The 56,321-nt window shown below is 36.9% G+C and overlaps 2 protein-coding genes and 1 pseudogene across 2 annotated transcripts; 1 reads left to right on the top strand and 2 right to left on the bottom strand.

The window, feature by feature from the left end:
* Positions 1–19,375: 19,375 nt before the first annotated feature.
* On the bottom strand, positions 19,376–21,350 carry LOC121495150 (protein FAM114A2-like). The gene is given in 4 exon segments (XM_041762425.1): positions 19,376–20,025; positions 20,028–20,179; positions 20,181–20,677; positions 21,342–21,350. Coding segments are annotated over 4 exon segments (1,272 nt in total). The 3' UTR covers positions 19,376–19,411.
* Positions 21,351–23,842: 2,492 nt separating this feature from the next.
* Positions 23,843–25,398, bottom strand: LOC121495149 (protein FAM114A2-like). The gene is given in 4 exon segments (XM_041762424.1): positions 23,843–24,492; positions 24,495–24,646; positions 24,648–25,144; positions 25,390–25,398. Coding segments are annotated over 4 exon segments (1,272 nt in total). The 3' UTR covers positions 23,843–23,878.
* Positions 25,399–28,639: 3,241 nt separating this feature from the next.
* Positions 28,640–29,168, top strand: LOC121496214 (annotated as a pseudogene).
* Positions 29,169–56,321: the final 27,153 nt, after the last annotated feature.

The following is a 56,321-nucleotide window of genomic DNA, read 5'->3' as shown; positions in this document are numbered from 1 at the left end:
CTTACGTGGATGGACGTGTAGGGCGATCCGTGCTCGCCAGAAGAACCCACACAGTTTAAAGGCAAGGATGTCATTAGCTCATCTCTCTGCAGGCCTGTAATTTTAGTGTCTGTCGAAAGGTAATAGGGACAGGCTGGGAGGGCAGAACCATGGAGTTCCCAGTGGGAACATTTTACTTGTCTCTTAACTTTAATTGATTCTCTCCTGGAAAATAACAATCTGGGAAGAGCTGAGCTCAAAACTTTCCGAGTTCCCTTGCCACAATCTGCATAAATGGATCAGAAGGGTGAAAATCATGGTAGAAGTTACTAAGTTCTCTTATTTAAATCCTAGAATTGGATGAGTACAATCCCATTTCAGACTTTGTAAAGCCACTCCACTGGAGTGAGAGGTTCCTGGCACCTCATGTGAGTGCAGTGTGGCTCTGAGTGTCTTGTCTCAAGAATGTGGGCTCCCTGGGTTGATTCTCAGATGAAACTCATGGTTTCTAGATACTATTGCCCATGTGTCCCATGATTTCCATTTCATCAGTTTCAAATTTCAAGCTCTCAACTCAAATAAGGTATAAAAATATCCCTTGTGACCATTGATGAAGGCAGCAAAACCCCTTTGGAGCTGATTTCTTTTCATTTTTCCAGGAACACCTGCAGTGGCCACACAATAGGTTATAAACATGCGTCCTCTGCATACTGGTGACTCCAGGCTCTTTCTGTGATGGAACAAACATCTGCAAAGAGCTGACAACCTTCTGTGTTCCTTGACTGAGGTACTGAGATACAAGTTTCTTTTCTTTCTTTTCTCCTCCTCTCTCCCTTTCTTTTCTTTTTTCTTTTCAACTAGGCTCCATGTCCAGTGTGGGGCTTGAACTCATGATCCTGAGACTGAGAGTTACATGCTCTACCAACTAATCCAGCCAGGTGCCCCTAAGAAATCCAGTTTCTGATCCCTCTGAGGTAACCAATGAATTGGAAACACATCATGATGGGTCAGTGTGGTGCTGACCAGAGGGTTTTCTGGCAGTAGAGGTATCACATGCTTTAATAAGAACATTCTGTAGAAGCAAAGTTCTTACACAGTAGGATCTTGAGCGATTCCCAACTTTCTTTTTTAATTAAATTCATTAAAAGGGGAACCAGAAAGAAGACAATAATTTCTGCACATTCAAAGAAATTAATTTTTTTCTAAAGATTTTATGTATTTATTCATGAGAAATGGAGAGAGGGGCAGAGACATAGGCAGAGGGAGAAGCAGGTTCCTGATGCGGGACTCGATCCCAGGCACCACCTGAGCCAAAGCAGATAGATGCTCAATCACTGAGCCACCCAGGGGCCCCACATTCAAAGAAGTTTAAAGAGAGAAAAATAAGATGCTCTGGGGCGGGGGGGGGGGGATTATAACATACCTACCCAGACTACATACCACTGATATTTAATAAATCAAGGTTTTATTTTAAAAGTGCATAAACTTTAACGTGTTTTTCAGTGGTGAGGGCTAACCCAGGTCATGATATGTGGGATCCACCACCCAGGTCTGCACTTTCTGCCCCTGGTTTTGACCAGGAAACTTTATCTGTGGCTGCCAATCAGACATTCTGAGCAAGAGTGGGAAGCTGTATGTGGGTGGTAATCACACATGTCAATGACAAAAATTCTCTCCTCCTGTCGTGTCAGGTGGGCACCATCTAGCAAACACATCAGCCAGCTAAGTTTGGCTTTTTTATGGACACGTTTTCAATTTTCTTGGATAAATACATGTGTGGGATCACTGAGTTAAAAGAGTGTTGTTCTGACTCAATAAGAAACTGTAAAAACTTTTCAAATGTCATTGTACCATTTTGGGTTCTTCTCAGCAATATGTGAGATTTCTAGTTGATGAATATCCTTGTCACATTTTTGTTTTTTGGTTCTTGATTTTAAATATTCCAGTGAATGTGTAGTGGAATATCACTGGAGTACTTACTACAATCTCTAAAGAGCAAGTGAACAATTGTTCATGTGTTTACTGTGTATTGTCTGCATATCCTGCTTTGTGAAATTAACATTGACAAAAGACTTAAAAATGTTTTTAAATCTTTTGCCAATGTTAATGATTTGTTTGTCTTTTTGTTTTTGAGTTGTTGTTTTTTTTTAATAATCTCAATACAAGTATTTGGTTGATAAATACTGTTTGCCTATTTTCTCTCAGGGTATGGCTTTCCTTGTTAATATTTGAAATTTTGGGGCATCTTGGGTGGATCAGTGGGTTAGTGCCTGCCTTCAGCCCAGGGTCTGATCCTGTGGTCCCGTGATAAAGTCCCACATCAGGCTACCTGCATGAAGCCTGCTTCTCCCTCTGCCTGTGTCTTTGCCTCTCTCTCTCTCTCTCTCTCTCTAATGAATAAATAAATCTTTTTAAAAAAGATTTTAAAAAGATATTTGAAATTTTGACTTATGATTAATAAAATTAGTCAACACAAAGCCTAATTATCATTTTTCCTGTTATGATAATTGCTTTCTGTGTCCTCCTAAATCTTTGCCTATACAACATCATGAATAAGGTCTCTGATGTCTTCTCCAAAAGTCTTTTTAGTTTTAGTGATGAAGACTATAGACTGTCTTGTATTAATTTTCATCTATTCTGTAAGGTACTAGCCAATGTTCATTTTTCTTATATGTATATCCACTTGGAGAAAGTGGAACCCTCTTACACTGTTGGTGAGAATGCAAACTGGTGCAGCCACTTAGGAAAACAGTGTGGAGGTCCCTCAAAAAGTTAAAAATAGAGCTACCCTACAACCCAGCAACTGCACTACTAGGTATTTATCCAAAGGATACAAGCATAGTGATTCTAAGGTGTAAATGTACCCCAATGTTTGTAGCAGCCATGTCCACAATACCCAAAATACGGAAAGAGCCCAGATGTCCATCAATAGTTGAATGGATAAGAGGATGTGGTATATATGTACAATGGAATATTACTCAACCATCAAAAGGAGTGAAATCTTGCCATTTGCAATGACATGGATGGAACTAGAGGATATTATGCTAAGCTAAATAAGTCAGTCAGAGAAAGACAAATACCATATGGTTTCACTCATATGTGGAGTTTAAGAAACAAAAGAGGTGAACATAGGGGAAGGGAAGGAAAAATAAGACAAAAACAGAGAGGGATACAAACCATAAGAGATGCTGAACTCCAGGATAAAAACTGATGGTTGCTGGAGGGGAGGAAGGTGGGGGTAGGGATAACTGGGTGATGAGCATTAAGGAGGGCACTTGATGTAATGAACGCTGGATGTTATATGCAACTGATGAATCATTAAATTCTACCTCTGAAAAAGGAAAGAGAAGAAAGAAAGAAGAAAGAAAGAAAGAAAGAAGAAAAAGAAAGAAAGAAAGAAAGAAAGAAAGAAAGAAAGAAAGAAAGAAAGAAAGAAAGAAAGAAAGAAAGAAAGAAAGAAAGAAAGAAAGAAAGAAAGAAAAAGATTTTTGAAAAAACTTCCTTTTCCCATAGGATTAGCTTTCTCTATCATTGAGAGAAGAGTTTTGAATCTTTGATAATAGCTGTGAATTTGTCTATTTCTTCTTTGTGTCCTTAACATTTTTTGCCTCGGTATTTTGAAGATTTGTTAATACCTGCATAAGCATTTAGGATTTCTATTATCATTATGAAATGCCCTGCTTTACTCCTGAGAACAGCTGTTGTACAGAAATCTAATTTGTTTTATATCAGTATAATCTCTGTAGCCTTCTTTTGAGTGTTATTTTCATCCTTCTACTTTAAACTTACCTTTCTGTTCAAAAGGGATTTCTTACAGACAGTGTAGAATTAGCTTTGGTTTTGTAAATCTAATTTTTCAGCGTCTGCCTTTTAATTGGAGTGTTTCAACACTACATGTAGTGAGATTATTAATATAGGCTTCAATCTGTCATCTTGGTATTTGTCTTCTGTATGTCACATGTTTTTCATACTTGGATTTTCTTTGGTTCGCCCTCTCTTTTGCCTTTTTGGGGGGCTTTGATTATATATCTAATGACTCAATTTTATCTTCATAATTGGCTTTTGGTAGTCCTTTTTGGTTTTATACACTATTGATTGATCCAGGATTAGTAAAATACATCTTTAACTCAGCACAGTTCACCTTCAACCAATATGATGCCATCTTTTTCTACGGAGGCATAATTGACATACAACACTGTATTCGTTTCAGGTACACAACATAATGATTTGATACGTGTACATATTGCAAAATTATCACCCTAGTAAGTTTACCTAACATTTGTTACCATACATAGTTACAGAATTTTTTTCTTATGATAATTTAGCAATTTTCAAGTATGTAATACAGGATTATTAACTATAGTTTCCATCTGTACATTACATCCCCATGGCCTACTAGTTTTATAACTGGAGGTTTGTAATTTTGACTCTCTTCCCCCATTTCTCCCACCCCCATACCGTACCTGTGGCAACCATCAATATATTTTCTCTATCTATGAGCTTGGCTTTTGTTTTGGTTTTGTTGTGTTGTTTCTTAGATTCCATAAGTGAGATCATAGGGTATTTGTCTTTCTGACTTATTTTCACTTACCATAATATCCTCAAGGTCCATCCATGCTGTCACAAATGGCAAGGTTTCATTCTTTTTGTGGCTGAATAATATTCCATTGTGTACACACACACACATACACATGTACACATACACACCACAATTTCTTTTTTTTAAAGATTTTATTTATTTATTAGAGACACACACACAGAGAGAGAGAGAGAGAGAGAGAGAGAGAGAGAAACAGGTTCCCCACAAGGAGCCCAACTTGGGACTCGATCCTGGATCCCAGGATCATGCCCTGAGCTGAAGGCAGATGCTCAACCACTGAGCCACCCAGGCATCTCTATTTCTTGTCTTTTAGATGGTAGCCATTCTGACTGGTGGAGGTAATATTTCATTGTGGTTTTGATTTGAATTTTCCTGATAATTAGTGGTTTTGAGCATCTTTTCATGCATCTGTTGGCCATCTGTATGTCTACTTTAGGAAAAATGTCCATTCAAGTCCTTTGCCCATTTTTAATTGGATTATTTGTTTGTTGCTGTTGAGTTGTATGAGTTTTTTATTTATTTTAGATGTTAACTCCTTATCATATATATCATTTTCAAATACCTTTCTCATTCAATTTTCCTTGCTTAAATTTATTCCCAGGCACTTTTTCCTTTTCTTAAGTTTTTATTTAAATTCTCTTTAGTTAACATACAGTGTTGTATTAGCTTCAGGTCTACAATATAGTGATTCAGCACTTTCATACAACACCTGGTGCTCATCACAACAAGTACACTCCTTAATCCCCATCACCTATTTAACACATCGTTCCACCCACCTCCCCCTGGTACCTATCAGTGTGTTTTCTATAGTTAAGAGGCAGTTTCTTAGTTTGCCTCTTTTTTCTCCTTTGCTCATTTGTTTTGTTTCTTAAATTCCACATGTGAGTGAAATCATATGGTATTTGTCTTTCCCTGATGGACTTATTTTGCTTAACATGATACTCTCTAGCTCCATCCACGTCATTGCAAATAGCAAGGTTTCATTCTTTTTAAGGGCTGAGTAATATTACATTGCATATATATATATATATATATATATATATATATATATAATCACATCTTCCTTATCCATTCATCGTTTGCTGGATATTTGGGCTGTTTCCATAACTTGGTTATTGTAAATAATGCTGCTGTGAACATCAGAGTGCACGTATCCCTTTGAATTGGTATTTTTGTATTCTTTGGGTAAATACCTAGTAGTGTAATTGCTGGATCATAAGGAAGTTCATTTAACTTTTGAGGAGCCTCCATACTGTTTTCCAGAGTGGCCATACCAGTTTGCATTCCCAATGGAATGATGGAATGGGTTATAAAGAGTTCCCCTTTATAAGAAACAGCAGATGTTGGAATTTATTCTTTTTTAAAAAAGATTTATTTATCTATTTATGAGAGAGAGAGAGAGAGGCAGAGACACAGGAGGAGGGAGATGCAGGCTCCATGCCAGGAGCCTGAGGTGGGACTTGATCCCGGACTCCAGGATCACGCCCTAGGCCAAAGGCAGGCGCTAAACCACTGAGCCACCCAGGGATCCCCAGCATTTATTCTTTTTGATGTAACTGTAAACAGAATTGTTTTTCTTGATTTCTCCATTACTTCATTATTAGTGTATAGTGCAAATGGTGAGAATTTTGCTTCTTCCTTTCCAATTTTCATGCCTTTATTTCTTTTTCTTGCTTAATTGGTTGTCCAGGACTTCTGGTATTATGTTGAATAAAAGTGATTAGTGTTGGCATGCTTTTCTTGTTCCTTGATCATAAGAGAAAACTTTCAGTTTTTCACTGTTGAATATGATGTTAGCTTTGGGCTTGTCATTTATGGCCTTTATTATGTTGAGATATATTCCTTCTATACTCACTTCACTGAGAGTTTTTATCATAAATAGATATTGAATTTTGTAAAATGCCTTTTCTGCATCTACTGAGATAATCATCTGATTTTTATCTTTCACTTTGTTAATGTAGTGTATCACATTGATTGATTTGCAGATATTGTACCATCCTTGCCTCCCTGGAATAAATCTCACTTGATCATTGTGTATAATCCTTTTAATATATTGTTGAATTTTGTTTACCAATATTTTGTTGAGGATTTTTGCATCTATTTTTATCAGGAATATTGGCCTGTAATTTTTGTTTGTTCTTATTTTTCTAATTTCTTTAGGTGTAAGTTAAATTGTTTGAGATTTATTTTGTTTCTTGGAATAAGCCTGGATTGCTATGAATTTCCCTCTTAGAATTGCTTTTACTATATCCCATAGATTTTGGTATGTTGTATTTCTGTTTTCATTTGTCTCTGTTTTTTTATTTCTGATTTGATTTTTTTATGACCTAGTAGTTGTTTAGTAACATGCTGTGTAATCTTCACATATTTATAGTTTTTCCGGTTTTCTTCTTGTAATTGATTTCTAGTTTCATATCATTGTGATCAGAAAAGATGCTTGATAGGATTTCAGTCTTCCTGAATTTATTGAGACTTGTTTTCTAGCCTAGCATGATCTATCCTGGAGAATGTTCCATGTGCACTTTAGAAGTATCCTGCTGCTTTTAGATGGAATATTCTGTATATATATGTTAAGTTCATCTGATCTAATGTGTATTTTAAGGCCAATGTTTCCCTACTGATTTTCTGTCTGGATGATCTATCCATTGATGTAAGTGGAACACTAAGGTCCCCTACTATTGTGTTGCTGTCCATTTCTCCCTTTAGGTCTGATAATATTTTGGCCTGTTAATATTAGGTCTGCTTTATATATTTTGGTGCTCCTATGTTGGTTTCATGTATATTTATAAATCTTCTATTTTTTTTTGATGGATTGACCCCTTTATCACTATGTAGTGCTCTTCTTTGTTTTTCATTTATTTTTTTAAAATTTTTTATTGTAGTTCAATTTGCCACCATATGGCATAACCCCCAGTGCTCATCCTGTCAAGTGCCCCCCTCAGTGCCCGTCATCCAGTCACCCCAACCCCCATCCACCTCCCCTTCCACCACCCCTTGTTCGTTTCCCAGAGTCAGGAGTCTCTCATGCTCTGTCTCCCTCACTGATATTTCCTACTAATTTCTCTCCTTTCCCCTTTATTCCCTTTCTTTTTTTTTTAATTATTTATTTATTTATTTATTTTTTATTTATGATAGGCACACAGTGAGAGAGAGAGAGAGAGAGGGGCAGAGACACAGGCAGAGGGAGAAGCAGGCTCCATGCACAGGGAGCCCGATGTGGAATTCGATCCCGGGTCTCCAGGATCGTGCCCTGGGCCAAAGGCAGGTGCTAAACCGCTGCGCCACCCAGGGATCCCCCCCTTTATTCCCTTTCACTATTTTTTATATCCCCCTCTGAGTGAAACCATATAATGTTTGTCCTTCTCCATTGACTTACTTCACTCAGCATAATACCATCCAGTTCCATCCACATTGACAAAAATGGTAGGTATTTGTCATTTCTAATGGCTGAAGAATATTCCATTGTATACATAGACCACATCTTCTTTATCCATTCATCTTTTGATGGACACCAGGGCTTCTTCCACAGTTTGGCTACTGTGGACATTGCTGCTATAAACATTGGGGTGCAGGTGTCCCAATGTCTTTGTTTTAAAGTCTATTTTGCCTCATATGAGTATAGCTACACCAACTTTTTTTTTCATTTCTGTTTGCATGGAATATTGCCTTCCATTCCTTTACTTTCAGTCTTGTGTCCTTACTTCTGAAGTGAGTCTCGTACAGGCAGTATATGTATATGTCTTGTTTTCTGATCCATTTTGCCATCCTTTGTCCTTTGATTGCAGAATTTAATCCATGTATATGTAAAGTAATTACTGAGAGGTATTTATTGCCACTTCGTTGTTTTCTGGCTGTTTTTGCATTTCCTCTCCATTCTGCTTTTGTTCCTCCTCTCTTGTGTTTTGATCACTTTCTTTAATGTTATGTTTAGATTACATTCTCATTCTCTTTTGTGTATTTGCTATAAGTTTTTGTTTTGTGGTTACTGTGAGGTTCACATATATCATCCTATATATATTACTGTCTATTTTAAGTTGATAGCAGCTTAAATTTGAACACATTCCAACACATTTCTTATAAGGCTGGTTTAGTAGTGATGAGGTTTTTTGTTGTTGTTGTTGTTTTGTTTTGTTTTGTTTTTTTAGCTTTTGCTTGTCTGGAAAACCTTTTATCTCTCTTTATATTCTGAATGACAACCTTGCCAGGTAGAATATTCTTGGTTGGAAGTTTTTTTCCTTTCAGCACTTTGAATATTTTATGCCACTGTCTACTTGCCTGCAAAGTTTCTGTTGAGAATTAGCTGATTGCCTTATAGGGTTTCCCTTGTATGTAACAAGTTGATGTTTTCTTCCTGCTTTTAAAATTCTCTCTTTTGAATGACATTAAGGAGGGCATGTGATGTAATGAGCACTGGATATTATATAAGACATGAATCACTGACCTCTACCTCTGAAACCAATAATACATTATATATTAATTAATTGAATTTAAATTAATTCATAAAAATACGAAAAAATTCTCTTTAGCTTCTGACATTTTAATTATAATTGAATTGAATTAAATTAAATTAATGTCTTGGTGTGGTTTTTTGCAGCTCTCTGGCCTCCTTGGATTTGGATGTTGTTTCCTTTAGGTTAGGGAAGTTTTCTGCCATTATTTCCTCAAATAAGTTTTCTGCCTTTCCTATCTCTCTTTCCTTTCTGGGATTTTACAATGTGAATGTTATTCTGCTTGATATTGTTCCAGAGTTCCCCCAAGTTATCTTCAATTTTTAAATGTTTTTGTTTGTCTGTTTGCTGCTCTTTTGTGCTGAGTTCCATTGCTTTGCTTTCCAGCTCACTAATCCATTCTTCTGCTTAATCCAGTTTGCTGTTGAACCCTCTGATGTATTTTTCATTTCAGTTATTTTATCTTCTGTTTGGCACTTTCTTATATTTTCTATCTCTTTGATGAACTTTTCACTGTGTTCATCCATTCTTCTCCCAAATCAGGCGAGCATCTTTAATGACCATTACTTTAAATTCATTATCAGGTAGACCACCTATCTTCATACCATTAAGGTCATTTTCTGAGGTTTTATTTTTTCATTTGGAACATATTTCTCTGTTTCCTCATTTTGCTTGACTCTCATTATTTATTTATATGTATCAGATACAATAGCTACTTCCCTAAGTTTTAATGAGTGGCCTTGTGTAGATAATGAAACTTCTCATTCGACCTTGCCCTAGCTCTTGGTTGTCTCTCAAACTTCTGTGACTGTCTAAACCTGATTTATGTGCTAAGACCTATCAGTGTTCCAAGGAGGAAGAATCTCATTTAGTACCTAGTTTCAGGCTGATTAGGAGCCAGACTCTCAGGCATTAGCTTTTAAAGTATGCAAATATATATAGTCCTGTGAGGCCAACTATATACAGACCTGTGTTATCTCCTCGTTGAGTATTTTTTTTCTCCTTATTGAGTATTAAGAGTTCTTGTATGTTTTGCTTACAAGTCCACTATTATATATGCTATTTGAAAATTGTGTGGCTTATTTTTTCATTCACTTAACAGTATCATTCAGAGAGCAGACACTTTTAATTTTGGTAAAGTCTAATGTAACTTTTTCCTTTCATGGAATATGCTTTTGGTGTTGACTCTGAAATCTCATCACCAAATGCAAAGTCATCAGATTTTCCTGTGTTGTATTCCAAAAGTTCTATATTTTTTACATATATACTTAGGTCTGTGGTCCATTTTGAATTAACTTTTATGAAGGTGTAATGTTTATGTCTAAATTAATTTTTAGCTCTGAATGTCTAATTGTTCCTGTATCAAATTTTGAAAACATTATTATTTCTCCACTGGATTGCCTTTGCTGTCGAAAATCAGTTGGCTGTATTTTTGTTGGTCTTGTTCTGGGCTCCCAGTTCTCTCCCATGAATATATTTGTCAATTCTTTCACTATGTCATCATGATTACTTAGCTTTACAGTAATACTTGAAATTGGATAGTGTCAGCCTTAATTCTTCTACAGTATTTTTATATTTATTCTGGATCTTTTAAAAATTTCCAGATAAGCTTTGGAGTAAATTTGTCAATATCCACTAAATATTTAGCTGAGATTTTGATTGGATTATTTTGAATGGAAAGATCAAGTTGGGAAGAATTAGCATCTTAATAATATTGAGCCTTTCTATTTGTCAACTTGGACTATCTCTTCATTTATTGACATCTCTGATTTTTTTATCAGCATGTTGTAGAATTTCTCAAACAGATCCTGTACATATATTTGCTAGATTTATACTTAAGTATTTCTTTTGTGCCAATGTAAGTGACAAAGTGGCTTTAATTTCAAATTTCATTGGCCAGGGTGTGATCCTGGAGACCCCGGATCGAATCCCACGTCAGGCTCCCGGTGCATGGAGCCTGCTTCTCCCTCTGCCTGTGTCTCTGCTTCTCTCTCTCTCTCTCTCTCTCTGTGAGACTATCATAAATAAATTTAAAAAAAAAAACAATTTTTGGGATCCCTGGGTGGCTCAGCGGTTTGGCGCCTGCCTTTGGCCCAGGGCGCGATCCTGGAGACCCGGGATCGAATCCCACGTCGGGCTCCCGGTGCATGGAGCCTGCTTCTCCCTTTGCCTGTGTCTCTGCCTCTCTCTCTCTCTCTCTCTCTCTCTCTCTCTCTCTATGTCTATCATAAATAAATAAATAAATCTTTAAAAAAAAATAAAAATTTCAAATTTCATTGCTCATTGGTGATATATAGGAAAGCAATTGACTTTTGTCTATTAACCTTGTATTCTGCAACCATACTTTACTCAGCTGTTACAGGAGTCTTTTGTTGATTCAGTGGCATTTTCTTACCTAACCATCTTGTCATCTGCAAAGACAATTTAGTTTCTTCCTTTACAATCTGTATACCTTTTACTGCCTTTTCATGTCTTTGTTATTTCATGTTATTGCATTAGTTAGGATTTCTAGCATGATATTGAATAAAAGTTGTGAAAAGGGACATCTTATATTATTGCTGATTGTAGGGGAAAGACATCTAGTTTCTCACCATCAAGTATGATGTTAGCTGTATGTGTTTACAGTTTAACATAATGAAGAAATATCCTTCCATTGCTAGTTTGTTGAGTTTTTATCAGGAATGGTGTTGGAGTTTATCAAATGCTTTTTCTACATCAATTGACAGAATTATATAATATTTTCCTCTAGCCTGTTGATATGATGGATTATGTATATTGATTTTCAGAGTGAACCAATTTTGCCTGCCTGGAATGAGTCACACTTGGTCATGGTATATAAATCTTTTTACACATTGTTGGATTTGATTTGCTGATATTTTGTTGAAGATTTTTGCATCTATATTCATGTAGATTCCATCTATATTATGTAGTTTCCCTTCTTGTAATGTCTTCATCTGGTTTTGGTATTAGGGTAATTCTCCCTCATAGAATGAGTTAGCAAGTCTTCCCTCTGCTTTTATTTTCTGAAGAAATTGTGAAGAATTGGTAATTATACTGGTATAATTTCTTCCTTAAATGTTTGGTAGAATTCACCAGTGAAATCATCCAGGCCTGTTGCTTTTTTCTTTGTGGAACATTTTAGTTATTGCTTCAATTTATTTACTAGATGTTGGTAGTTTGTATCTTGGAAGGAATTAGCCCATTTCATTTCAGTTATCAAATTTATGAGTTTAAAGTTGTTCATAATATTCCTTTTATTACCCCTTTACATGTCAGTAGTGATGACCTCTCTTTCATTTATGGTAAGAGATTTATAAATTTTATTGATCATTTTCAGACAACCAGAGTTTGGTTTCATTGATTTTTCTCTATTGATTTTCTATTTTCAATTTCACTGATTTATGCTCTATTTTTATTATTCCTTACTTCTGCTTGCTTTATACTTAATGGACTCGTTATTTTCTAATTCCTTAAGGTAGAAACATAGATTATTGACTTTATATCTTTCTTCTTTTCCAGTATATGCCTTCAATGCTATAAATTCCCCTTAGGCACTGATTTCATCGTATACCACAAATTTTGACAAGTTGTATTTTCATTTTTATTTAGTCCAAAATAGTTTTAACTTTTTGAGATTTCTATTTTTATCCATGTGTTATTTAGAAGTGTGTTGTTTAGGGTGTCTGGTGGCACTGTCAGTTAAGTGTGTCTCTTAATTTTGGCTCAGGTCATGTTCTCAGGGTCATAGGATCAAGCTATGGTGGGTTCTGTGCTCAGCAGGAAGTCTGCTTGAGATTCTGTCTCCCTCTGCCCTTCCTCTTCATATTTCTCGCTCTCTCACTAAAATAAATAAATAAATCTTAGTGGGGGGAAAGTGTGTTGTTTAATCTCCAAGTGTTTGGGGGATTTTCCCCCTATCTTTCTGCTATTGGTTTCTAGTTTAATTACATTGTAGCTCTGAAGCATATATTGTCTGACATCTCTTGTTAAAAATTGGTTAAGATGTGTTTAATGTGCCAGGATGTGATCTATCTTGGTAAATGTTCCATGTGAGCTGGAAAAATATATATACTTTGCCCTTGTTAAATAAAGTAGTCTGTAGATAGCTATATAATATCTGGTTAGTTTATGCTGATGCTGGTTAGTTTAACTGTGCCCTTCCTTATTTTTTGCCTGCTGGATTTGTCCATTGGTGATTGAAAGGCACTGAAATCTCCAACTGTAATAATGGATTCATCTGTTTCTCCGTGCAGTTCTACCAGTTTTGGATCACATGCACTGATGCTCTGTTGTTAGCCACATATACATTAATGGATAGTTATGTCATTTTTGGTGTATTTTATAAATATCAACCAAATCAAAGTGATTAATGTGGTATTAAAAACTTTGGGGATCCCTCAGTGGCTCAGCGGTTTTAGTGCCTGCCTTCGGCCCAGGGCGTGATCCTGGAGTCCCAGGATCAAATTCTGCATCAGGCTCCCTGCATGGAGCCTGCTTCTCTCTCTGCCTGTATCTCTGCAACACGCCCCCCGCCCCCCCCCCCGTCTCTCATGAATAAATAAATTTTTAAAATCTTAAAAAAAACTTTGCTTTTCTTCCTATTTTTTTGGTCTTAAATAATTCTATGAATTGTTGATTGAAAACTTTAAAAATCTATAATTGTGGATTTGTCAACTTCTTCATTTTGTGTTGTCATTATTTCCTTATGTGCTTTAGAGTTCTATAAATACTTTTACACATAGTATAATTGTGTCTTCTTGAATAACTTTAACCTTTTATCACTAAGAAATATCCTCATCTTATCTGCAAACAGAATAGACATCTCAGACATGTCATGCTTGCTGTTTGTAAGGTGACTTTTTTCCAGTTTTTAAGGGACTACCGTTTTTTTAGTTTTGTTGCAGTTTCAAAAACAATGAACACTGAAAAAGCCATAAAAATACTCCTCCATTTCCCATGACATGTCTGTATAATAATAAGTTTTCTCCATATACTTCAGCCATGATACTATTTCATAAAATATTACATAGAGTAATATACACAGGAATCCAGCTCTTTTCTCTTAAATCAGACATTAAAGAGATTGCTAAAGATGTAAAATAAGGCCATCTTCTCAGTAGATTCATTTCTGTTTAGAAAAATATGTCTATTTTTATTAAAATATCTTATAACTAACAATGTTTTCTAAAATTTTTTATTGTTTAGTGAATTAATATAAAATTTTTTAGAATTACTCAGTTTAATTTCTAGTATAGTAAGTTTTAATATAATCCACACCAGCAAAAGCTCTTTGGTGTCATCAATGAATTTTAAGTGTATAAAGGGTTCTTACCATCAAAAAGTTTGGAAACTACCACTCTAGGGATTATAATATGTATCCTTAATCTATTTCACATTCTAAATTGTTATTTAATGAAAATATATTACATATTTATATGTAATGTAAAACTTTTGCATTACACTTCCTTTTACCCCATTTCTGTCCTTCATCCTATATTTTAGTTCTACAAATGTTGTACATCCCTCAGTCAATTATTATTCTTTTTGCTTTAGTCATTTGACTTTTTAAGAAATTAGGAAAAGAGAAAAAACATAGTTTTTGGTACCTTTTCCACATACCTGCCATTTTTTATTATTAATTTCTTCCTTTAGATCCCTGTTTCAATCACTTATTCTTTATTTGCATCGTGAAAAATCTTATGTTATATATTTTATTTGTTTCTGCTGATGATTAATGCTTTCAGCTTTTCTATATCTGAAATTTATCACTAATGTTCTCATCATTAAACATTATTTTCACTGGATATAGAAATCTGTAGAAAAAAATTTCTTTAGGTTTTCAGATATTGGCTATTGTCTTTGTTTTCATTATTTCTGATAGTAAATTGTTTTTCCTTCTTATAATATTTTGTGTATTGTAATGCTTTTTGACTGCTTTTAACATTTTCTCTTTGTTTTGAAATAATTCCACTGTAATGGGCTGAGGTCTCATTTTCTTTGTGTTTTTCTCAGAGTTTGTTCAGATTCTAGGTCTGTATATTTTATCAGGTTGGGAAAACCTGTGGCCATTATCTTCTTTTAATATTCCCCTTTCTTTTTCTTTTTGCTTCAAGTTTTTATCTAAACTCTAGGTAGTTAACATGTAATGTGATATTGGTTTCAGGAATAGAATATAATGATTCATCATTTACATATAATAATCAGTGTTCATCACAACAGAGCCTTCCTTGATACCCATCACCCATCTAACCCATCCCTCACCCACCTCCTTCCAGCAGCCCTCAGTTTGTTCTCTAGTTAAGAGTCTCTCGTGGTTTGTCTACCTCTCTTTTTTTTTCTTCCTTCCCCTATGTTCATCTGTTTTGTTTCTTAAATTCCACAGATCAGTGAAATAATATGGTATTTGCCTTTCTCTGGTTTATTTTGCTTAGCATGATATACTTTACCTCCATCCATGTCATTGAAATGGCAAGATTTCATTCTTTTTGATGGCTGAATAATATTCCATTATATTTGCATATATGTACTCTATATGTATGTGTGTATCACATTTTCTTTTTTAAAATATTTTTAAAATTACTTATCTGAGAGAGAAGGAGAGAGAGCACAGAGGGAGAGGGAGAAGCAGACTCTCCGAGCAGAGAACCCAACATGGGGCCCAACCCCAGGATATCATGACCTGAGCTGAAGGCAGATGCCTAACCGAGTGATCTAGGCAACCCACCACATCTTCTTTGTCCATTCATTAGTTGATGGACATTTGTGCTCTTTTCATAATTTAGATATTGTTAAAATATCTATACTACCCAAAGCAATCTACACATTTAATACAATCCCTATCAAAATACCACCAGCATTTTCCACAGAAGAAGAACACACAATCCTAAAATGTGTATGGAACCACAAAAGACCCCAAGTAGCTAAAGCAATCTTGAAAAAGAAAAGCAAAGCTGGAGGCATCACAATTCCAGACTTGAAGCTATATTACAAAACTGTAGTCATCCTCTCTTTTACTGTCTAAGGCTCTACACATATTTTAGAATGCTTCTTATCATACTTATGCTTGTTTCATTTTTTAAAACTTTTTTTCCCTCTGCATAATTTGGATGTCTTTTAACTTGTTTTGAAGTTCCTTGAAGCTTTTTTCTGCAGTATCCAATCCTCCATTAAGCTTATGCATCTGAAATTTTATTTTTTTTTAATTTTTATGTATTTATGATAGTCACACAGAGAGAGAGAGAGAGGCAGAGACACAGGCAGAGGGAGAAGCAGGCTCCATGCACCGGGAGCCCGACGTGGGATTCGATCCCAGGTCTCCAGGATCGTGCCCTGGGCCAAAGGCAGGCACCAAACCACTGCGCCACCCAGGGATCCCACATCTGAAATTTTAGATTATAGATATGATATATTTTAGTTCTTACATCTCTACTTAGTTCCTTCTAGGTTTCCATTTCTCTCTAGAAATAATTTGTCTTTTCATCCATTCTATTTCTTTTAATCTTTAAAATAGTTGAAAATAGTTGTTTTATTTTTTATATTTTTATTTAAATTCAATTAGTCAACATATAATACATTATAGGTTTCAGATGTAGTTTTCAGTAATTCATCAGTTGTGTATAACATCCAGTGCTCATCACATCACATGCCCTCCTTAATTCCCATCACCCTGTTACCTCATCCCCCACTGACCTCCCCTTCAGCAACCCTCAGCTTGTTTTCCATAGGTAAGAGTCTCTTATGGTTTGTCTTCCTCTTTGATATCTTGGAAGCTAAGTAGGGTCAGGCCTGGTTAGTACTTGTTTGGGAGATAATAGTTATTTTAAAGTACTGTCTCCTGATTTCAGTACCTGGAACATCTGTGAGTCTGCTTCTATTGATTATATTTTTGAGTATAAATCACAGGGTCCTATTTTTTGGATGTTATACAATTTTTTAAATAATTGTGTATAAATTACAGTTGACACTGAGACATAACTTTATCTTATTTATTTCAGAGAAAGTGGAAACCTTTTCCTACTTCCATTAGTTAGGATGAGGATTGAATTATTCAGATTCCTAATGGAGTTTAATTAAGATGGGCTATGCTTCAGCTTTAATTATGTTCAATATGCCTGTGATTACCTCAATTCTAAACCTCCGGCTCTGCCTCTATATTTCTATTTTTATTTCATTTTTTAAAATTCATTTTTAAAATTGACTCACAGCTTGAAACATGGAACTACAGTTTTGGAAATCATAAAATACAGGACCACTGATACTCAGAAACTACATGCTCCATCTCAGAGTTAACCTAGGGGCGAGGATGCCCATCACACCCAGTAGGAAGAAGACACTCAGAGCCACTATGAACTCATAGGAGATGCCAGGAATCTCTCATCCCAGAGGGTGGCATTACAAAGAATGAAATGGGATTATACAAATTTGATTATAGGATTAAAAATGAAAGAACTGTATTTTCTACCATGATTGTGATCTTCTGATCCTTCCACACAGATACGGGAAGGGTGTTTATAGAAAAGCTTTGGGCACAGATCTTCCCAGATAATTATTTTCCAACAGAGAATAAAGTACAATTAAGGGACAGGTAAACATTTTACTGGGGACTCCATGGTTCTGTCCTCCAAGCCAGATCTTGTCACCTTTATACAGATGCTAAAACTATGGGCCTATAGAGATAGGAGGTTATCTCATATATATCTATATCTATATCTATATATATAGATATATATGATATAGATATATATGATATAGATATAGAGATATGAGGTTATCTCATCTAGAGATATGAGATATTCTTTCCTTTCAACTATACAGATTCTTCTCACATGCGCCCCACATGTCCATCTGGTAAGTGCCTCTTTATTCCACAGACTTAGAATCACTGCATGGGCAGGATACTAGGCAGGCTGGGGAAAGAGGCAAATTGGGTCTTAACATTGGGTAAAATTTTTTGGTAGCCTCAGGTTTAAATATCTCCCATAGTTCAGAAGATTGTTTTTTCTATAATGGAATGGGGAAACGTTTTAAGTATGTTTAGTACTTTAATTTGGTGACTCAGAAAAATATTCGGCTTTTTCATTTGAAAACTGAATTAATTAATTTCAGGTATGCATATATTTTTCTGAATAAAGTTACTTTTTTTTCAGGTGACACAATTATTACTTTTTATTTAAACGTTTTAGAAGATGAGTGGTAGAGCTCACAAAAGTTACCTCCAACAACAAAGTTGGAGAATTTTTTTTTAAAAAAAAGAGTGGATACCAAATAACTTTTAGGAAGATAACACCTTATTAGCCTCTTACATTGTTGAAGAGAGCAAAAGAAGGCTTAAGATCTAAAGGATAAAAGTTGTATTTATAAACATGCTAAGGAATACATTAAAACAAACAAAAAACAAAAAGAAGGAAAAACATATTGTATCTTACAGGTTAAATTCTGTTATAAATGATTTCTATGGGACTCTATAGTCCCCTTCAACAGCATTTAAATAACAAAAACTCCATTACTGAAAGAGCTTCAATACTCCTTTGGAGCTGGCTATTACAGAATTTATCCTGCACATAAGATGTGCATGAAAAACATCCTGGAGAGACTTGGAATACCTGCAAACATGAAATTGTTTCTCTAAGTTGCACTTATTGGTCTGGAACCCCCTTGACTGGGGTTCAATTACAACTTGAAGCTTGTCACCTTAGGGTAGAAGAACAATTTAAAGCCAAAGGGCACTTTGCTGTAGTTAATTCATGTGGCTTCAAGTACATTTCAGAAGTTTCTCCTCCATGCCAAAGACCTATTGAGAATTAAAGAACACATGAAACTTTCTAACCAAGTCCTAAGAATCTAGGTAATCATTACAGTTTCTATATACTGTTTTCTTAAAGCCACAGATTTTATTATAGAAAGGAGAAAGGTCATGGCATCGACAGATCAAGCACAGGACTTCTAGAATACTAAATTGTTTCTCTCTTGCTTCACAACCAATTATATCAGTGGGCTGCAAAATCATACAGAACCATAACAAAACTGTTAGTGTTTTGCATCATGTCCAATAAAGAGCAATATTTTTGCCTGAGTCTCCCATTAACCTTTATCTAGAGCTATTATTCTTGAACTTTCCATAAAAATTTCTTCTCAAATAATTTAATAATTCTAACAACTTAGAAGGGCAGTGTGAAGACCTAAATATTTCACCCAAGCAGTGAAGGCAACAAAACTCCTTTAAACCTGCTCTCCTGACCAAATTTTATACACTAAAAGAATCCTTTTTCCTTCCCTTCTGCAGGGGTACCCAAAAGAGAGTGGCATTTCTTGGCCACCACAAGTTTTGGGTTGAATCCTCTCTGTTCTTCAATGTTCTGACAAAAACCCTGGGCCTGTATATAGCTCATGCCTCTGGTAATTCAGTTTTGTTCTCAATGAGAGAGATCTCCAGCACAGGTAAGAGCAGCTGAAAGGCATCCTGAATATAGGAAGCACTGTTTGATGCCTCCAGAAATACTGCAGTGATTAGGGGATTAAGGATGTCTGCCTTTTCTTTGCCCCCAGCAGTTGTTAGGCAAGTGGTGAACTCTTTAGACAGAGAAGACAACTCTTTACACAACACAATTGTCATCTGGGAAAGAGTACTGCTTCTTTCTATGGCTGTCACTTCCTGCTTCTGGCCATGCAGAACCAGAGCCGCTGTTTTGTGAAACAGTTCAACTGAGCAGGCAGTCAGCTCTGCTAGGCTCTGGATTGCAAATGCATGGATATCCTCTATTGAATTTTTACTGATTTGCTCATTTTTTTCTGTTTCCAACTGTTTCTCTCCATCTTCCTTCTCTTCTGATGGCTTGGCCAGAGATGTACTGATCCATTTGTAGGCAGTATTCCTTGCCTTGGTAAGTTTCTCACGTTTGGAGGAGACATGCAGCTGGGAAAATAGCTCTGTTATTTCTTTGGTAAAGTCTTCGTCATCTTTTTTCTCTTCTTCCTCTTCCTCACAGAACTCTGCTAGAGTTGCTCCAATTCAAGTTTCAGAGTCTGTAGTTCTTCTCCACTTAAGGAATTAAGAATAGATTTCACCTTTATTTCACTTTCTCGCGAAAGCATCTCCAGAGCTTCCAGATGCGAAAGGCCTTGAAATTCATCAAAAAGGAGCCCATAATGAGTTCTTGTCCGTTTCCAAGGTAACCTCATTGGAGGTCCATAGCTCTTCTTTCTCCTTTGCCTCTCGTAAAACCTGAGACAATGTAGAATTCCAGTTCATCAGACCCTTGGTTCTTTTAAATCCAGGATCCCCTTCTGCTATTACATCCATTGTCTTTTTCCCAATGAATTCTAAGGCATCCAAACCCCCACTGATCACGCTCTTTCCTGTGGTTTGAACAGCCGTAGAGATGGTTGAAAATACACCAAATGGCCCAATCAATGAGGAGGAGTTTGCATTCTCACTGGCATTTGTCTCTCCTGCTGCATACTGGACTTCAGTTGAAATTTCACTGGGACTAGGAATTCCAAGAGGAGTCTCTGCCTTCTCAATGACATTTGAAATACCTTGTCCCACTGTAGCTACTGTAGCTGAGGCTGAAGAGAGCAAGGACTTGCCCCAGCTGCCCCAATATCCCCATCCGGTCTGAGGTACATCTTTGGAAACAGTCTCCTGTTCTTCCTAGTAGTTTTTTTTTAATTTTTATGTATTTATGATAGTCACACAGAGAGAGAGAGAGAGGCAGAGACACAGGCAGAGGGAGAAGCAGGCTCCATGCACCGGGAGCCCGACGTGGGATTCGATCCCAGGTCTCCAGGATCGTGCCCTGGGCCAAAGGCAGGCACCAAACCACTGCGCCACCCAGGGATCCCCACATCTGAAATTTTAGATTATAGATATGATATATTTTAGTTCTTACATCTCTACTTAGTTCCTTCTAGGTTTCCATTTCTCTCTAGAAATAATTTGTCTTTTCATCCATTCTATTTCTTTTAATCTTTAAAATAGTTGAAAATAGTTGTTTTATTTTTTATATTTTTATTTAAATTCAATTAGTCAACATATAATACATTATAGGTTTCAGATGTAGTTTTCAGTAATTCATCAGTTGTGTATAACATCCAGTGCTCATCACATCACATGCCCTCCTTAATTCCCATCACCCTGTTACCTCATCCCCCACTGACCTCCCCTTCAGCAACCCTCAGCTTGTTTTCCATAGGTAAGAGTCTCTTATGGTTTGTCTTCCTCTTTGATATCTTGGAAGCTAAGTAGGGTCAGGCCTGGTTAGTACTTGTTTGGGAGATAATAGTTATTTTAAAGTACTGTCTCCTGATTTCAGTACCTGGAACATCTGTGAGTCTGCTTCTATTGATTATATTTTTGAGTATAAATCACAGGGTCCTATTTTTTGGATGTTATACAATTTTTTAAATAATTGTGTATAAATTACAGTTGACACTGAGACATAACTTTATCTTATTTATTTCAGAGAAAGTGGAAACCTTTTCCTACTTCCATTAGTTAGGATGAGGATTGAATTATTCAGATTCCTAATGGAGTTTAATTAAGATGGGCTATGCTTCAGCTTTAATTATGTTCAATATGCCTGTGATTACCTCAATTCTAAACCTCCGGCTCTGCCTCTATATTTCTATTTTTATTTCATTTTTTAAAATTCATTTTTAAAATTGACTCACAGCTTGAAACATGGAACTACAGTTTTGGAAATCATAAAATACAGGACCACTGATACTCAGAAACTACATGCTCCATCTCAGAGTTAACCTAGGGGCGAGGATGCCCATCACACCCAGTAGGAAGAAGACACTCAGAGCCACTATGAACTCATAGGAGATGCCAGGAATCTCTCATCCCAGAGGGTGGCATTACAAAGAATGAAATGGGATTATACAAATTTGATTATAGGATTAAAAATGAAAGAACTGTATTTTCTACCATGATTGTGATCTTCTGATCCTTCCACACAGATACGGGAAGGGTGTTTATAGAAAAGCTTTGGGCACAGATCTTCCCAGATAATTATTTTCCAACAGAGAATAAAGTACAATTAAGGGACAGGTAAACATTTTACTGGGGACTCCATGGTTCTGTCCTCCAAGCCAGATCTTGTCACCTTTATACAGATGCTAAAACTATGGGCCTATAGAGATAGGAGGTTATCTCATATATATCTATATCTATATCTATATATATAGATATATATGATATAGATATATATGATATAGATATAGAGATATGAGGTTATCTCATCTAGAGATATGAGATATTCTTTCCTTTCAACTATACAGATTCTTCTCACATGCGCCCCACATGTCCATCTGGTAAGTGCCTCTTTATTCCACAGACTTAGAATCACTGCATGGGCAGGATACTAGGCAGGCTGGGGAAAGAGGCAAATTGGGTCTTAACATTGGGTAAAATTTTTTGGTAGCCTCAGGTTTAAATATCTCCCATAGTTCAGAAGATTGTTTTTTCTATAATGGAATGGGGAAACGTTTTAAGTATGTTTAGTACTTTAATTTGGTGACTCAGAAAAATATTCGGCTTTTTCATTTGAAAACTGAATTAATTAATTTCAGGTATGCATATATTTTTCTGAATAAAGTTACTTTTTTTTCAGGTGACACAATTATTACTTTTTATTTAAACGTTTTAGAAGATGAGTGGTAGAGCTCACAAAAGTTACCTCCAACAACAAAGTTGGAGAATTTTTTTTTAAAAAAAAGAGTGGATACCAAATAACTTTTAGGAAGATAACACCTTATTAGCCTCTTACATTGTTGAAGAGAGCAAAAGAAGGCTTAAGATCTAAAGGATAAAAGTTGTATTTATAAACATGCTAAGGAATACATTAAAACAAACAAAAAACAAAAAGAAGGAAAAACATATTGTATCTTACAGGTTAAATTCTGTTATAAATGATTTCTATGGGACTCTATAGTCCCCTTCAACAGCATTTAAATAACAAAAACTCCATTACTGAAAGAGCTTCAATACTCCTTTGGAGCTGGCTATTACAGAATTTATCCTGCACATAAGATGTGCATGAAAAACATCCTGGAGAGACTTGGAATACCTGCAAACATGAAATTGTTTCTCTAAGTTGCACTTATTGGTCTGGAACCCCCTTGACTGGGGTTCAATTACAACTTGAAGCTTGTCACCTTAGGGTAGAAGAACAATTTAAAGCCAAAGGGCACTTTGCTGTAGTTAATTCATGTGGCTTCAAGTACATTTCAGAAGTTTCTCCTCCATGCCAAAGACCTATTGAGAATTAAAGAACACATGAAACTTTCTAACCAAGTCCTAAGAATCTAGGTAATCATTACAGTTTCTATATACTGTTTTCTTAAAGCCACAGATTTTATTATAGAAAGGAGAAAGGTCATGGCATCGACAGATCAAGCACAGGACTTCTAGAATACTAAATTGTTTCTCTCTTGCTTCACAACCAATTATATCAGTGGGCTGCAAAATCATACAGAACCATAACAAAACTGTTAGTGTTTTGCATCATGTCCAATAAAGAGCAATATTTTTGCCTGAGTCTCCCATTAACCTTTATCTAGAGCTATTATTCTTGAACTTTCCATAAAAATTTCTTCTCAAATAATTTAATAATTCTAACAACTTAGAAGGGCAGTGTGAAGACCTAAATATTTCACCCAAGCAGTGAAGGCAACAAAACTCCTTTAAACCTGCTCTCCTGACCAAATTTTATACACTAAAAGAATCCTTTTTCCTTCCCTTCTGCAGGGGTACCCAAAAGAGAGTGGCATTTCTTGGCCACCACAAGTTTTGGGTTGAATCCTCTCTGTTCTTCAATGTTCTGACAAAAACCCTGGGCCTGTATATAGCTCATGCCTCTGGTAATTCAGTTTTGTTCTCAATGAGAGAGATCTCCAGCACAGGTAAGAGCAGCTGAAAGGCATCCTGAATATAGGAAGCACTGTTTGATGCCTCCAGAAATACTGCAGTGATTAGGGGATTAAGGATGTCTGCCTTTTCTTTGCCCCCAGCAGTTGTTAGGCAAGTGGTGAACTCTTTAGACAGAGAAGACAACTCTTTACACAACACAATTGTCATCTGGGAAAGAGTACTGCTTCTTTCTATGGCTGTCACTTCCTGCTTCTGGCCATGCAGAACCAGAGCCGCTGTTTTGTGAAACAGTTCAACTGAGCAGGCAGTCAGCTCTGCTAGGCTCTGGATTGCAAATGCATGGATATCCTCTATTGAATTTTTACTGATTTGCTCATTTTTTTCTGTTTCCAACTGTTTCTCTCCATCTTCCTTCTCTTCTGATGGCTTGGCCAGAGATGTACTGATCCATTTGTAGGCAGTATTCCTTGCCTTGGTAAGTTTCTCACGTTTGGAGGAGACATGCAGCTGGGAAAATAGCTCTGTTATTTCTTTGGTAAAGTCTTCGTCATCTTTTTTCTCTTCTTCCTCTTCCTCACAGAACTCTGCTAGAGTTGCTCCAATTCAAGTTTCAGAGTCTGTAGTTCTTCTCCACTTAAGGAATTAAGAATAGATTTCACCTTTATTTCACTTTCTCGCGAAAGCATCTCCAGAGCTTCCAGATGCGAAAGGCCTTGAAATTCATCAAAAAGGAGCCCATAATGAGTTCTTGTCCGTTTCCAAGGTAACCTCATTGGAGGTCCATAGCTCTTCTTTCTCCTTTGCCTCTCGTAAAACCTGAGACAATGTAGAATTCCAGTTCATCAGACCCTTGGTTCTTTTAAATCCAGGATCCCCTTCTGCTATTACATCCATTGTCTTTTTCCCAATGAATTCTAAGGCATCCAAACCCCCACTGATCACGCTCTTTCCTGTGGTTTGAACAGCCGTAGAGATGGTTGAAAATACACCAAATGGCCCAATCAATGAGGAGGAGTTTGCATTCTCACTGGCATTTGTCTCTCCTGCTGCATACTGGACTTCAGTTGAAATTTCACTGGGACTAGGAATTCCAAGAGGAGTCTCTGCCTTCTCAATGACATTTGAAATACCTTGTCCCACTGTAGCTACTGTAGCTGAGGCTGAAGAGAGCAAGGACTTGCCCCAGCTGCCCCAATATCCCCATCCGGTCTGAGGTACATCTTTGGAAACAGTCTCCTGTTCTTCCTAGTAGTCAGAAAAACAAAAGGCAAAAGAAAAGGGAAAAAAAATAAAGAATAAGAGAGAATACAGAGAAGGTATCTAATTAGCTTTGTCTACAGCCTGTGATGCCTCAACAGGGAGAACTTCTTAAGTCTCAAGGTTCCTGGAAGGTTTGGACTCTGGTCTTTTCCTAGTGATAGCTGCAAGCTCTGATTTATTCTCTGGCTTGGTACTTTGGTCAACAAACTCAGAATTCTCGGCCAGCTCACAGTTCCCATCTTCAAGGGTGGAGGTTGCTTCAGTTACCACTGGAGTCTCAATATCATCTTTTTTTTTTTTTAAGTTTTTTTTTTTAATTTTTATTTATTTATGATAGTCACACAGAGAGAGAGAGAGAGAGAGGCAGAGACATAGGCAGAGGGAGAAGCAGGCTCCATGCACCGGGAGCCCGACGTGGGATTCGATCCCGGGTCTCCAGGATCGCGCCCTGGGCCAAAGGCAGGCGCCAAACCGCTGTGCCACCCAGGGATCCCTCAATATGATCTTTATCTGACATGATTAGGTCATTGCCGCTGCTGCCGCCGCCGCCGCTGAGGAGCCTTGAATAAAATTACTTTTATTGACTTGCTAGTTCAGATCTCAAGGAGATATTACATTTTGTCATTTTAGAGCAGAATATTACTAATTCATATTAATATTCCTCATAAAGGAATAAATTTTAGCTCTGGGTTTTCATTAAAAATACTGCTTTACTTTTCTCATCTTCATAAATCAATTAGAACTATTCTTTAATAACCCTCTAATTTGGGCCATTAAAAAATAATGTATGTCTTGAAAAGAAAGTGAGGTTCTTTGTTTAAAACATCATTTTATCAAGAGAGTTTAACCTCACACTCCTTCAAAATATTTACCAGTATTTTCTCATGAGGATCTTTCTTTTCTCAGTTTTAATTTCATGAATTTAAAATTAATGTTGACAGTACTGAATCATATGCTCTTGCAGCTAGGAAACTTCACATCAGAGGATGGTGAAAATGAGGCTGCAGTTACACAAAAAATAAAGAAAACACAGTGATGATGATAGAAACGTCCCTTGCCTGTTTGCTGAAGACTTAAGCATATAATCTTACAATATTTGGTAGGGAAAAGGACTGTTTTGTCTATTTGTCTCTTCTCCATGTATTATTCATTTTAAAAATACCCCTTCCTTCTCATTGAGCATTAGCCAGAATTCATTTCATTAAGAGGAAAATGTGTAACAGAGCATTTTCATCTGCCCTGATCTCTATGTTTGGGTTTTATTTTTTTTTTTCTAAACTATATCTTATCATGAATTTATTATCAGATAAATGGGAACTGATCTACTTTTTTGTTACTAAAATACAAAGAAGATGATGTTAAAGAGGAAAAAAGTAAGACTACTTTTATGTCATTAATGGGTGGATTATGGAAACCAATTCTTATGTAGGACTGTTTGGGCTTCCCAGTAATGACTGTTTCATATTTGTGATAAAGCACCTCTGGGGTTTTCTTGTTTCTTTACTTTGGAATAATAATTACTCTTCTCTTGATTTTTCTCAAAATAGATGTAAAAATATTGAGACTATAAGTACCCATGTGTAAGGGACCACCCTGAACTGAACTTTGCAGTCCTTGAAATTTGCAAAAGCAATGGATAATTCTTACCCGTGTTTTTTTTGGAGATTGCTGCTACTCATGTATTCAAATATTCCTCAGATTTCCCATTTTCATTCCCTTGCAGTTAGTATATTTCACCATGCTCTGTACACTGACATCTAGTTGGTGATGATTTTGCCTTCCTAGACTCTACCAGCTGTTTCTCCACAGTTCCCTCCCTGGTCCATATGTCACAAGGTAGAGGATATTTTCCAGTAAATCCACAGCCCAAACCCACATGTGTGGTGTATTGTCAATTTCACCTCCCAGATCCTTTCTGTTCATTTATACTTCAGTTTCTGGAAGAGGATTATAATGATGACAATGAAGGTGAAATTGACCTTTATGATAGTAACAAACTAAATATGCCCTTTCCAGCCCGAGTGGCTCAGTGGTTTAGCGCCGCCTTCAGCCCAGGGTGTGATCCTGGAGACTGGGATCAAGTCCCACGTGGGGCTCCCTGCATGGAGCCTGCTTCTCCCTCTGCCTGGGCCTCTACCTCTCTCTCTCTCTCTCTGTGTGTGTGTGTGTCTCTCATGAATAAATAAATAAAATCTTTAAAAAAATGCCCTTTCGTGTACATAAGGCACATTGTAAATCCTAAAGATAAATCATATTATTTATACATTATCTCCATCCTAAGAAATGTGCATTTTTATGATGGTATCGTACAGTGAAAACAGATGTGCTCATCCTTCCTTTTTTCCCCCTGTAATCTGTGCCACCCACAAGGTCATAATGCCCAAATTTGCACTGGGATCTGGCAAAGAGTTTCCTCCGTCATTATATTCTCCATTTCTCTGACCACTGGCTTGAGTACAATGACCTTAGCATTCTTCACTAGTTTGCAGTCCATTTGAAAACACTGTGTTCCATATGATTATTCATGATTCAGATAATTGCAGAATGACACAACGTCTAAAGTGATTGCTTCCTTGATCAAGTTTTTAAGGGAAATTTTAGCCATGTTAACTTTCTCCTGAGGAAACCACAGCCTTCGCTTTAGTTCTAAATGGCCCTTGAGTGATAATTTTTCCAAATGAATGTTCATATTTCACTTTGACATTTCTTATTCCATTTATGTTTTGTTTTGCTTGCCTCTTTCTTTTATTTTGATTTCCTGATTTGCCTACTTATCTTTTCTTTCCTCTTTCACAGTGTGGTATGTCTCTTAGAGTATGACTTGTTTCAGAATTTTCTGTCATGTTATTTTCTCTGTGATTTATGTCATTATAATCAGAACTCCAAGTCACTTTGAAGGTATCTATTTTTCTCCAGTTTTAAAATGAGATTTTTGTGCTTGATTCATTAGGCAAGCCAGGTATCATCTGAACACCAGCCACTCCAAGAACCTTATTTGAGGAGGGTCTCCTAGGTCAGCCGCTGATGACCAAAATTCTGCACCCTGCTATCCTAAACATTGATGTGTGAGTCAGGTGAAGAGCGTGATCAATCTTATGAATTGATGTGGCAATGGTAATAGGAATCATGTCCTGCTGGCCAGAGGGAAAAAGATCGGGGTCTTTAAAGCCAGAGACTGTCAGAAGGAATCCCAGAGGGAAGACAATCAGAGAAGGGTCTCTAATTCTGTATATGTAGTGCACAAATCTAGGATTAATCCCAGACATGTATGGGACAGTCCTAAACCAACTGTTGGAACAAATACAAAAAGAAGAAGAAACAGAACTTACAATATGCATCTAAGAGGGGAGATTGCCTTCTAAAACAAAACAAACATTCTTCAGAGGATTGTAACAAGACTAAAAGCATAGGCTAATAGTCACAAAGTCCAAGATACAATTCAAAATTACTCAAAATAGAGCGGCGGGCTTTGGTGCAGACATGGCCAAGTCTAAGAACCACACCACGCACAACCAGTCATGAAAATGGCACAGAAATGGCATCAAGAAACCCCGGTCACAAAGATACGAATCTCTTAAGGGGGTAGACCCCAAGTTCCTGAGGAACACGTGCTTTGCAAAGAAGCACAACAAGAAGGGCCTGAAGAAGATGCAGGCCAACAATGTCAAGGCTATGACTGCGCGTGCTGAGGCTATCAAGGCCCTTGTCAAGCCCAAGGAGGTTAAGCCCAAGATCCCAAAGGGCGGCAGCCACAAGCTCAATCGACTTGCCTACATTGCTCACCCCAAGCTCGGGAAACCTGCTCGTGCCCGCATTGCCAAAGGTCTCAGGCTCTGCTGGCCAAAGGCCAAGGCCAAGGCTCAAACCAAGGCCCAGGCTGCAGCTGTGACCCCAGCTCCAGCTCCTGCTTCTACTCCTGCAGCGCAGGCTCCCAAAGGTGCCCAGGCCCCCACAAAGGCTCCAGTGTAGAGGCTTCTGCCTGCCAGTGTGAGGACAGAAAGACTGGTATGACCCCTGGGCTTCTGTCGGCATGGGCCTGGTGTCCTCCTGTGCTATTTTATTTGTACAAATAAACCTGCAGCAGGATCTGTCAAAAAAAAAAATTACTCAAAATATAAAGAACTGGGAAAATGTAAGCAATACTAAGGGATAAATACGTAGAAGCCAAACCCAAGATTAAGAAATGGTATTGAAACTGTCGTAGACACAAATAGAAGTTCTTATAAGTTATAAATATATTTTTCTATATTATATTTATAACATTATAAAATATAAATCTGACCCATAAGGTAAGAAAGATGCACTAAAAATGAATGAAAAGATAGGATTTCTCCGTAGAAAAACAGAAGTTATAAAACATAACCAAATGGAAAATTTAGAACTGAAAATTTTTACAACTGAAAATTAAAATCTTCCTCAATGGGCTCAGTAGTGAATGGAGATGACGGAAGAGGAATAATCTACAAACTTGATGATTGGCCAATAGAGAAACAGAAATTAGATTGAAAGAAATGACAGAGCCTCAGGTTCCTACCAGATAATATCAGAAGGTCTAAAGTACATATAATTATCATTAGAGAAGAAAAAATGGGGGGGGGGATTTTTGGAAAAATTAGTAGCCATAAAACTAACCAAATGTGACAAAAGATACATATTTATCAATTTTGAAGTTCAGCAAACCCCAAATGGGATAAATGCAAAGGAAATTATGCTTAAACAAATCATAAAAAACTACTAAAACCCAAAAAGAAAAAAAAGCTACTGAAACCCAAAGATAAAATATTTTGGAAGCAGCTAGAGACAAATGATACATTGATATGAGAAAATAATTATTTGAATGACCATAGGTTTTTTTCATCAGTAACAATGGATATCACAAGGCAGCCAAAGTATCTTTAAAGTGCTATATTTTTTTAAATCCTACTAACCCACCATTCTATATCCTTCAAAAATATCTTTGATTGAAGTTGAACTAAAAGAAATATTTGCAAGCATAGTTGCTCTACAGGATAAGCTAAATAAAGTACTTCACAATTGAAGATATGATGGAAACTTGCATGTGTAGAACATAAAGGATGGCACAGAAATGGTAAATGTATGAGTAACTAGAAAACATTTATTTTATTCCTTCTCAAAATTTCTTTAAAATACACGTGACTGTTTTTTTAAAATTATAACACAGTGTATTGGGAGTTTTCTGTGTAGAGATGTAATATCTTCAACAATGATGGTGGTGTAAATGACCAATATGGTATTAAAGGTTTGACAATTTACATGAAATGATACTACATATTAATTCTAGGTAGGTTGTAAAAGTCAGATATGGACATTAATTTTCCTGGGATAACAATGAAAAAAGTAATTCAAAGACATACTGCCAAAATTCCAGTATGTAATTGATACATTAGAATACTAATGTTATAGTAGTCAAACAATTTTTTTAAAAGCAAGAGAGGTGCCTAGGTAGCCTAGTTGGTTGAGCATACAACTCTTGGTTTGGGGTCAGGTCACGATCTCAGGGTTGGAGGATGGAGCCCCACATCAGGGGGTGGGGGGTCCACACTCAGCAGGGAGTCTGCTTGAGATTCTCTCTTTCCTTCTTCACTTGCCCTACTCCCCTCTCTAAAATAAATAAATGAATCTTTTTTAAAAAATTGATAATCTAAACAATCAAGTTAAAAGGCAGAGACTGACATAGTGAATACAGAACAAGTCCCATTACATGTTTTCTAATGTAAGAGAACTAAAAAGGGAGTAAGGGAGTGAAAGAGATACACCATGTAAAGAGTGAGTATAAGACATCTCAGGTTGCTGTTTTAATATCAGATAAAGCAGACATAAAGATGAAGTGTTTGCCACAGCAGGATAGATTTTTCACAAAGATAAAAGCACAAAACTTCGTCAGGAAGGCAATTTGATATTGATAACAAATATCACTGTGTATGCAACTAATCACATGGCCTCAAATGCATGAGGCAAAAATTGAGAGAAATAAAGGGAGCTACCTACAATTTCACAAGCATAGTGAGATATTTTAACACTCTTCTCCAGAAATTAATAGTAGAAGACATTAGACAACATGGTAGATTTAAGCAATGCTATCAAGGACTTTCTTTTAATTATTAGGTACGGAGCTCTACATCCCAAACTGTAGAACAATTTTCTCCATGCACATGACACACCAACATAAGCCATATACTGGGACATAAAATGAATCTCAATAACTTGAAGAGGATCAAAATTATACAAAGTTGTTTTTTCAGACCACAAACAACTAGAGTAGAATCTATACTACTAATATATATATTAGAAATAATATACCTAGGAAGGAAAGAAGGAAAATAAGAGAATATATAAAGAAAACTAATCTGACAACTATATAGAAAATTAAAGAAGCCAAAAACTGTTTCTCAAGATCAAAAATAACAATTCTTAGCTAGATCTACAAAAAAAAAAAAAGAGAGAGAGAGAAAAGCAAATCACCAATATCAAGATTTAAAAATGGGTTGTTGTTGGGTCTGCATGTAATGAGCTTGGAAGTTGCCACTCCACCTTAACAAGTAAATGGCTCCACAGACTGAAAAATCAACAGCTCTGCTTGGATCCACAAGAGAAGGGGAAGGCACTGGAAAACCACAGTCGCCAAGATTGGAGAGACAGACAGATGAATACAAGGAGTCACAGATTACCAAACCAGAGATGCACAAGTGGAAACTGCTGCAAGAACCAGTGCCGGGGTAGGAAAACCTTACCTCTTATTAAATAAGTGCTGGAGACTCAGTGTGGACAACTCAGAGAGTTAAAAACTCCAGGGTGATACAGTCATGGGGGAAAGGGGGATGCGGAACTCCACAATAGTATGAAATTTATCATCAGAACTCCTTCTTATTCCCATACTAAATATCTGAGATCTCCTTGTTTCCAAAAGATAGGGAAGGGAAAGGATTATTCTATTCTATTCTATTCTATTCTATTCTATTCTATTCTATTCTATTCTATTCATTATTTTTTTTTCTAGTTTTGAGTTTTTACTTAAATTCCAGGTAGTTAACATACAGTGTAATGTTAGTTTCAGTAGTAGAATTTAGTGATTCATCACTTGAATACAATACCCAGTGCTCATCAACAGCTAGTGCCCCCTTTAGTACCACTCACCCATCTAACCCATTTCTCTGTCCCTCTCCTCCAGCACCTCTCAGGTTGTTCTCTATAGTTATGGCTTGCCTCTCTTTTTTCCCACCTAGGTTCATCTGTTCTTTCTTAAATTCCACATGAGTGAAACCATATGGTATTTGCCTTTCTCTGTCTGACTTATTTCACTTAGCATAGTACTCTCTAGCTCCATCCACATTGTTGCAAATGGCAAGACTTCAACTTTCTTATGGCTGAGTATATTCCATTATGTGAGTGTAGGTGTGTGTGTGTGTGTGTGTGTGTGTGTGTGTGTGTGTGTATCACATTGTCTTTATTCATTCGTCAGTTAATGGATGGACATTTGGGCTGTTTCATAATTTGGCTGTTGAAAATGCTGCTCTACACATTGGGATGCATGCATCCCTTTGACTTAGTATTTTTGTATTCTTTAGGTAAATACCTAGTAGTGCAATTACTGGATCATAGAGTAGTTAGTTCTATTTTTAACTTTTTGAGGAACTTCCATACTGTTTTCCAGAGTGGCTGCACCAGTTTGCATTTCCATTAACAGTGCAAGAGGGTTCCCCTTTCTCTACATCCTCACCAACACCTGTTGTTTCCTGTGTTGTTAATTTTAGCCATTCTGACAGGGGTGAGGTGGTATCTCATTGTAGTTTTGATTTGTATTTCCTTGATAACGAGTGATGTTGAGCATCTTTCCATGTGTCTGTTGGCCATCTGGATGTCTTCTTTGAGAGAATATCTGTTTATGTCTTCTGCCCATTTTTAAATTAGATCATTTGGGTTTACATGTTGAGTTCACTAAGTTCTTTACATATTTTGGGTATTAGCCCTTTATCAGATATGCCATTTCATATCTTCTCCCATTCTTTAGGCTGCCTTGTAGTTTTGTTGATTGTTTCCTTTGCTGTACAGAAGCTTTTTATCTTGATGAAGTCCTAGTAGTTAAATTTTGCTTTTGTTTCTCTTGCCTCAGGAGACATATCTAGTAAGAAGTTGCTATGGCCCATGTCAAAGAGGCTGCTGCCTGTGTTCTCTTCTAGGAGTTTGAAGGTTTCCTGTTTCACATTTAGGTCTTTCATCCATTTTGAATTTATTTATTTTTTTAAATTACTTTTTTTATTGGAATTCAATTTGCCAACATATAGCATAACACCCAGTGCTCATCCCGCCAAGTGCCCTCCTCAGTGCCCATCTCACTCTTCTGCATGTTGCTGTCCAGTTTTCCCAACACCTTTTGTTGAAGAGACTGTCTTTTTTCCATTGGATACTATTCCCTGCTTTGTTGAAGATTAATTGACCATATAGTTTCGTTGATCTATGTGTCTGGTTTTGTGCCGCTGCCACACTGTCTTAATTCCCACAGCTTTGTAATATAACTTAGAGTCTGAAATTGTGATGCCTCCAGTTTTGCTTTTCTTTTTCAAGAGTGCTTTGGCTATTCAGGTCTTTCTTGGTTCCATACACATTTTAAGATTGTTTATTCCAGTTCTGTGAAAAATGATGGTGGTATTTTGATAGGGATTGCATTAAATGTGTAGATTGGTTTGGGTAATATAGACATTTTAACAATATTTGTTCTTCCAATCCATGGGCATGGGATGTTTTTCTATTTCTTTGTGTCCTCTTCAATTTCTTTCACAAGTGTTTTATGGTTTTGAGCACAGATCTTCACCTCTTTGTTAGGTTTATTCCTAGGTATCTTATGGGTTTTGGTGCAGTTGTGAATGGGATTGATTCCTGATTTCTCTTCCTGCTGCTTTATTATTGGTATATAGAAGTGCAACGGCTTTCTGTACATTGATTTTGCATCCTACTACTTTACTGAATTTGTGTATCAGTTCTAGCAATTTTTTTGGTGGAATCTTTTGGGTTTTCTAATAGAGTTTTATGTTATTTGCAAATAGTGGAAGTTTGACTTCTTCCTTGCTGATTTGGATGCCTTTTATTTCTTTGTGCTGATTGCTGAGGCTAGGGATTCCAGTACTATGTTAAGTAACAGTGGTGAAAGTGGACATCTCTGTCTTGTTGCTGGACCAAAAGGGAAAACTCTCAGTTTTTCCCCAGTGAGGATGATATTAGCTGTGGGTCCTTTGTATATGGCCTTCAGGATGTTGAAGTATGTTTCATCTATCCCTACTTTGTTGAGGGTTTTTATCAAGAACGAATGCTGTAGGGCACCCGGGTGGCTCAGGAGGCTAAGTGTCTGCCTTCAGCTCAGGTCCCAGGATTGAGTCCTACTTGGGCTCCCTGCTCAGTGGGGATCCTGCTTCTCCCTCTCCCTCTGCTGCTCCCCCTGCTTGTGCTCTCTCTCTCTCTCTCTTTCTCTCAAACAAGTAAATAAAATCTTTCAAAAAAAAAAAAAAGAATGGATGCTGTACTTTATCAAATGCTTTTCCTACATCTCTTGGTAAAGGTTCTTATCCTCTCTTTTATTAATGTGGTATATCATCTTCACTGATTTGTGAATATTGAGCTACCCTTGCAACCCAGGAATAAATCCCACTTGACCATGGTGAACAATTCTTTTAATGTACTGTTGAATTCAACTTTCTAGTATTTTATTGAGAATTTTTTCACTTGTGTTCATCAGGGATATTGGCCTGTAGTTCTCTTTTTTAGGGGGGTCTTTGTCTGGTTTTAGAATCAAGATAATGCTGGCCTCATAGAATGAGTTAAGAAATTTTCCTTCCTTTTCTATTTTTTGGAATAGCTTCAGAAGAATAGTATTAACTCTTCTTTAAATGTTTGGTAGAATTCCTCTAGGCAGCCATCTGACCCTGGGTTTTTGTTTGTGAGGAGATTTTTTAATTACTAATTCAATTTCTTTGCTGGTTATAGTTCTTTTCAAGTTTTCTATGTCTTCCTGCTTCTATTTTAGTGGTTTATACATTTCTAGGAATTTATCCATTTCTTCCAGGTTGCCCAGTTCATTGGCATGTAATTTTTCATAATCTCTTATAATTATTTGTATTTCTGTGGTGTTCATTGTGATCTCTCCTTACTCATTCATGATGTTATTTATTTGGATCCTTTCTCTTTTGTTTTTGATAAATATGGCTAGGGGTTCGTCAATTTTATTTTTTCAGGGGCACCTGGGTGGCTCAGTGGTTGAGCATCTGCATTTGGCTCAGGTTGTGATCTTAAGCTCCTGGGATCGAATCCCACATCAAGCTCCCCACAGGGAGCCTGCTTCTCCCTCTGTCTATGTCTTTGCCTCCCTCTGTGTCTCTAATGAGCCTCCCTCTGTGTCTCTCATGAATAAATAAATAAAATCTTTTAAAAAAATTATTTTTTCAAAGGATCAGTTCCTCATTTCATTGATCTGTTTTACTGTTTTTTTTTGTTTTTATATCATTTATTTATGTTCTAATATTTATTATTTTCTTCCTTCTGCTGCTTTTGCCTCTCTTTGTCGTTATTTTACTAGCTCCTTCAGGCATAAGGTTAGGTTGTGTATTTGAGATTTTTCTTCTTCTGAGGTTGGCCTGTGTTGCTATACACTTTCCTCTTAGACTGCTTCTGCTCCATCCCCAAGGTTTTGGACCATCGTGTTTTCATTTTCATTTCTTTCCATGTATTTTTAATTTCTTCTTTAATTTACTAGTTGACCTATTCATTCTTTAGTAGGATGTTTTTTAACCTCCATGTATTTGAGGTCTTTCCACATTTTTTCTTGCGACTGACTTCAAGATTCATAGCACTGAATATGCATGGTATGATCTCAATCTTTTTGTACTTGTTGAGGGCTGATTTTTAACCTAGTACGTGGTCTATTCTAGAGACTGTCCCATGGTCCCATGTGTACTTGGAAAGAATGTGCATTCTGTTGCTTTAGGATGAAATGTTGCAAATATTATCTACTAAGTCCATCTGGCCCAGTGTATCATTCAAAACCATTGTTTCCTTGTTGATTTTCTGCTTAGATGATCTGTCCATCGATGTAAGTGATGTTAAAGTCCCCTACTAGTATTGTATTATTATCAATGAATTCCTGTATGCTGTTATTGTTTTGTATATTTGGGTGTTCCCAAGTTGGGAGCATAAATAGTTAAAATTGCTAGATCTTCTTGTTGGAGAGACCCCTTATTATGATACAGTGCCTTTCTTCATTTTTGTTGCAGTCTTTGGTTTAAAATCCAGATTGTCTCTCAAAAATGGTTTAAAGACCTAAATATGAGACAGGAATCCATAAAAATCCTGGAGAAGAACAGAGGTAGCAATGTCTTTGACCTTGGCTTCAGCAACTTCTTGCTAGACACATCTAGCAAGGGAAACAAAAGCAAAAGGAAGGGAAACAAAAGCAAAAATTAACTACTCGGACTTCATCAAGATAAAAAGCTTGTGCAGAACAAAGGAAACAGTCAACAAAACTAAAAGGCAACTGACAGAATGGGAGAAGATATTCACAAATGTCTTATCCAAGAAAGGGCTAGTATTCAAGATCTATAAAGAACTAATTGAATTCAACACCCAAAAGACTTACTGAACTCAACACCCAAAAACAAAGAATCCAGCCAAGAAATGGACTGAAGACATGAACAGACATTTCTCCAAAGAAGACATACAAGTGACCAAAAGCCACATGAAAAAAAAATGCTCAACATCTTTCAGTATCAGGGAAATACAAATCAAAATCACGATGAGATACCACCTCACACAGGTCAGAATGGCTGATATTAGTAACAGAGGAAACAATAGGTTTTGGCAAGAATATGGAGAAAGCAGAACCTTCTTCCACTGTTGGTGGAAATGCAAACTGGTGTAGCCACTGTGGAAAAACAGTATGAAGGGTCCTCAAAAAGTTAAAAATCGGGGCAGTCCGGGTGGCTCAGCGGTTTAGCTCCGCCTTCAGCCCAGGGTCTGATCCTGGAGTCCCGGGATCGAGTTCCACATCAGGCTCCCTGCATGGAGCCTGCTTCTCCCTCTGCCTATGTCTCTGCCTCTCTCTCTCTCTCTCTCTCTCTCTGTCTGTCTCTCATGAATAAATAAATAAAATCGTTAAAAAAGTTTCTTTAAAGTTAAAAATAGAACTACCCTATATCCCAGCAATTAGACTTCTAGATATTTATCCAAAGGATACAAAAATAATGATTCAAATGGGCACACGCAACCGAATTTTCTTACAGCAATGTTCACAATAGCCAAAATGTGGAAAAAACCTTACATGTCCATCAACAGATGAATGGATAAATAGGATGTAGTATATACATACAGTGGAATATTACTCAGCCATCAAAAAGAATGAAATTTTGCCATTTGCAACTAGAGGGTATTATGCTAAGTGAAGTCGGTCAGTCAGAGAAAGACAAAATACCATGTGATTTCACCCATATGTGGAAATTAATAAACAAAATTTGTGAACATAGAGGAAAGGAGGGGAAAATAAAATAAGATAAAAACAGAGGGAGGCAAACCGTTAGAGACACTTAACTATAGGAAAAAACTGAGGGTAGTTGGAGGGGAGGAAGGTGAGAGAATGGGATAATAGGCTGATAGGCATTAAGGAGGGTACTTGGTATAATGAGCACTGGGTATTATATGCAACTGATGAATTCCTAAATTCTACCCCTCATAAAACTAATATAAACTAATAATACACTATGTGTTAACAAAATTGAAATAAAAATTCTTTAAAATTAAAAAATATAATCTAATTTGTCTGATACAAGTATTGCTGTTTCAGCTTTCTTTTGACGTCATTTTCATGAACAATATTTCTCCATCCCCTCACTTTCAATCTGCAGGTGTCCTTAGGTCTAAAATGAGTCTCTTGTAGGCAGCATATAGATGGGTCTTGTTTTTATGTTTTGTTTTGCATTGTGTTTTGTTTTTTGTTTATGGGGTGGGGGAGAGAGAGAATTTTAAGCAGACCTCATGCTCAGTGAGGCTCAATCTCATGAACCTGAGATCATGACATGAGCTAAAATCAAGAGTCTGACCCCTTAACCAAATGAGCCACCCATGCACCTGGCTCTTGTTTTTTGGTTTTTGTTTTAATACATTCTGTGTCTTTTGATTGGAGCATTTAGTCCATTTACAATCAGGGTAATTATTGATGAATATAAATTTAGTGCCATTTTATTGCTTGTGTTGTTATTGTTTCTGGAGATTTTCTCTGTTCTTTTCTAGTCTTTTTTCCCACTCAAAGAGTTCCTTTTACTATCTCTTGCAGGGCTGGTTTAGTGGACATGAATTCCCTTAGTTTTTGTTTGTCTGAGAAACTCTTTATCTCTCCTTCTATTCTGAATGACAGCTTTGCTGGATAGAATATTCTTGGCTGCATATTTTTCCCATTCAGTATGTTGAATATACCATGCCATTCTCTTCTGGCCTGCCAAATTTCTGCTGCTAACTTTGTCTTACCATGTAAGCCAGGGACTTCTTTTGTCTTGCTGCTTTTAGGATTTTTTTATCTCTGTATTTTGCCAATTTAACTACATATATCTTAGTTTTGGCTGGCTTTTGTTGATTCTGATGGGAGTTCTCTGTGCTTCCTTGATTTTGATGTTTGTTTTCTTCCCCAGATTGGGGACATTTTCAGATATAATTTCCTCAAGTAAACCTTCTGTACCCTATCTCTCTCTTTTTCTGGGACTTCTATGATACAAATGTTACTATCTTTCCATGAAATCACTGTATTCCCTAAGTCTACTTTCATGATCCAAGATTTTTCTTTCCCTCTTCTTGTCAGCTCCATTATTTTCCATACTTCTGTCTTCTGTTACCACTTATTCATTCATCTACTTCTTCCATACTCGTGGTCAATGCAACCAGGAGGTTTTAAACCTCAGTTATTGCATTTTTCATTTCAGCCTGATTGATTTTAAGCTCTTTTATCTCTGCGGTAAGGGACTCTGGAAGCCCAGCTAGTATCTGTATGATTTAAATTCTGGATCAGGCATATTACTTATATCTACAATCTATTTCAATTAGATCCCTGGCTATGACCTTTTCTTGTTCTTTCTTTTGGGATGAATTCCTCTGTCTTGGCATTTTGTCTAGGTCTCTTCTTCTGTGTGTTAGGAAAGCCTGTTTTATTTCCTCCTCCTGAGAGTAAGGGCTTTATGAAGAAGTGGTCATATAATGTCCAGGGCCTAATGCTTCAGGAAGTATCTCTGGTGTGTACTGCATGCATTCTGATGCTGTGTTATGGCTACTCTTTCTCTCAAGTCAGTCTTCTGCAGGGTTTCTCCTTGCATGCATGGGGTGTGTTTGGACCTTGACTAGAGTGTGGAGAGTTTTAACTAGGTGTGCTCTGATCTGCTTGTTAAAAGAGACTTGAAACTATTTCCACTAGAGCTGAAGCTTTGCAGAACTCTAGGTCAGTAGGTGTGATGTACATGGGGGTTTGTGCTGGTCTTCTGGGGGAGAGACCTACCACACTGGTTCTCAGGTACACTTGCCTAAGAAAAGCAGTACCAGCAGAGTGCAGGGTAGCAGAGCTTGGTGTAAGCAATTTAAGCAACTAGAGTTGGTGCTGTGCTGTTTACTGAAGTTAATTTATGCTGAGTGGTCGGGAAGTAATGGCTCAAGCCAGCTCCTTTGTCCCTGGGGAGGAGAGTTTGTGTTTGCTGCTGTCGAGGAAGTCCTCCCAGAAGCCTATATAATTTTCCCATTGTGTATTGCAAGTGTTTTTCAGATTGCTGTTTTCACACTATCTGCGCCCAGGTTGCTTGCCTGCCTGGAGCAGCACGTACACTTTGGGTTCAATCCCAGCCAGGCAGGCTGAGCCTTAAAACTCAAACTTTAGAGACCTGAATTGGTCCTTTGAGAGAGGGTCTCTCTGCACTGATGCAGGTTTAACCCAGAAGGGTGGTCCCAGCATAGTCCAGGAGCATGGAGTTTGGAGTAAAGCACAGCAAATGGCTTGTGTCCAGGTCAGCAGGTGTCTGCACCTGTGCTGAGGGGAAGGGGAGGAAATAGCACTCACTGGTTCCTTTGTCCTTGTATCTCTCAGATATGCTGCAAGAAGGGCCAACTATCTCTCCCAGTGCATCCCAGGGGCTCCTCAGATCATGCTGCCCCCTACCAGGCTTCTGCCCTCCTCCACAGGAGCACCACAGTGCACCAGGTTCAACACCAGCCACAGCACAGAATTCTAAAACTCCAGTCTTTGAGTTCTGCTGGCTATAAAAACTCACAATAATCAGCCCCTCTCATTTTCTCAGTCATTGGCTTTGAGGAATTGTTTTCCTTGCGCCATCTCCTGTGCATTACTTTCTCTCTCTCTCTCTCTCTCTCTCTCTCTCTCTCATTCTCTCTCTCTCTTTCTCTCTCTCTCTCTCTCTCTCTCTCTCTGTCTCTCTCTCTCCTCTCTGTGATCAGGGCCCCTTCCCTTTGGCTGCACCTGTGATCCTTTTCTTCCCCAAACAATGTCCCCACACCCCCTACCTTCCACAATGTGCCCTCCTCTCTTCTACTAGTTGTACAGTTTTTTTCTGTCAGTTCTCAGGTCAATTTCTTGGGTATTCAGAATGACTTGATGTTTATCTAGCTGTGTTGGAAGGATGAGGCAAGTCTAGGGTCCTCATACTACCCTGCCAGCTTCACCCTGCCAAACATGATTTCATTTTTTATTATACTTGGTATACAATATTATGTTACCTTGAGATACTATATGGCACTTCAGTGTTCACATACATTATGAAGTGATCACTATGATACATTTACCTTATCCCTGTTACTATACAAAGTTGTTACAATACTATTAACTATATTCTCCATGCTGTACATAGTATCCCCATGTTTAATTTATTTTATAACTGGAAGTTTGTGCCTTTTAATTCTTTTTCCCTATTTTGCCCACCTCCACCCTCTCCCCTCTGGTATCAGCACATAGTTCTCTGTATCTGTGAGTCCTTTTCTGTTTTATTTATTCCATTGTTTTGTTTTTTAGGCTCCACATATAAGTGAAATCACAAGGTATTTGGTCTTTCTCCGACTTATTTCACTAAGTATAATACCTGTAGGTCCATCCATATTGTTGAAATGGTAGGATATCATTCTTTATTACTGCTGACCATTATATAAATATATACCACATCCTTTTTATCCATTCATCTATTGATGAACATGAGCTCTTCCATATCTTGGCTACTGTAAATAATGCTGCAATGAACATAGAGGTGCATATATTTTTCAAATGAGTATTTTCATTTATTTCATGCAAATTCCCAGAGGCAGAAGTTCTGGGTTATATGGAAGTTCTATTTTTAATTTTTGAGGAACCTCCATACTGTTTTCCATAGTGACTATACCAATTTACATTTCTACCAACAGTGCACAGGGTTCCCTTTGCTCCATATCCTTGCCAATACTTATTATTGTTTATCTTTTGGGGTTTTTTTTTTTTGTCTTTTTGTCTCATACTAATCTGATAGGTGTGAGGCAATATCTCATTACAGCTTTGATTTGCATTTCCCTGATGATTAGTGATGTTGAGCATCTTTTCATGTACCTGTTAGCCATTGACAATGTCTTCTTTGGTAAAATGTCTGTTCAAATCTTCTGTCAAATTTTTAATTGAATTATTTGTGTGTGAGGGGGTTATATTGAGTTGTGTGAGTTCTTAACATATTTGAGGTGTTAACTGCTTATTGGTTATATTATTTGCTAATATCTTCTCCCATTCAGTAGCTTGCCTTTTTGTTTTGTTGATGGTTTCCTTCATTGTACAGAAGCTTTTTAGTTTAATGTAGTCCCATTTGTTTATTTTTGCCTTTGCTTCTCTTGCCTGAGGAGACAGAGCCAAAAAAATATTCCTCAGACAAATGTCCAAGAACATACTACCTATATTTTCTTCTAAGAACTTTATGGTTTTCACTCTTACGTTTAAACCTATAATCCATTTTGAGTTTACTTTTGTATATAGTGTAAGATAGTGGTCCAGTTTTATTCTTCTGCATATGGCCGTCCAGATTTCCTAACACTATTTATTTTCTCCATTGTATATTTTTTTACTCCTTTCTTGAAGCTTAATCAACCATGTAAGCATAGGTATATTTATGGACTCCATTCTGTTCTGTTGATCAATGTGTCTGTTTTTGTGCCAGTGCCATCCTGTTTTGATTACTATAGCTTTGTAGTATAGCTTGAAATCTGGGCCTGTGATACCTATAGCTTTGTTCTTTTTCAAGACTGCTTTGACTATTGATGGGGATTGCATTGGATCTATAAATTTGCTTTGGGTAGTATGGGAATTTTAACAATCTGTGAGTACAGTATATCTCCATTTATTTGTATTATCTTCAGCTTCTTTTATCAGTGTCATAATTTTCAGAGTACAGGTCTTTCACCTCCTTAGTTAAATTTATTCCTAGGTATTTTATTATTTTTTATGCAATTTAAATAGGATTGTTTTCTTTTCTTTAAATATTTTTTATTTGAGTATAGTTGACACACCATGTTATGTGAATGTTGAGTGTACAATATATCTGACAAATTTATATGTTATGCTATACTCACCACAAGTGTAGCTAATGGATTGTTTTTTGAATTTCTCTTTTTGATAGTTCATTGTTAGTGTATAGAAGTGCAAGAGATTTATGTATATTAATTTTGTATCTTGTAACTTTACTGAATTAGTTTATTAGTTCTAATAGTATTTTTGTGGAGTCTTTAGGGATTTCTACATACAACATCTTGTCTGCAAATAGTGACAGTTTTACTTCTTTTCCAACTTGGGTGCCTTTTATATCTTTTTCTTGTCTGATTGCTGTGGCTAGGACTTCCAGTACTATATTGAATAAAAGTGGCAAGAGTCAACATCCTTGTCTTATTCCTGATCTTAGAGGAAAGCTTTCAGTTTCTCACTGTTGAGTATGATGTTAACTGTGAGTTTGTCTATTTATGGCCTTTATTGTGTTGTGGTATGTTTCCTCTATACCCACTTTGTTGAGAATTTTTGTCCTAGGTGGATGTTGAATTTCGTCAAATGCTTTTTCAGCATCTGTTGATATAATCATATAATTTTTATTCCTCTTTTTGTTAACATGAGGTGTCATGTTGATTGATTTGTGGATATTTTAAAAAATACTCTAAAATACACCAAAACACTCTGTTCTTCTTTATAAGTACTTTCCCCAGGGGAAACTAGCTAACCAGAGGATAAACTTCTTAGCATATTATCAGAGCCTAATTGACCTAGATAAGGAAAATGCCCAACTCAAGTTTACTCTAGGCACCCTGTCCCACTTTAGGAGAGAGAGAAACACTGAAAACCACTTGTAAAGTTCACAGTCCAGAAGCATGAACTTACTAAAAGACTGAGATCTAATCATAGAAATACAGAATGATCTCCCTCCCCTCATACTCCTGCATCACCAAAGGCTGGTTTACATCAGTTCCTTTTTTTAATTGAAATATATTAGATGTATAAGATTATTTAAATTTAAGGTGTACAACATGTTAATTTGACATATTTTTATACTGTAATATGATTGCATTGTAGTAATAATTAGCCCTGCTCTTATGTATATAATCAGCCTTGTTTTAGTCTCTTAGCAAGTTTCTTGATTATAATACAATGTTGTTTATATCCACCTTGCTGTGCATTAGGGCTCTAGGGCTTATTTACTACTTGTTTTAAGTTTGTATCCTTAAATAATGTCAGTTTTGTATCTATTGAGATGATCATGTGATTTTTATTATTCACTCTGTAATGTAGTATATCATATTTATTGATTTCTGTATGTTGAACTATCCTTACATCACAGGAGTAATACCACTTTATCATGGTGTCTGATCCTTTTAATGTGCTGTTCAATTCGATTTCCTATTATTTTATTGAGGATTTTGCATTTTGTGTTCATCAAGATTACCCTGTGATTTCCTTTTGCAGTGTCTTTGGCTTTGGTATCAGGTAATGGTGGCCTCATAAGATGAATTTGAAAGTGTTCCCTCTTCAAAAAAAAAAAAAAAGAAAGAAAAAGAAAGTGTTCCCTCTTCAATTTTTTGGAAGAGATTGGTCTGGTTTTTTTTTTTTTTTTCCTGTAATTCTCTATTTGGGGGCTATAACTCTTACTTTACTTTTTGAATGTGGTGTCCTTTAGTTCTTTATCTATATTTAAAATAGCTGATATAAAGTCTGCATCTAATAAGTCAAATATATGTATTTCCTCAAGGACTGTCTATTAATTGCTTCCTGTTTTCCTACAAATGGAAAACATTTTTCTTTTTCTTTTTCTTCATTTATCATAACTTATTGTTGAAAAGTGAACAATTTGAATAATATAATGTAACAGACCTAGAAATCAAATTATCCCCTTTACCAGAGATATTTTGTTACTGCTGCTTGTTTTTTATTTTGTTTCATTTCTTTTTAACTGGCTTTTCTAAACTAATTTGTTAATGTTTGCTTTCTTTGTCATTTGTAGCCATTGCATTCTCTGTTAGCTTAGTGGCCAATTATGTGTAGACAGAGATTATCTGAAATGCTTATGGCAAATCGAACTCCAATAAAAAATATTAAATAAATAAATAAATAAATTTGACTGGGGGGAAAAAAGAACTCATAGGTTTCTCAGTCTTTACTAAGTGGTTTTGTGTATATGCTGAGGCATGTACTCAAAGATTATCTTCTGCTGAGTTGACAACTGCCACAACCTTCCCTTCTAGCTTGCAAAGTGCCTCAAGGCACTGACATTCAAGGTCACTTGAGTCAGAGGCAAGAGCTTATGGACCAAGGTCTTTTCTGAAGATGTGCACAGACCTGGGCATATACACACTCAGATGCATGCACATGGCCTTCTAGATATCTGTGATGTGTTTGGAGCTCTTCAAAGTCACTATAGACATTTCATACCACAGCTTTTTCTCTGAGTTTTGGGTTATTGTTTGCCCAGCTTTAATTCATTACCTCAGGAAGTTGCTAAATGAAACCATTATCTCTGAATAATCTTGACGGTACCCTTTAGGAAGTGTCTTTTCTCATGAGAAGAGCTCAGTGTCAGGTCAAATAAAAACAGTTTTGCAGTGGAGTCTTCAGAGAACCATTAGGTGAAATATAGGCAAGTCTCTGAGAATGATGTTTTGAAGGCACTCCAAACCCATTCTGCCCCTCCTGCGGCAGGCTCCTGGTTTACCCGGATTTGGGACTGTTGGCTTTCAAGGCTACTACAGATGTAGGAAGGGGACATGGAAGTAAGAAATTTTAAACCATTAAGCTTGCTGTTCTTATTGAAATTCTGCCTTTTTTTTTTTTTTTTTGGATTAATGTTCCTTGGACTGTTACAAACCTCTGATTAATTTCCAGTTTTCAAAATTTATTTTCATAGTATTTTCCACTTCTCTCATTGCTTTTAGGAAGAGGGGAGTTTTCAGAGATCTTTTTCTGCACTTTTCACTGACATCACTCGCTCTCTAGCATCTTGCCAAATATCCTTGATCTGTGTATCAAAATATAGCCTGAGTGACAACATATCAACTTGCATGAGGATATTTCATTTGTTACGAAGATCATGCACCTTGAAATAACTGTCTATATGAATGATAATATCTCTTTATATTTTTTCCTAAATTTCCTTAATTTTTCTAGAATTCCCTAAATTCTCTGAGGGGTACATGTTGATTTGTGATTTTTGGCAACTTTTAAGTCTTGGTTCAGGTTCCCAGTTCTCAATCTGGTTGTCTACAATCATTGTATAATTCTTAGGCAACGTGAAAATAGTTTCCCATTTGTTGTGTCCCACCATGTTCCTCAAATAATTATTGTGATATAGGTCATGCAATTCTTATTATAAATAGAATCCATTACAACTATTATGGATGCTTTGGGACTTTTTTTTATAACATCTCAAGAACTCTCAAAAGCTCAGTAAAACCAGAAAAAAGAGAATGTCATCCTTATTTCTGGAAGAATGGTGTCAGAGTAGAATCTGATTGGCCTATGTCACATAAAATCCATTCGTGCAATTACTGTGGCCAGAGCAATGGAGAACTTCTGTTGTCCAGGCCTGTGTAATATGCCATCATCTCTGCTAATGGCTGGGCAACATTAGCACTAAACAAGCAAAGAAATGAATTTCCCATCAGAGAGACTGAGTCTCTTGCTAGAAAAATTGAGAAATCATAATAGAAGGCAAAAACAAAATATGAACTACACCACCTATGTGCCACTATGTAATGTTTCATAAAAATAATTCTAGGGGCAACTGACTGGCTCAGTCAATAGAACATGTGACCCTTGATCTTGGGGTTATAAATTTGACCCCCACATTGGGTGTAGAGATTACTAACACAAATAAATAAACTTAAAAAAATAAAATCATTTAAAAGAATAATTCTAATATATTTAGTTTTAAATTTGTAGCTATTGGATCATTACACACAGTACCCAACTAATCTTCCTAAATCGTTGTGAGGTAAGCATAACAATTCTAATTTACACAAAAAAATAGGTTTCAAGTTAAATGGGAAATATAAAGTATCCTATATGATTTTTGTGAACTTTCAGAAAGCTGGAAAATCACATTAGAGTATTTGAGGAATCACTGGAGTGACTCTTTTTGCTTCTGCAAATGTTATTCAAATATTATTCCCCTTCCCTAGACAGTGTAATAAATCACTAAACATTTTAATGAATACAGACTCTTGGAATGCACATACCTGAAAGTAGAGGACAGTCTTTGCCTGAGATGGGTACAGGGTTCTACAACTGAGGGTAGTAGGAAACTCAACAATGTCACTTGAGAGAAAATATCCTGGGAATAAATCGTGGTGGATCAGTGCTGTGCTACCAAAATTAGTTGATAGGAAATGAACCCAAATCCTCAAGGGTAACACCCTATGAATACAAAAACCTTAACTAATTTGATCTTGAACAACTTTTTTTTAAAGATTGTATTTATTTATTCATGAGAGACACAGAGACAGGCAGAGACACAGGCAGAGGGAGAAGCAGACTCCTTGCAAGGAGCCAGATGTGGGACCCAATCCTAGGACCCAGGATCATGCCCCACGCCCCGAGCCAAAGGGAGATGCTCAACCGCTGAGCCACCCAGGCGTCTGAATCTTGAACAACGTCTAACACTTTTTCTCAAAAACTTTATTAGCATGGAAACTAGAAAGGAAGACAAAAGATTCAGCCATTCCAAGGAGGGCTTTAAGTGAGAAAATTAAAACAGCCAGGAAAATAAATGTTTACATCCTAGTTAGACTAAACACAGATCACTGAGACTGTAGGCTTTTTAAAAAGTACCATAAACCATCAAATACCTATAAGAGATGTGGGCTAACCCAGGCTATGACAAGTAAAAACCACCTCATAGGTCTGCTCTTGCTTCCCCTGATCACAAACATGAAAATCTTGCATTATCAAAGATAAGAATATGGTAAATTATCTATTCTGTACTAGCCAACATGTATCAAAATGAATAGTTTTAACAGAAAGAGCATACCTTCATACAATTTAATTAACTGAGCATATCATGTATGCCATGAATATTCATTTGGAAGCCAATGAATTCACTTGTCTTAAGAGAAGTTATCCATCACTGAATAATTAAATAATTATTTTCCTTCCCAAAGTGATTTTAAGAATGTGATTATTCAGTTTTTAGTGCTGATTAGCACAAAAGGACTGATGGTGGCATAGCCATTGGCCATAAGAATCTGAACATAAAGATGAACCTGGTCATTGTACCACGCCGTTGTTGAGGAGAGACAATGCTGTCCAGAAAGTACACAATCACAAAGAAACCCATAAGCAACAGACTGGTTTTGGTGGCCCCTTTTTTCTGGGGATGCTTTTGGAGAAACGTTGGTGCTATGAAGATGCTGAGTCTGCCTCTTAGGTCTATATAAGAGAATCACCATGTGCCCACTTCAGAGTGCCATGAGCCCAATGAAGGTGACATCTTGGAAGGTGAACCACATGAAAAATAGTTGCCTGAGGAAGTAATCTTGGGGCCAAAGAGAACAGGATTCAGTTACAAACAGAAGATGGACGGAGATCACATTAGGGGCAGCAACAGTGGATATTAAGAAGCAACCACTTTTAACTATTTGAGGAACCTCCACACAGTTTTCCAGAGTGGCTGCACCAGTTCACATTCCCACCAACAGTGCAAGAGGGTTCCCTTTTCTCCGCATCCTCTCCAACATTTGTGGTTTCCTGCCTTGTTAATTTTCCCCATTCTCACTGGTGTGAGGTGGTATCTCACTGTGGTTTTGATTTGTATTTCCCTGATGACAAGTGATGCAGAGCATTTTCTCTTGTGCGTGTTGGCCATGTCTGTCTTGCGCTGTGAGATTTCTGTTCATGTCTTTTGCCCATTTCATGATTGGATTGTTTGTTTCTTTGCTGTGGAGTTTAATAAGCTCTTTATAGATCTTGGAAACTAGCCCTTTATCTGATACATCACTTGCAAATCTCTTCTCCCATTCTGTAGGTTGTCTTTTAGTTTTGTTGACTGTTTCTTTTGCTGTGCAAAAGCTTCTTATGTTGATGAAGTCCCAATAGTTCATTTTTGCTTTTGTTTCTCTTGCCTTCATGGATGTATTTTGCAAGAAGTTACAGTGGCCAAGTTCAAAAAGGGTGTTGCCTGTGTTCTCCTCTAGGATTTTGATGGAATCTTGTCTCACATTTAGATCTTTGATCCATTTTGAGTTTATCTTTGTGTATGGTGCAAGAGAATGGTCTAGTTTCATTCTTCTGCATGTGGATGTCCAATTTTCCCAGCACCATTTACTGAAGAGACTGTCCTTTTTCCAGTGGATGGTCTTTCCTCCTTTGTTGAATATTAGTTGACCATAAAGTTGAGGGTCCAATTCTGGATTCTCTATTCTGTTCCATTGATCTGTGTGGAGGTTCCTCAAAGAGTTAAAAATGGATCTGCCCTACAGCCCAGCAATTGCACTGCTGGGGATTTACCCTAAAGATACAAATGTAGTGAAACGCCGGGACACCTGCACCCCAATGTTTATAGCAGCAATGTCCACAATAGCCAAACTGTGGAAGGAGCCTCGGTGTCCATTGAAAGATTAATGGAGAAAGAAGATGTGGTCTATGTATACAATGGAATATTACTCAGCCATTAGAAATGACAAATACCCACCATTTGCTTCGACGTAGAGGGACCTAGAGGGTATTATGCTGAGTGAAATAAATCAATCGGAGAAGGACAAACATTATATGGTCTCATTCATTTGGGGAATATAAAAAATAGTGAAAGGGAATAAAGGGGAAAGGAGAAAAAATGAGTGAAAATATCAGTGAGGGTGACAGAACATGAGAGACACCTAACTCTGGGAAATGATCAAGGGGTAGTGGAAGGGGAGGTGGGTGGGGGGTGGGGGTGACTGGGTGACGGGCACTGAGGGGGGCATTTGATGGGATGAGCACTGGGTGTTATGCTATATGTTGGCAAATTGAACTCCAATATAAATAAATAAATAAATAAATAAATAAATAAATAAATAAAAAGAAGCAACTACTAACAAACATTGTAGACCCATAGGGAAAAAAAGGAACACAGGTTCTGATGTGAGGATTTATGTTTGGACTTTACTAAGCAGGAGCTTCTGGGGCTGAAGATGATGGCCTGGAGGACCATCAGCAGGCAGGTGGCACAAATGGAGAGGCCCCTCATCAACTTACACAAGTTGTAAGTCATTTTATGACTTAAAATTCAAGTCATTCCAAAAACTTGGAGTCCCAAAAATACCTGTAGCCACAGAACCTGTGGTTATTAGCATCACTATATGAATTAAGACCAAATGAATGATAGGTCAGTGGGTTTTGGCTTGTGTTCAAGAAGGAATGTAAGGATGTGAAAGAGAAGAAGGACAGCGTTGGCTAAGATCCTAATGCCAGCTTCCAAGAACAAGACATGTCTAATGGCAATAACAACATGAAATTTGTTGTTTTCAGCCATATTTGTGGAGAAAAGAAGTATATAGTAAATAACTGAAGAGAAAAAAACAAGAAAAATGATCTTTCTCAAAAATCGTTACCTGCATCAATCTCAAGGAACACTACTGCTGTCATCGAAATAAGTGGGTTAATCCTGATGCTTCCTTTTTCCTCTTTTTTAATACTCAAGTTCATCATCACACTGTCCCATAAGCCATCCCCACCCTCTCCCACAACAGGAAGTCCCAGCACTTCCCAGCCATGCTGGGATTATGTATGTCATCACTGGGCTTCCACAGTGCTAGAGTTTTCCTTTATATTAAAAGTTACCATAAAGAAAGCATTTCTTTATTTTTACCTTATTTTTTAGTTTTTCTAAGGGGAGAGACAATGTCTTGTGTCTGCATCATCTTGATCAAGTACTGAGTACATAGTAAGAGTTCTATAATTTTGGGTGAATTTGAATGAGGATGATTGCAGGGAAATGGAAACACGACACTCCCAAAGAGCATCAACTGGATAGCCTACCACATAGTTGTTACCTCAGTGCTATTTCTATTCTGATGTTTTTTTTATTGCCAGTTATTCTTAATACATAACAGACCAAATGCTGATAGCTGTGGGTTCTGATGTCAGACTGCTTCCATTTCCATCCTCAATCTGCTAGTTACTAAAACTGTACCTTGAACCCATCAACACACCTGAGCCCATTTACCTCCTCTTAAAATATGGACAATCCTATTACCCTCACCTTAGAGATGTTATGAATATAAAAAATATTAAAGTATCAAGTATGGAAGCAATTCTGGCACATAATGATATCCATAAAAATATGAACTATTGGGATCCCTGAGTGGCGCAGCGGTTTGGCGCCTGCCTTTGGCCCAGGGCGCGATCCTGGAGACCCAGGATCGAATCCCACATCGGGCTCCCGGTGCATGGAGCCTGCTTCTCCCTCTGCCTGTGTCTCTGCCTCTCTCTCTCTCTCTCTGTGACTATCATAAATAAATAAAAATTTAAAAAAAAAAATTTAAAAAAAAAATATGAACTATTATTTTTATGATTATGTAGTTTTTCATATATATGACATGAATTATTAACTCAGTTTTCTTAAGGGTTTCTTAAGATTGTCCCTGCGAAAAGGAGAGAGGAGACATAACCACTTACATGGTAAATTCATTGAATAATCTCTGTTCACGGGGCTTTAATGAGATTTTAAGTCTTTTCACTGACTCCCCAAAGAAAATTATATGACTTACATTAAATTACATTACTTAAATTCTCATGCAAGAAGAAAACTAGTTTGAGCAGAGTCAAATTACTGACCATTAGCTAGAATGCATTAAAAATTTCTTTTCTCTCCATTCTTGGTTATGTGGTACCATGCAGTAAATAAAACCACAACTTAATTAGATTTGGAGTCATTTCTTTTTAAAGTTTTAATTAGAGAATAGGTATCCATCTACACCCTGAAAGACAGTTCTTCTAGATGTCCAAGATTCATGTCTCCTTCAAGTGAACAATGATATTTCTCTAAAGTCAGGGCTTGTGGGTAAAATTTTACTAGAAAATGTAGTGAGGAACTACACATGGACTATTTTCCCGTGGAATGCAGGTATGTGCTTAATTCAAGCCTTATAAATAGGAGGTACATAATATTGTGAAAGGCATCCAGATATATTCTTGCGTATTTTTCATCTGAAAAATCAAAGATGTAAGGCTAACTTGTTTTCACAGCTATTTAGAGCATTGTGATTGGTTCTATAAGGTACATGATTAAGGGGAATCAAATATGTTAATAAGCCATGAACATGGGAGAGCATTTATGAGTTGAGGACCTATGTAGATACTTGATTTGAAACATTTGGAAAATGTGGATTTTCTAAAATGAAAATTGCATAGTAGCATTAGAAATAGTTGATCTCGGGGTGCCTGGGTGGCTCAGTCGGTTAAGCATGTTGCTCTTGTTTTCGGCTCAGGTCGTGATCTCAGGGTCCTGAGATCCAGCCCCACATTGGGCTGTGCTCTCAGCGGGGAGTCTGTTTGAGGATTCGCTCTTCTTCTCCCTCTGCCCCTCTCCCTGCTTGCATTCTCTCTCTCTTTCTCTCAAATAAATAAATAAATCTTAAAAAAAAAAAAAGAAAGTTAATCCATGGAATGAATAAGCCACAGGAATAAAAGGCACAGCATAAGGAATACAGTCAGTGATATTGCAATAGCAATGTAATAGGACAGATGGTAGTTACACTTGTGTGAATATAGCACAATGTATAAACCTGTCAAATCACTTAAGTTGTGCACCTGAAACTAATGTGACATTGTGTGCCAACTACACTCAAATAAAAAGAAAAAAGAAATGGTTAATCTTTTTTGAAAGTATTAAGTGCAATAAAACAATTTTCTCTGTTCACATATTCAGAGTAGCTGGGATTGCTCCCTTAATATGCCCAGGAAAAACAATAGAAAAATATTAATCTAATGACCAACTATCTCTGAGGTTTGAAGGTCACACATTTTCATTAAGCAACACCCTACATGGACTTCTTTGTGTACAGGTCCTTATAAATGACACATTACTATTTCTGAACATCTATATCATATAAGTTACAAATTACACACTGTCATGTTTTAAAATAATAATATTAAAAATAAAATAATAATGTTCAATAGATAATACTTAAAAGAACATTTCAAAATAGCGAGATAAATTAAAAATTCTATAATTGTCTCCTCTAATGTTATTTCTGTGAAATAAAAGCCTTGGTTTAATTCATTTTTTAAAAAAGTGAGTCTTGCAAACACATAGCATTGTAAAACTATTCAAGTCACATGTTCTAACCATCTTAAAAATGAAGCATAGAAGTGCATTATTTTCAGCATTGTTTAGAGGACTGAAGTCCTACAAAAATAAATTCTTAAGGGAAGCAAAAGGGTGCAGACATCATGCATTTACAATAATGTTCAAGAAATCATGGTGTAAGTGAATGATTGCCTCAAAACAAATGAATAATCTTGATCTTATATTTCCAGAGGATGCATTCCACAGTGGGAACAGAATACAGTAATCTCCTTCCTCTGGTGTGTTGATCAAGGAAAGTGACACAATTTGGTGCCTTCACGAGTACTCACTTCATTTACTTCTATGTGCCAGGAGGGACAACAGAAAATATGACTCTAATGATCCAGCTTTCTCCAAATTTTGTGGATCACAACTGTATCACTAAGACCCAGACCCCAAATTATGTGTTTCATAATTGCAAATTATGAATTTGCAATTTAATTTGTATTTATAATTACAAATAGAGCTATTTCTGTGCAAATATATCATTTTATAAGAAAATATATCCTAGAGAATATGAACATTTAATGAAAACAAGCTAAATAAAAATTTTTAAAAGTGGGCAGACGGGTAGAAGCAGAAGGAGAGAGAATCTTAAGCAGGCTCCATACCCACCCAGCACAAGGCCCAGTGGAGGGCTTGATCTCACAACCCTGAGATCATGACCTGAGCCCAAATCAAGAGTCAGACATTTAAGTGACTGGGCCATCCAGGTGCCCCTGAGCTAAATACACTCTATTAGTGGGTCCTATCTCAGCCATGCTTCGTGATGCTCACCATCTAAGTTTCACACCACTGGATGACAGAATAGGAACTGCAATCTGCAAGATGATCTAAGAGAACTTCCTCAAATAAGAGTTGAGGAAGATCGATGTGAAATGGTACCTGACTCACTTAATATAGCAAGCAAAAAAATCTCATTTTATACACTGGAGAAAACAAGCGGCACTCAGAGCCTAGAGGTTCTAGGTATAATGAGATAGATCACGGAGAAAATAACAGGCAAGAAAATTCTGAAATAAGTCCCATTTGGAGAAGCTACATTGTGAAAGAGGAAGGAAACACTAGATGAGCAAGGTAGGACAAAACAAAACATAAATGGAGTAAGGAGTAAGAAGTGTCAAATGGAAATAGGAGCATTCATTTTGAAAATTCACCACCAGGAGCCCTTCTCCTGGAGTGGAGAAGCCCTTCTCCACTTCTCCTGGAGTTAATAGTGAAGGCTGAGGTACCACCAAGAGACTAGTAACGCAGCTAAGATCCCCTTTAATAATATGATCAAAGGAGCATTCACTTTAGTTATTGTTTCAATATGATCAAAGGAGCATTCACTTTAGATATTGTAATTACCTAAATCATGGATAATCATGTGATGCATATATCATTAAATGGACCCCAAACTAGTGAAGTTTGCTAAAGTCAATGCAACTGGAATCAATGGTCAGAAAAGAAGTGGGGAGTGTAATGGAAGAAGAAACCCCTCTCCAGAGCCCAGTGCAAGTTTGGGTATCAATGGCCTTGTAGGTGGGACAGGTTACAGGATACAGGGAGCGGAAGGAAGAGAACATCTGTTTACTCGTCTGCCACAAGAGCGTGATAATGCATACCTCTTAGGTTGAGGTGAAGTATAAATGATAGGATTTATGTCAGCACTTTGCAATGTGCTTTAGATACACAAAGAGCATACTTTGGTTTGTCATTATCATATGGGTCAACTTCACCATCATTGTCATCATCTTCTATAAAGATAAAAAGAAAAAAAGGGTCTGGACGGTGAAATTGATTATGCACCATGGGCATGGGTTTGGGTCATGGGTATATTGGGCAACACACTCTACCAATTCTAGCTGGAAAACTGAAAAGAACTGTGGAGAAACAGCTGGCAGTCAGGAAAGGTAAAATCATCATCAGCTGGATGCTAGTGCACTGTACTAAGATATTTGTGAAATGGGCCAGCTCCAGGAGAATGAGGAAGGAGAACTAAAGAACACTGGGGCAATGTTCTGCAGCTATCTTTCTTTTTTTTATTCTTTTAAGATTTTATTTATTTATTCATGAGAATACACAGAGAGGAGAGAGAGAGGCAGAAACACAGGCAGAAAGAGAAGCAGGCTCCATGCAGGGAGCCCGACATGGGACTCGATCCAGGGTCTCCAGGGTCACGCCCCAGGCTGAAGGCAGCGCTCAACTGCTGAGCCACCCCAGCCGCCTGCAGCTATTTTTCAACACCTAAGTGAAAATTATCCATTGTTTGAAAATTGAATGTATAAGACCACTCACAGTACTCACTTGCACACGGGAAATTTATAGTGCCAGGACTTTTAAATCTGTTTTGAGAAAAATCAGAAGAAAAAGTATTTTTCCAAAGTATAGAAACCAGAGTCCCTTGAGCACTTCATCACAAACACTAGATTGTCAGTCCTGGCAAGTCCTGTATGTGAATCTGTTTTCCCATCAACCCAATAATGAAACAAGAACCAACTCTGGCTTTCTTGCTAAATAGTTTTTACTTTATTTTTTAATCCTATTCTTTGTTTCTTAGTAAGAAGAGAGTATATTTGATATTTATCTGTTCACCATAAGTGCATAAGATATAGGCTGGGGAAACATTCTAAAACCTACACATAGATAATAGAGCCAGAGGTGTTCACTCAATCCTAAATTCTGCCCCCAACTAACTGGGTGCTGGAGCATCCATTGTCAATGAAAAGAGAAAGACTGTCTTACAATGAATAATATTTAAAAAATAGAAATACTCTTTCTCCTTGCCACTTTCCATGAGATTTTATTCTTATGTCCTAGGTGCCAGGCAGAAAAATCACTCACTTTGTTTTATTTTTAGTGTAATTACAGACTCATTGCCACTGTTCTCTTTAAAAATTTCCTGTCAGAACAGAAGCGTAAGCATTGACATCATTAATGTGGAATTTTTTAAATTAAAGCTCTGACAAGAAAGGGCTTCAGAGGAAATACTTTTAGATATTTTTGGAATATAGGATTAAACTGCTTTTTAAGGTGATCTTATGAAAAAAAAAAAAGCCCTCATTTTTTTGTAGACAATTAGAAATTGTTTCTATTAATATGTTTTTTAATTACACAAAGTACTAAAAGGTACTTTAAAATTAATAATTCTAAATGTTTTTTGATGATGAAATAAGCAACACTGAGTTAAAACTTGGAGTTAAAACTTATCATCAGGGATGCCTGGGTGGCTCAGCAGTTGAGTGTCTGTCTTTGGCTCAGGGTGTGATCCTGGAGTCCTGGGATCAAGTCCTGCATGGGGCTCCCTCTGCCTGTGTCTCTGCCTTCTCTCT

Source organism: Vulpes lagopus, chromosome 7, assembly GCF_018345385.1.
Source record: "Vulpes lagopus strain Blue_001 chromosome 7, ASM1834538v1, whole genome shotgun sequence".
Classification (NCBI taxonomy): Eukaryota; Metazoa; Chordata; class Mammalia; order Carnivora; family Canidae; genus Vulpes; species Vulpes lagopus.
The sequence above is the reverse complement of the archived record's forward strand: the minus strand, read 5'-3'. Positions and strand labels throughout refer to the sequence as shown.